Below are 72,089 nucleotides of genomic sequence, written 5' to 3' on the forward strand. Positions count from 1 at the left end.
TTGTAGATTTCGAAAAAGAGTAGGCTAATGCCGCTACAAGGCAGCACCCGCACCCGCAAAGTGGAAAGGGATTAATATAAGCAAAACTTGTTTCCCAATCCACTATAAATAAATATGTTTGCCTTTACATTGGAATTGGTAAGTATACGTAGATATTGCATGTAATGAATTAATTCATGATATATCTCCTTTTAAATAAACATTCCGATTGAAGAGGAAACATTTCTTTCCAACAAATTTCAAAAATTGTTTAAGTAGTTGATATGGTGCTGCCAAAAGCACTACTATGGTCCTGTTTCTCAGGATCCGAAATGTCATTTAGGCTTCAAGTGAAAAAAAAAAAAAAGAAGTCTATAAACACCATCAAAAGATTAAAAATAAACCAGGCATATGCACATTAAAAGAATATTATGAGACTGATGTGACATAAATATGTTAAAAGTTTTTAAATGCATTTTATATAAATAATATGTATTGCATTTTTTCCCAATAACTAAAACAAGATGTCAAGCATTATTAATCTATATTTCAACTAACTATTGTACTTTAATATTGTTGACATTTAAAAATGGGTTAATATATTCAATGAGACCATAAATTGCATGGAATTATTAAATATTAACAACACTGCAGTGAAAAGGAGTAATATTTCATGAAATTGGATATTCTTTGCCATTTAAAAAAATATAAATTACCAAACGTGTAAGTTTATTACCAGGAACCACCTCAATTTGTAAAATTATTAAATTAATATAATTCAATGCTATATACAACATATAATTGTCGGAGAAAAGTTTTAACTCGTAAAGTTTCTAAGCAACGTAGTTAGTTGTAATTGTGTATTGGACACAAAACTATAAAGTATATAACTGAAAAATCAATGGAGAATTTCTGGATATAGCAATATTGCCCCCAAAAAATAAAAATCAAAAATCAAAACTTTTAGTAGAATATAGTTATCCAGTTCATAAAAGGGATTGAATTTGATAAAAGCGGGATATTTTTCATTAGTAGATTTATTAAGCGCCAAGTCTGAAGTGTCCTTATATTTCTTATCACATTAAAAGTGGCTATTGAGATGCTTTTAGTAGTCTTTTGCAATGTGGGAGTCTTATTTATAAAAAAAAATCATCAGTCATTGTAAATGCATATATAGTTGTTCCAATGGCACCACAGAGACCAAAAAGACGCTATGTTTTGTCTTTAAGTATAGGCCCAATTAAATGATTGATAGATTACTGGTTGCTTAACGTCCAGTGGTAAATATTTAATGCGTGTTCAGGACGATCCAATTGAATGAGTGTACTAGAAACATTTTATAAACTTGTTAAACTTTCCACAATGAAAGATATAGCACAAAAAAAAAACAATGTGATCTTAACACGCTAAAAGATCCGTGTGATATCTGCATGCTGACAATACTCGTTATAAAACGAACGTGTGTTAGACGAACAAGTAATGCGTTAAAAGTATAAGTTCACACTTCATTCCAATAATTACATTTAGATTTATGTTTCATTATAATACGTTATTCTGATTGGCTAACTAGCAATCTCGTGATATTCCTTAATCAATTGCATTACACAATGCAACTTTTCATTCATGATCACACGAGGTCCCACAATAAAGTGCACAGGCAAATGAAATAAAAACTTGATAAAAGGCGTGTTTTCATGATCCTATAGGTAAAAATGTAAATGTAATGCTTCCGCGCTTCATACAAAATGTACTTCGGTCAACGCTTTTACAGCCCAATAAATTTACAAAAAAGAGCATTCAATTCTTAAATTAAAAAAGCCTAATTGATACACGAAAATTTTGTTTGTTAAAACGAAATTGCCTTAACACATTGCTCATCACTTTTCTCAGACTGCATATGCCATACACTTCCTCATACCAATCCGATGTAGATTTTCTGACTAATATACATGGTTGGAAAGGAATGGCTCAAGATACCAAAGGAACAATCAAGCTAATTAGTCGAAATTAAACTGAAATCGCCATGGCTAAAAATGGAAAAAGACAACCAGACAAACAATAGTACACCAACAACAACATAGAAACCCATGACTCTGAGCATCACGAACCCAACAAAAAACTAAGGAGGATCTCAGCTGGTGCGCCAGAATGGTACGCAGATCCTGCTCCATATGTGACATCCGTCTTGTTGCTTATGTTAGAAAACAATGTTTGTTTTTGGGGCTTTAGAGTAGCGTTCTGTAACTGCGAGTATACTCCATAATCGGTACTTTGAGCCTTTTTATTTTTTTCATTGGGGGGGGGGGGGTGTGCTTATTTTCGATTTGATGGGTAAAAATAACAAAAAACCAAAGAGCTGTGGGGTAAGGTTGCAAATTTGACAACTAGCCACCGGAGACCGAATGACGAAGATGTTAGCAACTATAAGGTAGCTTACGGCCTTCAACAATGAGCAAATCCTATACCGTACAGCTAGCTATAAAAGGCCTATACATGACAAAACGTACATTGAAATAAATAAACCTATGGTCAGATAAATGAGAAAAAAATATATGAAAAAACGAAAAAAACAATTATGATCTTTACATCTAACAGGCTCTAAATACGGACTCTAGAAACAACATCACCGTAAAACTAATGATGTGATACCCTCTTAGCGCTAAGTTTTCTACTAGTAAAACCAATTTTTTAACCGAATCTCTGTATCTTATAAAGAATTTAGTAAATGTTTATATTATTTGTAGTAAGTTTTAAATTAAGTATAGAGGTAAAATTGGCTATAAAGAATTAGTCTTGAGATTCAAAGATACCCTCAGGTGTAGCGTTATCGATTTTTTAGAAAAATTCATGTCTAATAATAATAGTTTCTTCAAACCACATTTCTTAATATGCAGTTCAAATGATAAAGCTTACATCATCTGATTAAAAAAATGTTTTACAATTTATCAATATATGAAAGAAAACTACACACGTTTTCACACCAAACTAGAAATTTTCATCAATAATATATGAAAAAGCGAAACTACAATGCGTTAAAACTACATATTTGATAAGAATCAACTGATTAAAAAGATAATGTTACTGTTATACTCAAACAAAACCATCTTTAATTATCTTTGTTGGCAATTTTTATTTGATATTCGATTTCTTGCGTCAATTTATGGTACACGAATATCAGGAACATATTAAAGTAAGAAAAACATTTTCTGTGAAGCCTTAATTCATTAGGCTGTTTGCAAATTCTTAGATGGTTACAAATCAACAAAATGAACATCCATTTTACGATAACGATTTGAAATTTTAAAGTGTTCTATATATAAAAAAATAATAACTCCTGTGGTAGCTCTAGAGCATACAAGCTATTAGTAGCCCCAGTGCGTACTCGACACAAGATGCTCTAGAGCTTACGTCACGCTTGTATCTCTAGATCGTACACCACGCTAGTATCTCTGCTGCGTACATAACGCTAGTAGCTCTAGAGCGTACACTACGCTTGTATCTCTACTGCGTACAAGACACTAGTAGCTCTAGAGCGTACACTACACTTGTATCTCTACTGCGTACAAGACACTAGAAGCTCTAGAGCGTACACTACGCTTGTATCTCTACTGCGTACAAGACACTAGTAGCTCTAGAGCGTACACTACGCTAGTATCTCTACTGCGTACATGACGCTAGTAGCTCCAGAGCGTACACTACGCTTGTAATTCTATAAACAGCAAACGGTTAGTACTAAATAAGCAACACGAAGGATGTATCATATGGAGCAGGATCTGCTTTCCCTTCCGAAGCACCTATAATCATCCCAAGTTTTTGTGGGATTCGTGTTGCTCAGTCTTTAGTTTTCTGTATTGTGCTTTGTTTACTTTTGTTTGTTTGTTTGTTTGTTTGTTTGTTTGTTTGTTTGTCTGTTTGTCTGTCTGTTTGTTTTTCTTTTATTTAGCCATGACTTTATCAGTTTATTTTCAACTTATGAGTTTATATGTCCCTTTGATATATTTGGCCTCTCTTTTAGAAGCTATAGAGTGTACAAGACTCTAGTAGCTCTAGAGCGTAAACAATTATATTAGTTCTAAAGCAAACAAGACACTACTATTAGTTTTAACGCGTACATGAAAATATGTTAAATTATCATATTATACAATTTATAAAGTGTTGGTCTAAAACGGCACGAGAAAATGTATACCAAAAACAACCAACATACTATTATATAACGTCAACAACGTGGGTGTGTGTAATAACCCTCTAAACACAATGCATTTAAAGGAACATTTTACCGAATCTCGCTGTGTACTTGAAGACATGAGGAAGTCGAAAGAATCAATTTACTTGTACCTGACAGATATAATTTAATTCATTAGAGAGCGTACAAATACTCAGTCAGAATTAACGGTATTGTGTGTCAGTCTAAGTAGGAAAATCCGCCTTCGTCTCATGAATAATTTGTCAGTTTAACTTTTTAATGTTACATTATCCTCTCACAGTCCCTTATTCGTGACCCTTAGATCAAAGATTTTCCCTGTTAGTTCTCATTCATAGTATATTAATGCGAATGGTGAAACTGACACCCACATAAAAGTTTCAAAACACAAATATAAGAAATAAATATTTCTGATAGTTAATATGATAAAAACGATTGTTGCCGTTAATCAAAACACCCCCTCCCCCGAAAGCAAAGCTTGAAGTTAGCTTATAATACTGAGAATAACTGCATATAACATTAAGAAGATGTGGTATGATACCAATTTCCACAAGTTACCAAAAAAGGACTGGAAGTTTGCAACTAAAGGGAAATTGCTGTTATTACGAAGAAATTAACCGTACCATCATATCAAGCTATTTAATGTACACGAACGGTTAGCTTTTTTATTTTGTAAAAACGCAATTCAATCACCAACATATTAACACATTTTCGAACATACCTTACCTCAACAAAAGGTAAAGAGGTTTCAAAATAACTTTAAATAACTTGTCGTTCGGAAGAGCACAAACCAATGACATGTTTACCTCAGAAAGAGATTTGTCCTGATGATGCCATTAACCAACCAATCTCCTGGGAACCGATTCAACTGAGAAATATAAGGTAGGTATTACAGCTAATTTCCTTATGCTTGTAGAGAAAAACTCTGGTAGACTTGCTTGCTCTGTTTGTATAAACGTTAATTCAAGCTTTGTAGTAACATTGACAACTTCAAACAATATATGTAAGCATACTTTAACCTGTATACATATATGTAAGTTTGATTGAACGTTATACAATTGTACAATATTCAAACAAAGCAAGCAAGCTAACCAAAGTCTTGCTTTACATGCATTAGGAAATTAGCTGTAAAGTATATTAAAATTTGATAGTCTTGACATGTGAGCGATTCATAACTTGAATGTCTTGACATGCTAGCACTTCATATAATGTCGACATCAAGTCAAATAGTGAGGGGTTCTTTTCGGTAACACGGGACATAAGCAAGGACACTAGAATCGTTTATGGTGTGTCCAATCTTTTTAGGGCAGCTTTTTTTTTGTGTGTTATCAATAAGACCTACAACGCTACAATCAATTTCAAGCAGGTTTATATATACTCGCACTCGCAAAGTGGAAAGGGATTAATATAAATTGCAAAACTTGTTTCCCAATCCACTACAAATAAAAATGTTTAAACTAAACAGGAGTTTATGAGCATACATGCTGAATTGTGTACATAGTCAATATATTGTCCAAAAGTTTTGACGGTTGCTATTTGTACATATTTAATGTGTTTTAATACATAAGCCATCTTGATGTGTTTTAAATTTGTCTTTTCTTCTTCTATCTTTTATTATTTATAAAATAGAGAACGGAAATGTGGAATTTGTCAAAAAGACAACAAACCAACCAATGATCAGATAACAGCTCATGTCCACCAATGGGTCTTCAAAACAGCGAGAGAACCGCCTCCGGGGGCGGTCTTCAGATGGCCCCTACACAAAGATGTTTACTAGTTCAGAGAAAATAGACGTCATACTAAACCCCGACACATAGAAATGAACTATAATTTAAAACAAACAAACTTACACGACTAACAAAGGCATGATAATTGGGATATGCGCATAGTTTGCATACTATGTTAGTAGTGACGGAATATGAATACACATTATCTATCAAAATTCAGACTTTTCGTCCTTTGACTGTGCTTTGTGTGTGTTTGTTAATTGTTTGGGTTTTTTTAAGGGGGGAGGTGTAATCCGACTGTACGTTGGAATGGTTGGGTTTGGATGGTGTAAATGCTGTATGTGTTGTATATCACTAATAAATTAGATGCAAAGAAAACTTCATGAAAACAAAATAAACTTTATTAGTATTCGAACAAAAGATACAGAGTTATCTAGCAAACAGCAAGTACAAGCTTCATGTCTTATTTTATCCAATATTGGTAAATAATAATTTTTATATAACCTTCACTTATATAAATAATATAACCAGCAACTAAGACATAGTATTTCAGTAACATTTAATTGCTAATGCATGATGTGGATGATCATCAGAAGCGGAATAGCTCATATTACCTTTTGAGTGTTTATAATTTTCCTTCCGAAATTGATAAAAAAAAAATCTTTTCAGTTATATATTGAGTCACAGAGATAGAATTTCAATTAAGGTAACACAAGTCAATTCCATATGAAGAATGTGTTTTATGTCATAATTTTCTGTAAATTATTTTAATCAATTAAAGTTACATAACTGTTTTTTTACAATTATTGTTCTGATGCCAAACTGGTTCTATAAAGGAGATGGGGAAAAAAAAGAAAGACAAAGATCGGCTTATGATATATTGAAAATATAGTAAAACTGTAGTCATGGTTATGAAAGAGAAGAACTGATATTGATAGCGATTACACATCCATTTTTACTATTAACCTTCGTCACTGCTCTTGATTTTAACAGCATATGCATATAGTTTTTGAAATTCGTTCGAACGCATCTAGTAATTAAATTGTATTGGTGATTATAACTCTGACCTCAATATTTCGTTGAGCTATCAGTATTCGATTTGAAGTATCTTAAAATGGCATCCTTGGTCAATTTCCAAATTGACATCAGAAATTAAAATAGTACATATATTGTAAGCAGAAAAGTATTAACTCGGTGTTGTAAGTAGTCACATGTTTATTTTAGTTTTAATGAAAATGACATCTATCTGCTGGAGTTGTTCTAATGATGTTGATTTTATACGAATGAGCAAGTACTATTTTACGATAAACTAACATGTGATCGTGAACAAAACTAAAACAATAAGGGCGAAAAATCCGCAAAACTTCTAAAATATTAGATAAATCCTCATTAAAATCGAGAAGAAAACTTTTTGAAATATTTCTCTTAACATTTATGTATGATAGCAAATTTTATTGGTTGGCAAACGTAACATTTTCGTTGCCATAAATTAATTACGAACCTACGCGTTTAAATAATAATCTTGATTTGCATTCTTAACAGCTTAGAATTATGTCCCCCTGGAATATTTCAACTGGAATTCGATACACTTATTCAATTCCATTTCTTGTTGAAAACTCTAGAGGATTTCCAAATTGATATTTGACGGCAATCTGTCCATAGCACTCGTGTAAACGTCACCAATAATAAAAGTTATCTGTAAGTTAACAGCACAAACAAATTGTGGAAGAAAACGACACTTTACGTAATGAATTACGATCTTCATTAATCATCTACTCTGTTTTCCTACTACTTAGATACTTATTTTTGTATATACCTATGTATGTCCTTATCCAGTTCACTCCAAAGGCAGTTACTCTTGAGAATATAAAAAACCGAAAAAATTACCACATCTACAAAAGGTTTAAAATTTTATTACTTATCCTATTTGAGATTGTCAAAGCATATGTCATAATGTTTTAACAATGATGTGCCAAATATTAGCCTGTCAAAGCAAGACTGGTTATCGCTTATAAATAATGAAAAAGTTAACACTTTCAATTTTATGGTCTGCTCTTGAAGTGAAAAAAGGCATAACAATTTCAATATCTTGATTTGTTTTAAAATTACTAACAAAATCAGTTCATTTTAGTAAAGTTTATAAACAAAAGGAACTTCAACAGAATAAGTCTTAAAACAACTTTTTAGGAAAAAAATACATACTTGAGTGAATTCGATCTTTTGGTTTAGATCCTTTAATACTTTTACATTTCAACAAATTCAGTTTATACTAACTCCTTAAATTAACTTGGAATGCGACGATTATTCCCTTAACCATTTATTCTTTTTTTCTAACCCTTTATCACACTATTTTGTTTTTAACAAAATAAATATATTTTAGATGCATTTTAAACTTTATTGTTACAAAATATTTTTTTCTGAAGATCATTTTGAATAATATATGGCATTTATTGTGACGTCATCATTACGTCACACTTGAAGACCACCTTCAATCAGCCTATTCAACATGAATTGTACATCGAACCACTCTTCCTGAGGCATTCCCATTTTCAACAATGGTCTCTCATCGCCAGTCAGTACTGCCATAAAAGCTTCATGAAGATTTTCTTCTGATTGTGGGTCCATTCCAACCATAAGTTTCACCTCTTCCAAATCCGACGACACTATGGAGAAAAAAAATGTTTAAAAAAGTGAGACCCTATACATGCTTTTTTTTCTATAATTAACATATTAAAATAATGTCATTTATTACAAAAATGTAATAAAATGTTTTTTTCTCTGATATTGAAAGTCTTATCAATCTTGAAAAATGTTTTATCTAATTAACTATGTATTAATTTGGCAAATTGTTCTCTTATACGTCACGTACTAAGTCAACAATTGCTATAATATAGAAAGCACAATTTTGAGATTATATTTATTTTGTCTAGCTAATTCAAATCTATCTGACTGTGTAAATAAAAGGAATATGAAACGAAAACACAACTTATGAGATTAGTTATATTCTGGTCATGTATCCGTCAGATAAATAACTATTTTATGAAAACTTTGGCAAAATACGGAAAGAAATCTATAACTCGTTTCAATTTCCATTTTTTATTAATATCACATTTCTGATGATAAACAATTCTGATTGAATTATATAAGATAAAAAATAGTTTGTCGTAGACTTAACATAAAAACACATGGTTTATACTTCATTATAATATCAAATTAAAAAAATATTTGGCGAATACGATATGACATTGTTTTGCTGTTCTGAATTAGCGATCACCAAATTGAATACTGGATGATATGAAATTAAAAAATTGTCATGCAAAATAGTCTTTTGAAAAATATCCATCTGTAAGATTTTTTAATTAAGGAAAATCCTTATATTTGAGTTTTAATATGTATTAATATCCTAATCCGACTGCGCAATGTCCCATTAATCGCTAAGTGTATATAAGTTATATGCCTGTGTTGCGATAAGTAAACTTTAGACAAATTTCCATGCTCTGCTTAGGGATTTTAAGTTTCCACGTTCCAAGAAGTCTTCACAACTGGTTGGCCATGTGTGTACTTGGTGAATTTTATGTACAAACCATCATCCCAGGGTCATCCTAAGTAATATGGGCTAATGCAATATTTCACATAAAAAGAAGACATATTTTTAAGAATTTCTCCCACAATACTTACCAACCAGACTATGAGCTACTAACTCTGGTGATGCGCCATTAAATAATGCGGGGATTATCCAATGTTCATTTTTGATTAGAAAATCCTCCAGATCTCCTATTGAAGGTCTTTTTTCTATAATTCAAATAATAAATTATTGCGATATTATCCAAATAGACCGAATAGAGCAATTTTCTAAAAACATCTTGCTTTAAACATAATACTGTCTTGTCTTAGTTAGTTATAAACTGATTTGTTAATTTGTTAATCATAATATTTGTATTTTTAAGGTTATGGTTCTGTCACAAACCTGTCTTTTCATCACGCATCCTTTCTATAGCGAAATCACAGCATTTTTTTAGACTCAAGTTCCGAGAGGTCTAAGTAACGAATCGACAGTAATATCTTCGTCTACCAAGTTTCATGACTACTTAGTCAGGCTTTCTGAACCATGTGTCGTTTGTGTTTGTTTGTATGTCTGTGTTTGTTATCTTTTTAGGTATTAGTACATAATATTAGTCATCACCATCATGTTAAGATGTAAGAATAAATGTGTTAACTATAGCAGGTACCGTAAACTTGCCACTATAATCAGAACTGGTAACTTTATTTGGTTTATGTACTCTGCTTGGAGAAACATCACAACTGCTTAGCATCCAAAAGCATCGGAATTCACCCTCGTTTACGGCTCGTAACATTCTTATTGATATCTGCTTTTAAGTGTAATGTTTTCGGCACAATTTGTGTGTGTTTTGACCCCATGCAGTAATTGTGTTTCATTTCCTCTTCGGCTTATGATGTTTGCTTTTATTAGCTCTTAGTATAGTTTTTGCCTTGATTGGCCCTTAGTATAATAACAGGGACACATTCCGCAAGAAGACATTTTATCCTCCCGTAATAATTATTTTGGCTCCGTATCGGCAAGATTTGGCATACAACTATTCGCAACAGGAAACGTACTGCTCTAAACTGCTTTAGCATCGTATGACGGCATTTGTATACATAGCTGGAGATCCTTTCCCTGTCGACACATTTTTGATAACTCCCTGTATAAGAACCACAAATTTAAACTGTTCTTTACTCACATGGAAGGATGCGAAATCCGGTTACTATGCCATCATTATAAAGTCATACTATAGCTATAGCCAATTATCAAACCAAAGACCTTCAACACTCAAAATGAGCACTTTTCGATAATAGTTTGAATAGCGCCCCCTGGTGAAAAAACAAGTGAGAACAGATTGTAATAGTTTTATAAACTTACTAGCATTACATAAAGCTGGACTTTCATCGAACCCATCAGGACATTGTGGAATAGAATCACACACTTGTTCTAAAGCTATACATGTTGGTGACGATCGACAAAGAAATGGTTTATCTTCTTCGCAAGGGTTACCTGAAAAGTCAAAATATTGGTAAAATATGTTGATAAAATAAAGAAAAGAAGACAAGTTGACAGGTAAAACATGGGTTCTCAATGAATAGTGTATCTTCATACGAAAGCTGAATCCGAGTCATCAAATAACATTAGTACATATAAGATAAATGAAACGATACCATGAGGTAAAATGTTGTGTTTTGTTGCAATAAAGACCATAGAAAATGTAGAAGTTTGTATCATTTGTAAGATTAAGTGGACAAAACTTTCTAACCAAATGAACATTAGGTGACAATACTAAGCTGCATGTCACAATAAGACGATTTTATATATATATAGCAGTCATATAATTTTAGTTACATGCAAGTGTATGATCGGCAGCAATTGATTTACTTTCCTCTCCAGAATTATCATCCCTTTTTTAAATCTTTTTCATCACAGGTGGTTTAAAAAAAAAACCACAGAATATCGTGATTAAAAGTATATGGCATTAAAATGAAACGATATATTTGAAAAAAATGCACCAAGTTATCCTTTGAATATTGTGTGTGTCATAAGTGGTGACCCTTTTTTGAACTGTATCCCTTTATCTTAACATGTTTATTCATAGAAAACATAGCTGATACGTTATAATGCCTGATCTTAATAGTTTCTCTTTTAAAAAGAAACCAATGAAGTTAATTGAAAGATTATTATCAGAATTTTAAATGTTCATCCTACTTTTTAAGACATAAGAATGAGTTCGTTTGGTAAAATAAAATGAAAATCTGGCTTCTCTTCAATTCACTAATCTATGTCACAGATTTAAAAGATTTTGTTGCACTGTTATTCCTGATGATGAATGGGGATTAATTTCTGAAATGAAATGGCGCATGGGATTTCATTCTGTCCCTTGTTTGACAGATTAGAAGGTTTTATAAACTAGTCTATTAATTTTCAGAGAAAAACCATCAAGTTTTACAGTTGTTGATGTGTCATGGAATGTATCGAGGAAACAATTTGACAAGATTATTAGTTTTACAACATTAAACATTACTACAAAGAGGATAAGAAGAACCAATAATGAAGAAAAACAACAAGCAACTGGAGCTCTCTTAATTGTTACTTTGTAATATTGTTGAAGTGATAAAATCGATTTAGCTGTAATTAGTTCTTGCAATTTTCATTGAACAGGGAGTGAGAGAGGGAGAGAGAGAGAAAGATCAGTAAGAAAATAAATGTCTAAGACCTCCTGTTAACAAATCAGGAATTTAGGACCAAGGAAGATATAGATATCTACCTCTCAGTCAAATAAGCATGATTTCCCTTCATATGTAACATATTGGTGTTATGCCATTCATATTTTTATGGGTCAAATGAATAAGTATATCAAAATTTATATCAATTTCTGCCAATATAAAATTCATCTTTCAAAACAGTGCTATGAATTTTGTTAATGAACATGTTTTAACAAATTAAGGACCAAACAAACGCAACTTATACTGTGCTTTGTATGTTTTAAGATACCAAATACAGAACAGGATGATATATACTGAAGATGTATCTAACCAATGACATGTTATAATATTGATAAACACGATGTTTAATCTTGGTAAAGAAGGATCTTTGCTCCTAATGATGTTTATCATCCATAAAAATCATTAATTGTTGTCAAAGAGCATATCACTACTTTCGTAAAACATCAGCAATGAGTAAGTTAAACTAATATGGATAACCTTTCATATATTCCCGTCTGTCTTGAGTCATAGTCGATTCATGAGCTGGGAATGTGAAAGATAACAAAAATACTTTTTGACCGAACAACAATTTATCAAGGTTTGTTAAACAATATGATATGATTTTTGTGCAAGTTATTCTGTCAAAAATATAAACTACTGGAGAAACCAGAAAAGACAGCAAGAACCGTTTATGACCATTAATCTTAAGTAAGGACAGGCAAAACATTCAGAGGTTGGTTAAAACAATATATATTTTAAGGCAAAGTTTGATGTTATCGGCAAGAGTTTCATTTTTTAAGCAAAGTTTGATGTTAACTGCACGAGTGTATTTTCTCGAGACAAAGCTTGTTATAATCCTGTAAGTATAACTATAATCTCTATACTATAACAAGAGATTCGGGAGTTTTTTTCGACAAAAGTTTACTGTGTTCGTTCTGATACTAGTCCATAATTCGTTTACATAAATCCAGTTTGCTTTCCTGTTAACTGCCTCCTCGTGAACTGGCAAGTTTAAAAACCGACTCAGCGTGTTGGTCTATCACAAAGCAGAGTTCATATGAATATGCATGTTATAATCGTCACTGGACGTTAAAACCAGTGGAACCCTTTTCTTCTTTGAAATCGATATAGATCTTACCCTCTAAGTTAAGACACTTGTTTATCATTGGTGATTATATATAGTTTGACTTGTAGATATATGATGGGTTGTTTTTGTGATGTTTGGTTGCGTTCTGATTTCTTTCTCTTCTGGCTGTTATGTCTTTTCTGCATGAAAACATACATCGTGCGTCACACTAAACGGGATGTAATATGAATAATTTATACGGAAAACGCAATTCAGTATTTGGTTAGCCAATGCAATTATATTACGAAATTGCGACATTTCTATTGGCTATTCATTAGACCAATGAACGTATCGATATTATTCAAGACAAATGAGAGAAATAGATTAAACAACTCGTGAGAATTTGGTATCTCTTGATACCAACTCTTCAGACATCAAGTTCTCACTTGTCACGAATCCTATAATTATGCAAAGTTCTCCTTCATAAATAACTGTTCCCTGTACCTTGCTGTCGAGTTAGAGAGCGCTTGTTGCATAAATATACAATAAAGAACAGTTAAACTGTAAATATTGTCTCATTTCAGACTTGTTATTCATCTTGGACGATATAAATTGTGAAAAAGAGGGAAGAATATTTTTCAAATTTCAAAATGTATGATTAATCTAAAACAAAATTTTCTTGTAAGCAGGACTTATCATCTGGACACCGACATCGTGTCACCGTATTTGTTAAGTGAAAAGTTATCATTTCATTTCGAGGAGTGGTGCTGAAAATAGCAAAGAAAGTAACTACTGATTCATGTGTCAATTTAGGACAAAATATGGTTGCCAAGTATTATCAAAGGTAATGGTCAGATATAATCCTGTTTAAACTTGTGGTGTGGCATATAATTCAGGAAATTAAAGTCTACAATTTATCTGAATAATCGATTTTTACAAGACAGTATCTGATAATGAACAAAAGTATAAATTTCCGTTAAAGGCGACAGTAGGCTCAAGCTATATCACACACAATAATGAAACTTTGACCAATTAAATCCATATATTTTGTAAATCCATTAGTACTAAAGTTGCTTAAACTTTGTTTTTTCTAAGCCATAATTGTAGATTATTTTATACGGCGAAGAATTAAAACAAACCATCAATTACTTTTTAAAAAGTTTTTATACATAAGAGATATTAAAATATAGACATATTTCACTAACTGTATGCGACATTAATATCCAGACAATGCAATAGTGCACACTTTATACCATATTCCCATCAGTGTAACATCGATCTTACGGGAATGAAATTACAGATACGAAACTAATGAGCGAGACAACACGCACCACAGACATAACCCTGGTTTTCTAGACAAGTGTAAGTGACAATTACAAAATTAATAACAATAAATAAACGTTAAGGAAGATCTTCAGACACCATTAATTGTTTGTTTTGATAACAAACATATAATGTGTCAATATAGGATAAACGAGGAAGAGTTTTCAGAGCGAATATTAGCTGTCTGTAACTTATTATAATGCACTATGATAATACAAATGATAAAATGACGAATCATAGGCGAATTAAGATCAAAAGCATAGAATCTAGAACATCATTGTGTATTCTTTTGGGTAACTTTTGAATGACTTTTTAGAATAAAGTCTAGTGAATGTGTTGATGTTTGTTTTCTTTTTATTGTTTTTCAAAAAGTATGATATCGACATATTATTAGATCAGGATCAGTCATACAAATTTATAAATTTAAAGTGCCATACTGGACTACTTCAGAAATGTTGAAAGTCAAGGTGTATTAGGAAATAGGAAGATATCATAAAAATTGTTCTTAATAAAACGACACAAACTGATAATTTTTACTAAGTATGATAAAACAAATAAGTCAGCAATAAATAATCACAAGGCAAAGCTGAAAACATACACCAAGCCCAAAAGATGAAGGACAAAAGGGCAAACAATAGTCAATAAAGCAGTACACAGAAAAACTAAAGAAACACGATCCCTACTATGAGAACCATTATGGTAAGTTAGTTTCTGCCCCACGAGTGACAATGATTGTATCCCTCATGAAAAATTTAAATTCAGTATTCAATAACGACTACAGATATTGGTTGATTCTACGACAAATGGACCTTTTCTGTGACACAAATATAATCTTACGTGACAAGTCCAGACATAAAGGCATTCATAAAACCGCCAAGAAAAAACAACACGTTTGTCAACTTATATTTGTTCCGCCTAACAGAATTTTTCCTAGAAACTTCGTTATGAACAATGCCATTATTCGTTGTTCCTGTTGGGATATATCTACCATCCCTTTATACCGTATAAAAATACTGTATTTTCCCCCAGTAGAATATTATATCATAGAATATAAATCATAGAATATTTCTTCAAATGTGCTGCTTAGAATTTTTTTATTTCTTGATGAAAGTGCGTTATGAATGCTTTAATCCATTGGATGTTGGATGTGTACTGATTGATTATTTAGTCTTAGATGCATGATTTTCTTTATAAGTTGTTAGTGGCTTTGAACTAGTTGTCAGAAACCTGTGAGTACTCTCAGTTCAGTACTTAGTGTCTTTTTGTGTTGTTGGGATACAAGTACCCGGCCACTCTGTTTTTGTTAGATGTGTTTCTATTTGTATCTATCTGATGAGTTAACTTAGTCCTTTTCAACTGATTTTGATAGTCCGTACTGATGTTGTACTGTTACACCACTGTCCCAGGTTAGGGGAGGGTTGGGATCCCACTAACATGTTTACCCCCGCAAAATTCTGTTTTCAAAAAAATATATGTCCCATGCAAAATATGCAATGTAATCACCGAGCATGCAGAAGGCGAGTGCAGCATGTTATGTGCATGGTTAAAAGCTGTACCAAGAATATTTATTTTACGTCTTTCCGTTTGACAATAACTACTCATCAAAGATGATATTTGTTTGTTTCCCGATGTAATACCCTTCTCAGGTCATAGAATTTATTGACTTTCCATCATATTTAGTCAATAAGCACATTTTCTGACAGTTTAATTCCGTGACTACTGATTAATTGTTCTCTTTTCATAACATCTAGATATAGTAAATTACAACAAAGTAACTTAAGTATTCAGTATTCAACGTAGATTTCCCCAAATGACAGTTATGGCAGAAAAATCTACACTTGTATACAGTGTAGCACGAGATTCGAACATATTTTGTCAGTCTGGCCATAAAAGGTAACATTACGTCAGTCATCCAGACAGAATATTAGAAAAACAAAAGCATTATTGCACTTTATGTATGATAATCTACTATTTATTCATTTGGATATTTGGTAATTACAATTTGATGTCCATTTCTTTCTTTTCCGAGTAATATCAACTCAGCTACATCAATGTGGTTGTGACTGAAAGCAATAAGTTTTGCTTTCTGCATAAATTCACTAGAATCCATTAATTCCACAAAGCTCTGTTAATTCCCTAGAACTTGTCTTGGAAATTAATTAAAGCTAAAGATCGCCTTAAAAGTTTCTTTTTATTTGCACAAACATACCTTAGCAATTCTTTTTTTATAACTCTAATTCATAGCAAAGGAAAGGTAAATATTTGTTTCATAAGGTAAAGTTAGATACCATGAAACAACAGATTGTTCGGAAAGTTTTAAGATGTCTCTAACAGTTGTACAATTCGAGAAGCCTATGTTTTGGTTATCAAATTCAAAGATCAAAAGATATAAAAACTCTTTCTAATAAAATTGAGAATGGAAATATCTTTTTAGCTGTTAACAAAAAAATACTGGGTGGTTGACAATTTGCAAAGACTTCCGCTTAAACCAGTGCTAAGGGCCGTCTTAGACTTGCAGTGCGCTGAGGCTTATTTGCTCCGCGTTGAAGGACTCACTTAAGATCCTTTTTTATGTTCATCTGCTGAATTTTTGTCATGGATGGATATCCCATATAATTTCTTTCCGAGTGTATTAGAAATTGTCTTTTTGTGTAATGCTGTAGCTCATATCTTATTTTCCCTAACTATGTCTGAAATTGTCATTCTATGTCAAATATTAGACCTACAGAAGTTTACCGATGTCCAAATTTCGAAAATCGTTTAAGAAACACAAATCAAGGTAACAAACAAAAACTGAGGGATTTGTATAAACTCAAAAAGACAGTATTGGCATGTCAGAAATAGCATAGTGACATTATAATTGAAAGTTCTGAAGAATTATCTATTTTTTTCAATTACCAGGATCCGATAATGCTTTTAATTTACCACTTAAAAAATCTTGTTTGTGCTATATCACTGAAATATTATACAATTCATGATCTTAAAACGGTTAAAATATAACTACATTCCCATGGTTTTCGGAGATCTACGGAGGTCAACATGACTTTATTTTCAGGTACGGAATACATTGTAACAATGTCACACATAACTATAAATATGTTACATTTGTCTTTACATCAAAATCGTCTTCCATTCCTCCATCACTACGTGTCACCAAATGTAAATGTTGGAATGTTTGTCTCGCCTTAGTGTCCATAGCTTCAACGCATTATCATATAGTTTGTGATTATGTTAGTTAAAGGGAAGCACTAATGATAAATAAATGATGTTTGGTAAACAGTTGTATCTCATTTCCATATATTCCATTTTTACCCGCCACATCAGTCATAGACGAAAGACTATGACATTTTTTGAATAGGTATACATGCTACACAGGCGAGTCATGTCTCGTTGTCAAGAGTTAATTTACATACATGTAATTTATACTACTGATGCCCCTAGCGCAGCAAAATAAGACAACTCGTTCACTGCTGGATTTTGCAAATTGTAAAAAGATACCTACTTTATAAAAGTATTAACGTATATTTTTTTAACCTGCACAGACAATTTATTAAATTGTTATATTTACGAAAAGAGCAACATTTTTATATTCAATGTTCATGTGATAAGATCAGACAGATGAACTCGAAAACTGAGATGTGAAAAAAAAGTATGTTTTAGGAAATGCCAAAGATTTTGTGGAATACTCCTACCTTTATCTCACTCCATTTAAAAAAAAAACATTTAATTGAATTATATACTAAGGCATTGCAAGGAGGTTGTATAACCGCGCCGATATTACCAGTAAAATTTCTGATTTTTGGAATTTGAATAAGATAATGTTAAAACAAGTCACTGAAGTAGGAAAACAATATTTTGGTTAAAAATAGAATTTGAAAACTCTTATACTGAAAATGATGAAATTTAATGAGAAAAATTGGTTCACAAGTGATAAAAAGAATACCTTGAGAAAAAAAAAAAGTAAAAATAAATCTATTAGACTAACCTGAACATTGATTATTTCGCTTTTCTATGTATGGACGTCGAATTTGTCTTAATCTGGAAAAGTCTATTTTCATTCCATATACACATGCACACAAAAGTCCCAATAAATACACTATTATTTCCTGCCGCCCTAACAATCGCATCTAAAAAAGAGAATTATATAATTAGTTGAATAATACAAATACAAATGAAAAAAAACCAATTCAGTCAGATAAATAAAAATAAAAGCTACTGAAAACAACAACTACAACAAGAGCTAAACTACAACAAACATGATAATTTCGATGGCACCATGATAAAGTAGATACACAAATATGCACTATACATTTACCATTATCTGTTTAAGCAGATGCAAACCTTTACACTTTCGATACACAGAACATAAATAACTTTTTGGAGACTACAGAATAAATTTCCCCGAAACTTATTAGACACTGACAATAATAGCAAAACAACTGCGCGTTCTAATTAACGTACAACCACTGACACCGTAATTGCAGTGGTGGCTTATAAATTATTAAAACATTTTAATAAACGAGTTTCAGTATTGTTAAACGACATTAAAAATATGAAATTGTATAATATGAATCATAGTTCTCATGAACTAACAAATTGTATGCGTAAATATTTGAAAAATGCAAATGAAATCTAAAAATCTTAGTTTAACAAGCGCAACCTATCCATTTTTCCTGTACCATTCGTGGAAACTCGTCAATAGTTGCTTTGCTTGTTACCTTCACAACTTTAGTCTACTGTATACAATTTAGAGTTTGACATACTGTCTAGTGTAAAATATTGTAGTTCATGGCCCTTTTGATGTGGTTATTATTGTCGTTAGGTTGCTGTCTCACAGAGGTAAACCAACATCATCGTAATCATATACTAGTATGATTCCCCTTTTAGGAATGTGTTATATATAATTGGAAAATACTACGACAGAAGGGAATGTGCCGACTCTTCTTCAAGATGTAATTATCATCTTACATATGTATTTCATTTTTTTTCAAAATTGATATGAACAAATCTATATGCTTATACTTTTAGGTCACGTTACCACATAGCCTAACAACCCAAAAGCGGTTTATTTTGTTCACCGAATTTCGATACAAAGTAATTTGTATATAGTTTTAAAAAACAAATTGCTTCCTTGTTTTGAATTTCACAAGATGTTTTTTTGCAAAGCATGGCTAAGGCTTACTTAATATCATTTCAAAGAATATTGTTTATGAATTGTCAAATTATTCCTTCCTCAACCCTCAAATTAATTGCTGTTTGAGAACTTCTGGTGAAACTTCAGACAGGGAAGTCAGCTTTAAAACGCGCTTTTCCTGTCCTGTTCTAACATTGGCAATGTATGTCCTTTTAGCAATTCTTTAAATATAGCGTTAAAGTTTGGGAATTATCTATTTTGTGTATGACTATCATAATGCCCGCGTCACACTGTCCCGATTTTTATATACGATGGACACCCGAATGCGAAAATTGTAAGTTCGTACGAAGTTGGTCCCGATCTCGTTAAAATACCAAAAAGTGACCGAAGCAAGTACGATGAATAACGAAGTCTATACGATGGTGCCGATATTATATACGATAGCAAAAGATGGACATACGAAGGTTAACCGAAGACGGGTATTTAAGCTTCATATCTCAGGCGAAGCCTACACGATGGATCCCGAAGGCTACACGATGGATTACGAAGGCTACACTATGGATTACGATGGTGGCGCGATGGCCATACGATGTCTAAAAGACGTCGTGTACAGCTTACGATGCATTTAAATGATATGCCGTATGTTGCGTGTAGATAAAATTGTTATGGACACTCTAGAATCAAAATGCTCAAAACTTGGTATGGTGTTACTCGTTAAGAATATCTTAAGCGCTATTGACTTTGAAGTTCAAAGGTCAAGGTCACAGTGGCAGTTGTAATACAAGACAATATCACCCTTGTGGACACTCTAAAACTAATATGCTTTAAAAGATTTTAACCACATTTGGTTTATTGTTCCTCCTTGTAATGATCTGACATTTTTTACGTCCAAGGCCAAAGGTCAAGGTCATGCAGATGGACTTTCTTGTTTTTTCTCCTTGAAATAGCATAATACACAGGAAATTGGTACCTCATTTTTTTACCTGCTGGTTCTAAAGACAATATTAAAGGTATTTCCAGTTACTGAATGTTTTGGTTGATTTCTAAAAAAATAGTTTATGTATCAAATATGCATATTCAATTTACCATTTTCTGCATGTGTCATATACAAATATAGTGTCCATATTTGTCCCCAATATGTTACATACGAGGGGATGCCACGCTCGGAATTGCCTTGTTTGAACTGTAAAATGTGTTCACTAGTCTGAATAATCACCCATAATTATGCCCATGTTTACTGATCTATCTTAAAGGTAAGGTAATGGGTTCGTTGATCCCTTTTATTCAAAAAGTGCTCTTTCCAGGAGAATATCATAATAATATAGACAAAAGGAAGGATGTTGGGAAAGCAACAAATGCGGCAAAATATGACATATAGAAAACAAAATGGTTAGGGAGTAAACATTCGTGTGACAACAACTCAGACGATACATAAAAAATCAGAATAATGAAGAAAAAGTTGGTTTCCCTATATACGTGTACCTGCAGTGTTGGTGTACGAGGCGCGTTTATGATTTTCATTATGTTACTTGATATGAAAAATTGACAAAAAATAATATTTTACTTGTAAAAGTAAATCCGGAGCCTGTAATAGCTGCTCTTCTTGTTCCATTTGAATTAATAGAAACAACGCTGTCGCCTTTCTTGTTCTGATAGAATCATATGATATGAGCTCCATGTTTTGTGAACGTCATTTTTAACTGTCGTATTAGACTGACCAGTGCATATCGCACATGGCACTTTAATTGGATTTTAGCGCGAAAATTAACTTACATTTAGCTGGATTTATTGCCGTCGTAGTTCCATCTTGTCGCTTTCGTACTTTTATTCGATGGCAACACGACGGGATGACGAGGTCTTCACGAAGTCGTGTTTCCATCGTAAGACCTTCGGGTAGCTTCGTGATTCATTCGTGTAGACATCGTAATGCCAAAACTGCCCGATGGAAACGATGGAAACACGAATGTAATACGATGTTCAAAGATGCATTCCCGGTGACATTACGATGGTAAGGATGGTGATACGAACTCAATACGAACCCTCAACATCGGACGCACCTTCGGGGATTTTTTAACATGTTAAAAAATTTAGAACCCTTCCCGAAGATGTCCCCGAAGGCTAGAAAAAGTGGCCGATGGTTCTACGATGGTTAAAGATGGCACTACGAATAGCCCGATCTGGATACGATCAGTCCCGATTTTGAAAATTTCCATAATCGTGTTGCCATCGGCGTAAAAATCGGGACAGTGTGACGCGGGCATAAACTTAAGGGGAATGGATTTAATACAAGAGAAGGTGTTTAATTACTGACAAGACAGAATTACAAACACCTAAGCAAAAAATACGGAAAGATGCCATGTTTGATAGTTTAAATGTTTTAAACTAATTAAATGGTGAAATTACGTTTAGTGTTTGTCATTGTTGTTTATATTATATGTATCAACTTTTAGCACTTGAAAATTAGTTTCATATTCTAATTTATATTTTTGCTTATGATGTTGAGAAACCTGCTGACATTTTAATACCTTTGTAGAAACTTGATTAGATACCTGACAGACTATTACGAAGTTTTGTAGAAACTTGATTAGATACCTGACAGACTATTACGAAGTTTTGTAGAAACTTGATTAGATACCTGACAGACTATTACGAAGTGTTTTTAAAAATATTTCAAAAATATCAACTGACTAGAAAGTGAAAATACCAACGACAATTATATTATAGTGAATCGACAAACTAAAGCCAGAAGACAGCGATGGTCATTTAATTGTATCATAAGCATCAATCCCATCTCAATGTGGTCAGTATCTGACCATTATGTTGATAATGTCATTGAAACATTAATTACCAAAAAGGACTGTGAAAAACTGCATTAAAGTATTGATGGATATTAGATACTTTAAGGTCTGACATTTCTCTCAAGCTATTTGTGGTTTCCCTCAACCAGTAATAATGACATCAACAATTCTCGATCTTTCATTCATGTAGAGAAAAGTAACGAGCTGAAAGTTAATTTACAGCCTCAATAACGAAATAACTAGACAAGGTTATATACATCGTCAGGGGGACACCTTTTGTCATTGCAATCAACCCGTATATATTCATTTAAATGACAATTTCTGCTAAAATGCACTTACAAGAAAACTTGAATCTTAATAGAAAAAATGATTTAGATAAGTCCTTTGCATCTTCTATATACGCATGTCTGTACCAAGTTAGGAATATGACAGTTGTGTTTTATTTGTTTGATGTGTTTTGGCTTTTGATTTTGCCATTTGTTCAGGGACTTTCCGTCTTGATTTTGCCATTTATTCAGGGACTTTCCGTCTTGATTTTTCGATGAAGTTCGGTACATTTGTTATTTCACTTTTTGTATCATCAGAAAATAATTAAAATGGCAGCTGTTTTTGTTGTTTACATTAGCAATCCCATTGGTTCAATTGAGCTTGTGTCATTTAATCTGTATTTTAACCAAATAGAAAATAATAAAATGTTTTTCTTTTACTTTTCTTTAATGGACGAACTTGTTATTGGCACTGCAGTCCATTGTCTTATTCTTGCACAACTCTTGAGTTGGTTTATTAAATCTACTCAGAAATACAACAGCGGAAATTTAAAACTGCAGACAAAATAATTAAATGAGCATTTGTATTATTAGCAAACAATAACTTTATTACCATTTAACATTAGGAAATTGATACTGACGAACGTGTCAATAACACGTCATCAAACATATTTTCTTGCAATATAGTGTGTGAATTCGAGGCAATCAGTATAAAGGGCTCTCAATGTAAGATGTTTTAATAATTTCATCATCGGAATATTCTAATTCAATCTGTTGAGATATCAACAACAACCCTACCGCCTGCACTATATCCCATTCCGTTGATAACTCGATCAAATATAAAATATGGAAGTTGTTTATAAGGTGATATTTTTCTCCGTCGATTTAATTCAGGATTGTAATAAGGTACGTGAAGTACAGATGCTTAGAATGGCATACTTGTGCATCTCATCATTTTTACAACATTTCTAAAAGCTGGCGATTTTACTTCAGTTGTTCTGATTTACATATCTTTAGGATGGAAACATTATAGCCACAACGGCCAAATTTTTTTTAAATATTAGATTTATTCCAATAAAAGTCTTATAGTGTCTGATCTATGGTACTATCATAAACCCTGTAAAAGTAATTGTTTGTTTTCAGTTTCACCACAAGAAAGCAACAGCGTATTATTTAATTTGAATTATACTTAGCATCAAACCATGTGTATGTTGATTCAAAAAGTGGGTAGATTACAAGGAAATGAAAATGTCATTTACTGAGAAAAAAAACTTTGATAAAAAATAATCTTGAATTACATATTTTTAAGTATAGAATAATACATTGTATAGTTCGCAATTGATATTGTTTCTATTAATTTTTCATCAGTAAACTTTAATTATGCAACACATTTTGAGGATGTATGTCTCATTACAATATCAATTTTCATATAAATCTTGCCTCGTGTTCTCTAGAGTATTTGGTTAGAACAACTGCTGCCGAATGGAAGTTCGCCAATGAATAGGATAACTTTGAACAATTAGATGAAATTTGATAGAGTTGTGTTACAAATATATGTAAAGAAGCCTACTTCAAATGCATTTTACCGCTATCAATAAACAACTTGATACAATCTTTTGACGTTTGTGAATTATTTATCAAGGTTTTAAAAAAAAGGTTTTTGCATCATATTTGAAAATTAAATTGAGTGTTGGATGTTTCTGTTGCATGCCTAGATTTGAAAATCCAATATTATTCCAAAATTGAAATTTAAAATAAAAATTTAATGTTACCAAAAACTGAATTTACGGAGCATTCTCTGGAGTTTGGACAAACTTTTTTTGAAGGTGCCGATACCCAACTACTTTTGACATACAGCTTGTAACTTTCAAGCAAGGAGCACTTTTTAAAATATGCATAACATTTCTTCGTATGTGATCTTTTGTTTGATATAAATAATGAAAAATATCAAACATGTTTGACGGTTATATAAATCATAAAATATTAATGACTTGTGGGTGGTATTGGAAGAACAATAATAAAATTAACACCAGAATTTTAATCTTTATAAAACAATAAAAGATGCAAATAAATCTAATCGTTATAATCAAATTCCAAAGTTACGATGAATTCTCTGATATTAGTCAAATACTTTCTGTCCTTCCATGATAATTTAGATTTAAACAGTTCAACAATTAATAGAAAAGGTTCAATTTAATTACTGAAGACTTGTTAAAGTTAATTAGATTGTTTTAGAGTGACGAGGTTTATTTCAATAAGCTTTGATAAACATGACTTTTCCAATAACTGTATGAGAATTTTTCTTGGATTCATTTAAAGTTAAAAGGAAGAAATTTTACCATTACCTCACCGTCATTGTAAGAAATTAAATGGAAATGAAAAAAAATCGTTAATCATGTCAAACTGGGTATCATCACATGCACTTACGAAAAAGAGCTTAGAAATCTGAAATAGCCATACTAGTTTTCATTCAAATTGAAAAAATACACAGTATCAATTATATATCTATTTGAACATTTCGCCTTAGAGTTAAGATTAAGAAGAGATCCGGATATACGTTAATGTGATTGAAACGACATAAAAAAATAATCAAGACATATAGAGGTCAACCATACAGTCCGCAACTGTCAATACTATATGTAAAGTGGAGTCGTAAAACATTGGGAGTACATCTAACAGAGATTTCAAATGATCGATCTACTTTCAATACCAAATACTTCAAAATAACAAAACACATACTAGTATTGCATAATAGAAATTGACAAGGACTACGCTGAAGCAACAATATACTGCATACGAATTGCTTTTGTATTCCTTATCTTAAGTTTAGTGATCTTTATATTTGCTTACCTCCCTTATATTTCGGCTAACTTATCTCCAAGACATATACAACCACTATAACACACTGGTTCAATAAACTTCATATTTAACAGAATTTTTCTAAAATTTAATTATAATCTTGAAATAAAAATTAGTTGAATAAGAATAGTTCCAATTGTCGATTCTATTAAACAATTAGCTTTATTGAGGGTGGGCTGAACAAAATTTTCCGTAAAATTACTTTATTTGAAAATTAAGCGGGATTTATCGCCAATTGTATGGTTGATGACGACATACAGGTATTCGATCTGTACTCGTTTCATATTCAGCAATTACTGGTAGGTATTTCGGTATTTTTCTATTGATCATAGCAACAGTGTGTAGAAATTCCTTAAAGACTGAAGCACACAAAATTCAGCATTGGCATAGAATCTAGCGTGTCATTTGGTGCAAAACTTAATTTACTTGTAAAGTACTAATATCTGTATTGCATTTGCTGTTATAATCTGAAACCTTATATAGGCAGTGTTTCATTCAGTCTTGAGAGCAGTTATAACGTTTAAGTTTTCATTCAGTTATAGTTCGAGTACCTATCGAACTGGTTTTAAAATGTTCTGTTAGGAATAAATGTCGAAATTATCAAAATTAATGAGAAGGCATGCTGTGGAAAAGAAGAGTCGGGATGGAAATGACGACAACATTTTTCGTTTTCTACTTTAATCGTTTGTAAAAGTCCATAAGTGACTTCTAACAGAATTTACTTTACTGTTTATAAAACGGACGAATACTAAAGCTAATACTATTTATTATACGCTCATTTATTAAACAAAAGATTTATAGTTTAACAAAACACATGCGAGTTAACCAAGTCTCACAACGCTATTAAATGATTCACATAAAGGCAGAACACGTCTATGGTATTCAGGTATTATATAATATTCAAATTAAATAAATAATTCACAAAATTTCCATGAAAATCAATAACCCAAATCGCAATCTGGATAACAAGAAAAGGATATACAGACAAGAGAACATTGTCAAATGAATAATCGCACAATAAAGAAGGTGCATACCGGAAAGCACTCAAATACTTTCATAAAATGTTCGTACCTGAATCATCCCTGCGAAAAAAATGAATGCTCTTACTTTAAATGTCGCAAAGAATTTAGATTTCGAGATAAAAAGTATGAAAATATGAAGATGTGGTATATTTGCCAATGTGACAACTACGTCAGGGTACGTCCTTCATCAATGAGCAAAACTTATAACGAATAGTCTGCAAGTAAAGGCAAAATGTGAAACGTTTCAAAAGAGAATGAAGGCAAAGCAATTAACCAAAAAAGACAGATATTAAAATTGAAATTTTGGCGCCCTGTACGACTATTGTAGGAAATCAAACATATTTGGATTTCTATAAGCCTTGGAAGACACAAACACTTTGCTCGCTTTGTGTGAAAAGAAAACATTGAAAAAAAACATGCATAGTTTAGATTCACATGAATTAAATTCTCATGAATCTATGTTTCACGACTTTTTAACAAATGTAACACACTATGCATATTTCTCAATACAACGATCAGTGGAAACTAAAAACGTACGGACACACAAGGATTATTACTGGAGTGAGTAGTAAAATTTAACGTACGGACACACAAGGATTATTACTGGAGTGAGTAGTAAAATTTAACGTACGGACACACAAGGATTATTAGTGGAGTGAGTAGTAAAATTTAACGTACGGACACACAAGGATCATTACTGGAGTGAGTAGTAAAATTTAACGTACGGACACACAAGGATTATCACTGGAGTGAGTAGTAAAATTTAACGTACGGACACACAAGGATTATTACTGGAGTGAGTAGTAAAATTTAACGTACGGACACACAAGGATTATTACTGGAGTGAGTAGTAAAATTTAACGTACGGACACACAAGGATTATTACTGGAGTGAGTAGTAAAATTTAACGTACGGACACACAAGGATTATCACTGGAGTGAGTAGTAAAATTTAACGTACGGACACACAAGGATTATCACTGGAGTGAGTAGTAAAATTTAACGTACGGACACACAAGGATTATTACTGGAGTGAGTAGTAAAATTTAACGTACGGACACACAAGGATTATCACTGGAGTGAGTAGTAAAATTTAACGTACGGACACACAAGGATTATCACTGGAGTGAGTAGTAAAAACTAACTGTTTTATTTGTTTACAGTATATAAATCATTAACATTTATTCTATCTGTATTGTATTAAGAAACAAACATCTGAGATACAGCACAAAGGAAAATATACCAAGAAAATTGAAAATGGAAATGGGGAATGTGCCAAAGAGACAACAACCCGACCAAAGAAAAAAACAACAGCAGAAGGTCACCAACAGGTCTTCAATGTAGCGAGAAATTCCCGCACCCGGAGAATGATAATATAACGTTTGCAAATCACCGTCAGATTAAAATTCTAAATAATGGACTTATAAACGCTTTTTCACAAGTTGTAAACAACATCATCCTCATGAAATTTATAAGTTCAGCAATACTATTTGCTACATTGTAAGGTTGCAAAAATATCCTATATCCATACATTAAAAAATGTATTAATGATATAAATATAAAATCAAAGTACTTTGCAAGTCAATGACCAAGCAGTGGAAATATCACTAATTCAATCAGTCTTGTCTGAAACTCACAGTGACTATAGCGTCTACTCACATTTTACAACAATGTAATACAAATTGCCATGTCTTCAAAAAAGGAATTTATAACGAGCTACAATGTACTAAAAAGCTGACACTGATTTCTTATAAATGGCGAAACACGAATACGTGCACAACCTCAGAATATGTTCTTTACGTACGTTATGCAGACTGTACATTTTGTATATTTCAGTATATTATGTTTTGGATAAAATTTAGTTTTACAAAATTTCCATTCTCCACGTTTTATCTTGATCAGCAATGATTGGTCACCAAAGAAAATTTTATGACTACGTTATCTGAATAAGGCGTCTATTTTAGTTGTTTAATTGTTTAATATGAAAATAAGGAGATTTGGTAATAGTTCACCATAATCTGATATCTTACTTAATTGAAAATATCTTTTTACTGAAAAAATTCAAAGTAATGTAACGACATGCTTGCATGGGGTCCCTACTTAAATTATTTGACATACTACATTTGATTATGATATCAAGGGTAGTTGATGAGCAACAATCTTTAATCATTGTTATCTAAAACAGCAATTTTCTAACTGCTAAATCGATTGAAAGTGTAATTACATTTTTTCTATTTAATATTAATCAAGCATTCGTCATGAATTGCACCCTCGTTTCTGTTATTGAGTGCAAAATGCAACGTTATTTAAAATAAGGATAATAAAAGCTTTAATTGTGTCAATCTGGCATATTGGTCCGTGTCTCTCGAGGGTTGTTGTTTTTTTTTCTATCAGAGGAGGGAACTAATGGTTTTCTGCTTTTCATCTTTTTTTTATATGTCACGCTGAACATTAATGTCGTTTGTACAGTGTCATGTTGATATATAGTAATATGCTGAACTCATAGTTTTCTTTGATTAACCATGCAGAATTAACATGAAAATAGTGTAAGTATCACATTGATTGGTTGATTGTTGGTTGCTTTACTTCCAGTGGCAAATATTTCATGCATGTTTAGGACGAGTGTATCGAATTGAGACAGGGTACCAGTACAATGGGGAAAATACAATAATTCACCCGAAATAAACATATATGTTGAAACTGTTTCTTCACTGTTTTTCATTTGGCTTGCTATTACTCTTTTATTGATACTATTTGTTAAAATGCACACACTAGTTATACTCAAAATGGCCAGATGACTTGCGACCTTGTCATTATTTTTAGGGTACTGCATGCTCTTCATGGTTTCAATTTCGAATTGATTGTTTCGAGCGTCAGTGACGAGAAACCAGGGTTTAAAAGCGAACACGATTCATCAAGTTAGTTTGATACGATTTAATTTAGTGCTTTTCCGTCAAGAAGAAGATAGTCTCTATCCAATTCTAGTGTGAAATCACAAATATCTTAATTTCAAAAAAATAATAATGACACTAGTAATAGAAGAGTCATGGCAAACTATACCTCAATTTTAAATAGATTGGTTCAATTATAATTTGCTTGAACATTTTTCATGTTAGAATATAAGAATACTCGTGTTAATTTACTACTGAAGTAATGTAAAGTAAGGTCAGTTGTAACGCATACAAAACTTGCTAATATAAGACATTATTGACTTTCATTTCTCAAATCTCATTAGACTGGACATCTAGTGTGTTGACATCATGTCGACAGCTTGTCCTGTCTACCGATTATCAATATTCTTTTAAGCCTTAAGAACCCCAGACGTTTGACTTTCTACAAATCGAAATCATATGGTAATTACTTTATTGTCCTTTTGGTTTGTGACGGTCTTTAACTAGGAAGGAAAACGTCCTTTATGTTTCAAATGGAAAGCAAAGAATGCAGATCTTTAAGGCATCAGTGGGAATGTCTATCAATGATCAAAAGGCTAGTTAGAACACGATTTACAATTGTGAGAGTGATTGGGATTACTGTTAAAATCAGACTTTCTTTGTCGCATATTATATATTTAGCGTTATATTTAACGATTATTTACTCTTAAAAGAGCATGCTTTTCTATGTGGTTAAGAATTTAGATTTTTTTCTTTGATTTAAGATATTGTTATCATGCAAATGGTTTACTTTTGAAAATTGTGACTTGGATGGAGAGTTGTCTCATTGGCACTCATACCACATCTTCTTATATCTAAACGTTCTTATTTCATTTGGATATTTCTTATTATGATATATAGCATACATTTATTGCTAAGAGGTGAATACATAAGTTATTTTCACATTCTAGATATATATATGTTTTTGTGAGGAGTAAAAGTTTTCATGCCAAGAATGAGCAAAACGTCAGCGTTATTTTTGTTTCCTGGGTAGCTTTAATAAAACACAAAAAATAACTGTAATATACTCAGATCTTAGTCTAAAACAAATTATAAATGACTATATCTGTAAACACATTTGAGAGATGATGTTCCTAACAATTTTTGACATGACTAGTTGTTGTCACCATTAAACAAACGAACAGAGCCTAAGTTATATCCTTACTTCCTGTCATAATATCAATTCATATATTGTATTTACAATTCATCTTTTATCACAACCAGTGAAAAAATATCATTTGAACTCGGATTTGAATAAAAATACTATTTTAGAATTTATTCATCCAATTATGTTTAAGGAAAAATGAGGCGATATTATTCCATAATAAAAAGTTCGTGCATGTTGTGTCAAGTTATTATATTACTGGTTTGTTTATTATATTCAACACTAAATATGAATAATATGATCGTTTTCTGCAAACAAGCTCCGTGAATTTGCGTCCCTGTTTGATCTTAGATTAAAAGATCTGATTGGCTGAAATTCACAGCTTCTACATATCTTCTGGGTGGTGTGTTGTGCAAAAAATTTGCAAATATTTTGTTTTCATACCGCAATTCTTGTATTGTTTCTTATAAAGTGTTAAGATAGTGAATTAATAATTAAAGGATACACTTAAATTGTAGGTGGACTAATCTTCCGTAATGTCATTTCCTATCCGTCATTTATCTGTAATCAAGAGTCGTTCACCCCATCCCTGTTACAACATTGACCTACAAGTGACCAGTGACATATCCATTTATATCTAGGAAAGTTAATATTTGTTGTATTATTTTTCCGGAGTACACAGAAATTGGACTGATCGACTAATCTCTAGTTTAACCAATAAAGTCTGTTGTTTTTACGATTGATTAATTTTGCTGTTATTATGACGGTCCCTCGTGGATTTCCTAGCTCAGCTAATTCTATTAACTCTTCCAACATCTGAAGTGATTATCACTATTAGCTAGCTCAACTCGAGTCAACGTTACTACTGGTGTCATATAAATCAGCCTTTTCCACGACTACTTCTATAACTATTTAGAATAGTTGGAACATTGGGTACCCATATAGGCTTAAGAAAATGTATTCTATTTAACGCTAGTTATTCGGTTAATAAATAATGTAACTTGTATCATAAACAACAGTTTACTGTGTATTCAGAATCGACAAGATAACTAAACTTCCGTAAAATAATGACACTGATAAATTTTATTTAGGTATTTGTTACAACAGAAAGGCTAATTCTTTGTATTGGGGAAAGGTTTCCGTTCAATGACTTATGATCAGTCAATTAACAAGCAAGTAATAGTTATATCAAAACAATAACAAATCAATTATAACTTTTTATCATATGTTTAGTAGTAAATACAGTAGTTTTGCATATTTGATAAATAGCCTGCTGTTTAATCCATATCGCACAACTTTGATGCGCACCCTTTATCGCATACCCTTTATCACACCCCTATTTCGGATAAGTAATTGAGCAGTTCTTTTATTAAAGGCCTTTGAAACAAGACAAAAGTAGAACTGAACGTAGCCCAGTGCTATGGATCAGTAAACAGTTCATATAATATAATACTCTTCTGTTGAAATATATGATAAAGCGTATAAAACACCCTCGACCAATATCATCCCCCGGGCCTAAAGGCCCTTGGGCTGATATTGGTGCCTCGGGAGAATACGACATACGATACGGATTTTGCCATGTATAATTATTCTCTATGTATCGTTCAGTGCATTGATAATATTTCATCTTTGTGACGTCAAACTAATTACAACATGCAGATCTCTGAATTTCAATAGTATCAAATAAATTGGTTTATTTCTATTTTCTGTGAAAGGAAAACTGTCATTGAAAGGTTTTAAACTCATTGTTTTCAATTGATAATGATTTTGATACCAGATTTTTAAATTTTAATTGAATTACTAAATAGCATTGAATAGTTTGGAAATATTGCAGGGCTATTTTAATAAAATGGAAAAAAAAAGTAAAACAAGATTGTGTATCTGTATTTGAATCGTTACGTCGAAGCTATCAATTCTGGCTACAATTCCACGGAAAAGCGGGTACCAATTGGCAGTGATGTTTTAAAGCTCTCAACTGACTTGGCGCACACTAAATCTTCTTCTAGCTAGTTCCAATGAATCACAAATCTTGAATTGTTTGGTTTTGCAGTTTGTTGTATCAAGTGCCTTTGAGTTGTTTTTAAGCGATTGGTTTACTTTATCAATACTTTCAAAGTTTTGAAAGCGTAAAGAGTTTAATAATTCTTTTTGTTTTGCTTTTTAACAAAAATTCGCCATGTTTGATATCTTAGACCGAACCCCAACCACTTATTACAGAAAAATCCGTCTTTGGCTTGTTCTTCTTAACTACAGACTTTCTAGTTCCAGGCCGATAAGCATTTTGGTGACCGATCCTTCTTCTCTAGATTTAAAATCCCCTGAATCACGCTACTTTACGCTGGTTCCTTCTTATTGTTTGATGTTGATTGAGGTAATTTTAATTTGGAGGTAAGTTTTTCGCAGTCATTATGTTGGATACATCTTGTACTGGCAGTAAAGAAGGCATATGTTAATCTCTTAAAAAAGGTTTAATAGAGATATCTCTTTTAAAATAAATTTATCTTCAGTATTTTTATAAATATAACATTAAACCTGATTGATTCGGATTTATATAAATGCTTTTCAAAAAGCGATGACGAAGCTGACTATTACAAACGCATTAATGATGTAAGGAGTTATCGTAACCAAGGTCTGCCCTAACTATATAAATGTACAAGGGAAATGTACAAATGAAACATCGATTTCCGTTGGTCAAATCCCGGAAAGGAATAACGACATAAAAATGAAGCAAAACTTATGTTAGCGTGAGGAAAGGATGTTATAACTAGCCCATAAAGCCGTTTGATCAGTCAAAATCATGTCAAAATAAGAACACAAAGAAGGGCTTAATACAGAATTCATAAGTTCAATTAAGTCATATCACACTGATGTGATGTGTAGACAACATAAGATGTTTTAGTACTAAGTATCATTGTGTAAATTGTCTAATATCTATAACGCTTAATTTGGTTTTGTGATGGTTGACGGCCAAATTCATTTAAGAAAAGGTTAACGAGTTGCCTGAAGAGGAAATGTAATATAATACTTCGAAAGAGCTGACTCGGTGACATTACAATAATTACAGTACAGAAATTAAGTACCAAAATCATTTTGTATATAAAGCTATATATCAATAAGAAAATCATTTAATAATCCATTATTTAAGGATAAGTTCTTGTTCATATGCTTCATAAAAACTTCCCTTCAAAGTTTATAGCAGGATTGTTTTGCAATATATTTTAAACTTTATATATGGCAAACAATTTTAGAACTCATTAAGAATTTTTTTTAAGGACAATTATATTGTATTATGAAAGTGCAACTCATTCATGTTTAAATCGCTTTCATTTTTTTCATCCAGATTGTTGTTGTTTTTTTATTGACATTATATTTATCATGTTTTTTTTTAGTTTTTTTTTTCATTTTAAGCAGACATGCAACATTACAATGGGAACCAACTGTGCACCTCTTCTCACCGACTTGTTTTTTGTTTTCGTTTATATATATAAAAAAAAAGAAAGATGTGATATGATTGCCAATGAGACAACCTTCCACAAGAGAACAAAATGACACAGACATTTACAACTATAGGTCACCGTACGGTCTTCAACAATATGCCAACCTCATACTGAAGAGTCAGCTATAAAAGGCCCCGAAATGATAATGTAAAACAATTCAAACGAGAAAACTAACGGCCTTATTTATGTACAAAAAATTATATTTTACAGATGTTTATTAATTGTCTTTTACAGAAATCGACTTGGCCTAAACGTGGACCGCGAAGAGGACCATAAAAACAGTGACAAAACAGTATTTTTATTCCGTTCGCTCAACATATATATATATTATAGAAGCAGGATAATAGAAAACTTTATTTGTACAATATAGACATGCACTTTATATACAGAGCAACATTAGTTGTATACCAGTTATTTGTACGACAGCAGGCGTAATTCGTTTGAGGAACCTTTTTATAGCGATTTTCTTTTCTTGTAGTGATATTTTATTGTTGAGTCGTGTCATTTTTACTCATAAACCTTCGTGTAATTAATCTATTTTTCAATACTTTTCCATTTTCATTACTATGTCGCTAAATGAAAATCAAGATGTCAAAACATGATATTCTAACTTGGAAGACGACATGCCCATTCACATTACGGCTGTCTGACTTGTAATTAACAAATTCAAATATATCTTTTAACAGAATGATAAGGGTTTTTTTCTTTTCAAAAGAAAGGGGGACATTAAATGTGATATCCTGAATTTTGTCTGAATATTTGGCTGTGAAAAGGAAATAACTATACAATCGTAGGATTATTTAAGCTGAAATGACTATTGAATATATTTCGATAATTATGACAAATGCCATTTCTTCCAGAAAATTAATAATCTTTATCACAGCGTGTCAATTACAGGTTATTTTTCATTTTGTTATAAATAGTTCAATTATTGACTTCCGGAATAGAGCTTCTTCGATAATATATCACATTAACTATATATTGTTTTGTCAGGAATTTGCATTGCAAAAGCTTAAGTACAAGGCGTTATTGAAAACAATATACTTTTCAGACACCGAACCCCATGATCTTTAAATTTCCGGGGTTCAAAATTATATTCAATTAGATGTTTTAAATTGAAGAGGTAACTATCTTTTCGCTGCGAAACATATGCTTTTTCTGTAAGATTTAAAATCTTAAGAAAAACACGTGGCATATCAAAGCAGTCATCGCTTTTACTCTATAGAAATAGATAACCAAACGAAATGGACCTTCTCATCTTTTTCTTTTATTTAAGAATTGAATGCTTCTTTTTGTAACTTCATTGGGGTGTAAAAGCGTTGACCGAAGTACATTTTGTATGATGCGAGGAAGCGCCTCATACTAAAAATGTGCGCACGGTCAACGCTTTTACAACCCTATGAAGTTACAAAAAGAAGCATTCAATACTTATAATTACATTTTTTAGCAATGATCATGAAAACACGAATTTTATTATTGTTTTATTTAATTCACCTGTGCACTTTATTATGGGACCACGTGTTATCATGAATGAAAAGTTTTATTGAGCAATGCAATTGCTTACGGAATAACACGTGATGTGCAGTTAGCCAATCAGAATAAAGTATCATAATGAAACATACATCTAATGTAATTATTCCATATTGTTAACATTAAGTCGATTGTTTTTGAGTATTCGTGTTTGTTTCTGGGTCTTTTTGTTTTTTCCTTTCGTTTGTCAACTTTACTAGACCTGGTGTTATGACAGATATGAAGTTCATTCACACCAAGAGAGAAAATCGTACATTCATTGTGTAGCTTTGTAACATTTTAATCGATCCTTAATGAAAATAAATGTAAATATTACCTTTTATTTTAAGCCATTCCTTCAATGCTTTCAAAGAATATTGCACGAAGGCGGATGTTTGCTCGGAAACCTTTTGTTTGTTTTCTTTTAAGTTTGCGTACGATATTAAATTCTGTATCTGTTTTAAATCCATTTAATCCCTTAAATCTATTGTGATAATTTAGTCATCCAACATACCAGTTTTTTTTCAGACTCATTTTGGAGTTTTTATAGAGATGATATAGTCTGTAAGTGCCATTCCAGTGCAAACATTTCACTGGCAGCTTTAATGTGACACCAAACACATTTAAAAATTGACAAATTAAGACAAAAATGCATATCCATAGTTTTTTGGAAAATATTAAACCCAAACTATAGATCTCCTCTTAAAGATGCCAATCTTTGTTCATGACATTTTGTACCACAATTGATATAGTCCTTGATCTTGAAAAATTTCAAATGCTTAATTTTTTTGAAAAAGGATCCGAAATATCGTCCACTTTGAAAATTTCCCTTTAGTCATTAGCGACCAACTTTTATCTTACTGCAAATGTTGGTACTTAAAAGGAAAAGCTGATAAAAATCATTTTGAATCTTTATAACATTTTAGGTATTATATTGACATTTAGAAAATAAATATATAAGACACCTTTCTACATGTACTTAAACGATGTGTAAACCTAAAAAAAATTATAAAAGCAAATAAAAGTATGAAAGAATTGGATTGCATTTCGATCGGTTGCAGTCCCAACAATTTCTTTTTCGGTAAAAAAACCAAATAGAATCATATTCAAAACAGTGTGGCTGTGGCTATTGATTGACGACCTAAATTATCCCATTGACTGGGACAGATTGTGTGAATGTTTGTCTGTAACGACCACTGCTCACTATATGTACTTTTTAATGACACTTAAACTGTTGGGTCACCAAAGGTTCTCAACAAACAAATAAAGTTATTCGAAAAAATAATCAGGAATAACACGATGTTTTGATTTACATCAATAATATAAATCAAAATATAAAGGTTATTCCTGATTACTTTTTCGAAATATTTTATTATTAAAGACGTTAAGAACCTTTGATGAAACCACGGTTTAAATTCTATAATAAGTAAGTAGTGAGCAGTGGTCTATACAGACATACGTTCACCTAATCTTTCCCAGTCAATGGGATAATTTAGGTCGTCAATCAATGTCCACAGCCACACGGTTTTGAATATGATTCTACACTAGCTGGAATAGTAAAAACAAAAAAATAAAACTAACTATTTGCGCAAGGTAACAAGCTATATTTGATTAACAATTTATTGCATAAAAATCATAAAAACGCTCACTGTTTCCTTAAAACAGCACCTACATGTATGTAACGTACTTAGTACAAAGTGCACAACAGTAAAAAGACTGTCCAGACAAAACAATTACTTACATCGACCGTATGTCATATCTGATATCGAAAAATATTAGATATAACGACCTATGTCCAAATGGGATTTGATCTGGTACTATTATAATGATTATTCATTTCTGTTTCTGACAAAAATAACGACAAATTTTGTAATATGAAGAGCTATATATAGAGGTGTATTAATAATTCAATAAAATTTGAGGCGAAATGTGTAAAGTAATTTTTCAGTTTTTCATAAAATGACGTATAGATTTCTAAAAATGGCACGGTATTCCTACATGCAAGAACATTTCTGTTTTTCTGATAAACAAGAATGTGTCCCAAGTACACGGATGCCCCATCCGCACTATCATTTTCTATGTTCAGTGGACTGTGAAAATGGGATAAAATCTCTAATTTGGCATTAAAATTAGAAAGATCATATCATAGGGAACATGTTTACTAAGTTTCAAGTTGATAGGACTTCAACTTCATCAAAAACTACCTCGACCAAAAACTTTAACTTGGACCAAAAACTTTAACCTGAAGCAGGACGAACGGACGCACGTACAGACGAACGAACGGACGGACGCACACTCCAGAAAACATAATGCCAATAAATAGGGCATAATAAATGGGGCATAAAAAAATCACAAGGACCGCAACACCGGCACCCTCCCCACCCAACCCAGTGCAAACGACAAAATAAGCATAGCATTGTGTTGGCGTATCACTGCCGAATCGTCGTTCTATAGATATAAGCCTATAAGTGCGATATTAGATTCTTGCCTTATATTCTGAACTTGCAGATGCACAACCAATTAGCGATAGAACAACTGGTTGATTAATATAATGGATTGACACATTATTTTATGACGAGTAAGGTAATGTTTGTCCTATTAAATTGACATTACTTGTCAATACTCCGAATTAGTTAGTAATTTTATTCATGTTTATTTCTTTATTGGCGGCCAAAAGTCTCTCTGATTTATGTAAATTCTATATGACATAAACTTTTAGGAAAGTTACTTTACATTGATTGATTGATTGACTGACAAGGCGTAACTCGTTTGCCAAAAAATATGCTTTTAAGGAATGAAGAAGAGAAAAAATTAACAACCGATTTAGCATGAAGAATTCTACAAAATGGGGTAGATCGAGATAAAGAGGGGCTCTGGAATGTCATTGACAAGGGCACCGAAAGGGGAAGTATGTATTCTTAGGGACTATGCACCAAATTTGACAGGTACAGATAAATGAAAATGTAATTGATTTTTTTATAGCATAATATGCCGTTTTTAAATGGAATTGATTACTTTCAGTTACAAGATAACAAGTTTTGGGTATTATTTATGCCATTAAAGAAACACTGCTGCCCAAACCTAGACTGATAATAGAAATACGGTTGGTCAAAACTTTTTGTAAAAGTTCTTTTTTTTTTTTGCAGACAGCATGACAAATTCCACAGACAAAAAAATATAAACAAAAAATACCGAGTTCCAAGGTAAATTCAAAACGGGAGAAGTCCATTAAATTTAACAAAATCAAACGTTAAGATTTAATAGACAAACGGAACGAACAGGAAAAGTACCCTCTTTTTAACTTATTGAGGTGTTATAGCAAACAAAACAACATAGAACATTTTCAAGCAATAACTTAATAACTGTCATTGTTTAGCTAAACAAATGCATTCATCTATTAACAGCAGGTTACATTATTACGCTTTTCGCATGTTTAGTGTAGGCATACATCCAATTCGATTAAAATAAATTCAATTGTAAAGAAGAGCTGAACAATTTGATTTTAAAACTATCACGACTGTTGCTATTCTACGATTATAATTTAAGATCGTTATACTTTTACGTTAATTAGATTCATCAGTTAGTGCCTTGCATGCGAAATTCCAATTCGCTACGTTTTGTTTTGCACCTCACACGGATAGGTTTCAGTATTATCAACTCTTCAACTTTTTGCTGCAAGGTTTTCAAATTGGATATTTTCAATTCAATGTCAAAAATCTAATTTCCAGGGGACGTTTTAATGTTGAAGACAACTACTGAAAGCAAATGGAAGGATACAAACAACACCTCTGTAAACTGAGGCTTCGATAATATGAACTGTCGTAATAATGACAGGTAATATCGGGTTTTAAAACGATTAAATAAATACTGCTCCACATGGAGTACAGCTTGGTCTTATTCGTTTATCAGGCAAATACAAGGGAAAGTGAGGTATGAAAAATGAAAATGATTATACAAAAATGAATTTTGTTCAAAACTTTTAACATTATTTTATATATATATAAAATTATTTCTGAAACATTTAAAAATGAAAAGAACTGTACGACCAAAGATCTCTTCTGAATTAACCGTCCTCGGGATAGTTCAAACCCCAAAAATTGAAAGCAAAGGGTGTATAAGTACATGAATACTTGAAACGTTTTATGATCCAAAGTTACGTAAAGCCGGTCGGAATAACCGACAAAATTTGAGTTCAACTATGCATGCCTGTTGAAGTTTGACCGTTATATTCTCCATATTTGTTTTATATGTAGGACTATTTCACTTTTCCTTGTATTTTTTTTGCCCGAAGAATAAGACCATGAAGTTAGTAGTCCTACATGTAAATTAATACCGTTAATTTATCTACGAAGAATTTAATATAGGTATGTCTTCTGAGATAAAGATACCATTGGTGACTATCAGCCACTGCTTGTGGTATCGCATTGGTGTTAAAGTGTTGTATAACCTATGGTTAGAATAACAACTTTTCCAGTTTAATTCAAATTCTTCATTTAACATATGATCCGATTATATATAACCCTTCCTTCTCATGTCTTTAATTAAAGTTAGAGAAAAGCAAACGTAAGAAAGGGAAACAATTAACCAATAGATCAATATCCTTGTAAACATTTAAATTGAAAATGTAACCGCAAAAATTGATAAACTGGTAAACACCATTGATTAATTTACGTTTTAGGAAGTTTAAAATTACGTCATTAATCAGAGAAATAGCGTTAAATGGCATCTGAGTTTTGTTAAAGCATTGTAAAATTAAGTCTGTTACTGACAGGCACAATAAAACATTTACACATGCTCAATAAACTCTAGATTTATTGAACTTTATAAAGGACAGGACCACCGTTCGGTATCTCTTCTAAGCTTGAAATAGTATTTAAGTAAAATAGCTACATCACTTTTTGTCTGAAATTGTTGCATATTATAAGCAATATATGCGTTGCTGAGATAGATGCAGTTCAGTGATTAGTTTCTGAAAATGTCTTTTGTAGCTGAGTATAATTTTAGCAGCCAATAAACACAATCAGCATACATACATCAATCATACGATAGATGCATGTCTATTTTAGGGGTGATGTAAATATCACTAGAAACAAATTAGAAAATAAAGGTAATGAAATTACGTTTAGTGGTAATAATTTGGTATTTGTTTAGACAGTCACATATTGATTATACGCGTCAAACAAAGCTCCGACAATGAAAAAGAACATATCGAGTACAATGTTCAAGAAAGATAACAACCGCAAATAGACAACACGTTTTAAGGGCATACGATAGAGTTTTGATCCCGTATTTACAAGTTGATGAACATTTGCATATAGACTATTTTTTACCTGATTAAATCAAATATGTAATAAAAAATATACCTTCATGTGCTACTTTTTGAGTTAAATGAGGTCAAAATTTTGTATATTTGCTCAAAATTCGGATTTGTGGCCGTATTTTCCCTTTCGAAAGAAAACCATAACTTTTTTGTTTTAAAAAAGATAAACACAAATTGTTTTTTGTTAAACAATTTGTAATTTCTGTATTTTATAAGAATTCTAAAAATTTATGCATTTTTTGTTCAGAAATAACTCATATATTAGCAAATGGTCATGAATTGAGAAAAAAACATCATTTTTTACTGTATATTTATCAAAATTAAAAAAAAATGCACTATTTACAGTTTTATAAAATTTAGTCCATATAATCTCCCTGCAAAATGAAACAAAATGTCGTTTTTAAAAATGGGGGTCTATTCACTCGTTTTCAAATTAAATCAGTTTGAATGATAAAAATCAGTCGAAAAATGCATCTTTTCCCGATATGTCACAGTTAGGATATAACTGTATTGTATTTTAAGCTCCGACGTCATCAATTGGGGATTTGATGGTCGCAAATTAAGTTTACTGGCGACGCGTTAGCGGAGACAGTAAACGGGTATTTGCGACCATCAAATCCCCAATTGATGCCGTCGGAGCTTAAAATACAAGATTGTTATCTCCATTCTAATGAAACTGACAGAAAACAACGTTAAAACATGTATTTAAAATCACCTCAAGGGTGACTGGGGAATAGAAATATGGTCACTTGGTCTTCTCCCGACCGGCAGTAAAACGCTTGCTGAAGTGGGGCGTCCGTTTGGCTGTGCGGGATGTATCAAGTTCGCAGTCACGTCCGGTCGGAATGGGGACGTTAAATCCGATGTCTCGTGTAAAGAGAGTGCCACGCTCTTTGCACGTTAAGAACCCTTGCAACAACTCTTTGAGGGTTCCGTAGGTGGCCTGTCGCAAGGCAAAATTTCTGTCCCTATCCAATATACCCTCATTTTCCAGTGGCAGTCAACATTTTCCAGACCATCATCCCAGATGGCCTGTATTGTGACAAGACCTACCTATTGTATTTATTGTGAACTTGTTCTCGTCCTGAATATGCATGAAATATTTGCCACTGGACGTTAAGCAACCAACAATCAATCAATCAATGTATTTAAAATCTGTCATATGCCGTCTGCGCTTGCGCGTACGTCCCATAGCATCAATTGTCAATTGATGCCATGCAAGAAAGTGACGTTATCCAATCAAAATGAACGTTACAAACGTTGTTGCATTAGAATTTGACGTCACGAAAATAATAGTTTACGTTAGCAACATCATTACCTCCCCTGTAACTGTATCGTATGCCCTTACAAAATCTAACAAATAAAATTAATATGTAATTTGTTTAAAGAATTGGACACCTACATGTACTAACCGAATGGTGAATGCGGGACTTGACTAACAAATAGATCTAAATACATGATACCCGTCCTTTCTGGTAAATACATAAAAAAAAAGGTCACAAGCAATTTATTGTAACAATCATTTTGTTCAACAAACGACAGAAAAAAAAAAACGTTTACATAATAAGAATAAAAGGTGTTTTTTTGAAACGTACGTCATCATTTATTTTTTTCAATATTTTAGAACAACGGGAGAATTCACTTTTGTGTTAAAGAACATGAATATATTGTGTCATGACCAACGAAGAACATTATGTAATGTTAAAACCAAACAAAGGATGAAATTTAATTATCTAGTGATAATTATAACTGCAAATGAATGAACAGTCCTATACTTTTCTAACGATTCAAATACCAATTGTAGAGGTTTGCATTGAAACAAATACAAATTTACATATATTATTACTATTATTCTTAAATAATGAAAAGACGAACTATTGATTTTCTATCTGTTCTGAATGCCTGAAAAACACACCGCAACATATCCGTTGACGTCACACAAACGTTGTCCCTTACATAAAATTCAGATTTTAAGCCGCCAATTTTGCCAACTTCAAAAGGATTCTGTTTAATACGGCATTATTTTCTTGTATAACTAAGCATTCGTTCTTCCGTAATTTCCATATTATATACTTCTTTACACCAAATGAACATCCTTTTGGCTTCAATACATACATTATAGTCCTGTATTGTTATGATAATTGTATTATAGACTTATTTATTTAACCATAAAAACCTTATTCGTAACCAATACAGAAAACAGATACATTCTAATTTAGTTCTGTATATGCAGGGTTAAATCTGTATAGTGTCAATAAATGAATGTCAAGATAGCAATTAATATTCTTTGGAAAAGAAAAAGAGAGAGACGCATTGTTGGAATTGAGGAGTATGGAAAACTTCTGAGTGTGTGTTAAAGAGGGTGGTGAAGGGTTATTTTCGTGCAACGTGTTTTGCCATTTTAATTTCACGTGCTGCCGTGAAAAAGGTTCGTTAATAACCGTGTTTCGTGAAATCGGTAAAAAGATCAAAGTGTAAGAAATTTTTAATTGTTCGTTCATCGTGAAATGGCAATTTTTTTTTTTGCGTTCTTCCATGTAGATACCCCCCTTTTACGCCCCTCGTTAAACATCATACAGTAACTTAAATCTTACGTTTTTGCTACGCTAACATTTGCATCTAACACTATAGAATTATCACCAATTATAGCATGAATTGAAATTACAATTTACATTATTAATGACCTATAAAGTGCAGGTTCTTTCTATTTTGATAATATGCATGTTGCGTATTGAAAACACAAACAGTTATGACTTTGTTTAAATTGATTGAAATTATATATAGTGGCAGCATGTCAAATAATCAGTTCATTTGGTAAATTCAGGTAAAATACCAACATACTGCTAATTCCAAACTTCAATTGGTATTTGAATTCTTTATTTGTGAAACACTAATTTCACGATTCTGTCATACTAATTTCAAATTCTTATTCAAGGGAAATAGAAATTATCACAATAATCTTAAGCTGGGAAAGATTATACACAACTGTTATATGTTACAGGTATTTTGTAGTTCTGAAAGTATATAGGACAGAAACAGCTTCTTATTTTGTCAAATATGTTTTTCTTTACAATAAACATCGTACGTTTCATACTGAAGATTATTTCAAATGGTAGAGGTCCTGACCTTGCGAGTTTTATGAATAATTTACATCGAATATACAAAATAATTCAACAAAATATGCGCAATTTGTATGAACAAACGGACTTGCTTTGATACGATGAAAGGTTTGTGTTTGCTTGCTTTCTCGATAATAACTATTTATAAGAGCACTTTGGGAAATTTCGTACGACAAGACTGCAATTTTCATCCCATTAGTACTTATCAGGCAAGGAAGACTTATTGTTGTCACTAATAATTTGAATTTTATCAATAATAACTGCATTTAATAATTCCACGTGACCATCCAATGTTTACTCCCGAGATACTCGTGTACATGACAATGTGTACGATCAAAAACTGAACTTGCGGTTAAGTATCTTACCATACGAAATATCATGGTTCTGCTATTGAACATTTTCTCTTGACAATTACAACAGATAAGAAGATACTGAGTCTTTCGTGAATACTTTTCAAAACTTGTGTCAATCTTTTGTAAATAAACGGATGAATATCCTACACATTTTCACTCAAATCGATTTGTGAATATTAAAAACGCACAAAAAGTCTCGGCATAACGAATATTGCAACAAGGCACAAACCAAACAACATAACCATAAAAACGAATCAAATGATACACAAGTGTGCAACTTTAAAAGCTCTAACCTTCATTTTAGACAAATAATGAAATAATATTAATTCAACAGAATTTTCTAAATATATGCAATCAAAATCACATGTATATATATATATAGATTACCCAAAATCCCTGCAATATCAGCAACACAAACTTTTCTCTGGTTTCCTGACATTGGAGTAGTAAAGCTTTTCAAAGGAGAATGTAAATAACTAAAGATCCCTGTATGGCCTTTTACAATGAGCAAATCCCAAACCATATAATAATGTATAAAGACTCCATCATCACAAAAAAAAAAAAACAACAACAACAAAACAACAACAACAGCACAAAACAGTTCAACAGAAAAAACTAGAACCGATTTAGGCAAAACAAACCCAATCACAACCAACGCAAACCACTAAATTACAGGCTTCTGAATTGGGACAAACACATAAAGAATATTGCGATGTTCAACATGTTTTGAAACTTCAAAACCTCTCCCTAATCTAAGAGAGTGTTAAAATAGCACAACTAAAAGCTAACTGTATTGATCAGTTTAAAATACCTTGATTCATCGACAGGTATTACACAAAAAAAAAAGAAGAACCAAAGAACCGATCCTACAGTACTCTCAGTTATTGAAAACTAGGTCAAAGCCAATCTCAACTAATAAAAAAGCATATTTCCCAGATTCCAATATATTATTCAATACACATTCAGCGGATTTAATGTAAAGATGACTTAAAGGTGTAAGATAAGCATGGCCTTGAGCATTGACATATAAGTATCGATAGTATGTTAGATCATAACTGCATTGCAATACGTATTTAGCTATGTTTTAATTTGTTGAAAACAAAATCAATGTTTGTAACAATAAAAAAAAGTCAAAGATCTTACTACAATGTTAAACTGATGACCTTGAAGAATAGATTTGTTCAAAAGAGAGACAATAGATGTCAAAGGGACATTCATACTCGAAGTCGAAAATAAATTGGTTGAAACAGCATGGTTTACAAAAAGGGCCAACAGACTTGTTAAAATGAGTTATAAGTTTACATTGATCATACACAAATTTACGAGCTCTACTTCGATGCACACCTTTAAACAGTTTGCTGAGTTAAAAACATTGAAAAAAATAAAAGCATGGAATTTCGTCTCCTTTGTCTTAAATGGATGTGTCATTTTGAATATATTCCCAATTTAAGGTTATTTGACTTGACCATAATTTGTCATTTACACTAATACATATTGCCAACCGCTAAATTATATAAATTGTATAAAACATAAGGTTGCAACACCCTTAGTCGAAATTAGCATTGTGGAAATACACACGAAACACAGAAAATAGGTTGCCCTTTTCCTTCAACAGCTTTAAATCAACTTCATTTTATGAACATATAGATTCAGGCGCCGTCTTCTTTATTCATAGTTCACGACTCTTTTAAAAACGTGTATACAATAGTTTACTAGTGCGTAATTTGGTTAAATGTATTCTTACAAGGCAATAAATGGTTAAGTTTTCATTTGAAAGTGTTTAAATATTTTTCGCTATTCTGTTCTAAGAGTGATGATAAACAACAAAAAGATTATTCTTAATTAAAGAGGCGAAAGAGACAAATGGGATATTTAAACTAATTAGTTGAAAACAAAAGGACAATGTTGTGGCAAAAACAAAAAACGACAAAAAGACAGTACACAACACATAACATAGACAATCACAGACTGAGCAACACGAACACCATCAAATACCTGGAATTATTTATTCATGTTCTATTTAGCATTTTATCTCCTTAAATGGATTCCATGTGAAAATCTTTAGTTTTCGTGACTTTTTGAAAGAAAGAAAATTGAAATATGAACCCCTGTGAATTTTTTCAAAACTGTTGAAAACAAGTTGATTTTTCGTCTAATTCGATCAGAACTTGACATACCTTGCCACTTCTCTCTAACACAAATAAAAATCACCCTACGTATATACATACTAAAATTGTAATTTCCGTTAAAATCCTTTCATTTTCATTTTTATCATATTTGTAATACTCATATTGCTGACGTGCACAGTAAAATATTAAAGAGGTTCATCAAATGTGAAACCATACTTCAAAATGAAAATGTATGGTAAAAGACAAATATAAGCCTTGATATTGTAGAGATAAACAAAATGATTAGATGTCTAGATTTTGACTCCATTATCTTGTTTCCATTTATTGTACATCAGAACAAATATAGAATGGTTAATACCAATATTTGTTTAGACCATTGATCGTCAGTAATGTTGGATTTTTCAGTTTACTTTTTTTTTGGAAGAGTTTGCTATTTTTTTTCCAGAAAAAGCTTCATTTTAGTCAGATGATAAGTAGAAGAAGCGTCTTTCTTTCTAAATGATCAAAGACTTTACCCTGATCAACATCAAAAAGTAACGTCATAAAATGTTTAAGTAATTTAAAAAAAATTTAACTGCATACATGTGTTTTGTTTGAGGGCCTCAATGAAAATTAGACTAGGTTAATTAAGTTATTCTCATACGATAAAGAATTTATTATTATTATAAGCACATCTTGCAAAAGTTATTCCATCCCTGAAATTCAAGTACGTTTTTGACACATATTTATCATGTAGTGCATTAACAGATTCGAAACAAACTAAATGACGTACTTTCTAAAATGAACGGATTAAATTAAACTAAATAAGACGGACTATCAATCAATTTGTAATGACTTTTTCAAAGCTTTTTATACAAAATATCTCCTAAAATACTTTTAAGATTATCGTTTTCTGTCTCGAGTTCAGGAGCAGAGAATAATGTTTAAAAAAAAAAACAATGTTGTCTAAAATTAAAATCTTTTCATTCCGCCTTGGAAACCTGAAGAAATCCATTATAAAGTTGAATGATTCCAACAGATTTATAGGAGATTTGTAAAAGGATTAAAAGATCTATTTCTTTGGGATAGTCAAATTTCACACTTGACATATACATGACAATTTCGCTTTAAAATGAAATCGACATCAGTGAAAATGACAGATGATAGATATCACAACGATACATTTACAAATTATAAAGGTAATTGTGAAACAATGTTTTCTCAAATACTGTAAATTACTCCATGCTGATTTCCATTTGAAATATTACAGATCTATTTAATGCGGACTTTCGTTCCACTTCACAAATAGAAAAAGAAGCTTTTATTCTAAATCTCCAATGTTCTGCGTGAACTGGTACTGCGTATTATGACTGCATTGAAATGGAAGTTACAACTGGGATAGCAATATTCAATGGTAAACATTTTAATAAAGACATCAAAAAGGTTAATCATAATTACATTTTTATCATATCTGAGCAAAACAAACCGCTCCTATTTCTGTTAGTACCAACAGAGGTCAAAAGTGTTTGTAGTTTTTAAGGTTACAAGATTAACATTCCATCATTTACGTTTTTACCTAATTATATACATTTTAGATGTATTTGATCAATGCTTCTAGAAAGGCACGGAAATGTAATCTGACATTCTGTTAGTCGAACCTAGAATGGAGAGATGATTAATTTACCAAACCTTTTTAACAAGGTTCAGCACTGCTCACGATAAAATCTGCGTTGTTGGGGAACAAATACTATACTAATATTTAGATAGAACAGAGGCGCTAGAGAAAAAAATATGAGGATAATGCATGCTTATGAAAATGGCAATTTGATAAAAAAAAAAATTACGTGAGCGCTTTTGTCGGTTTTTGTTTCGATTCAAAATATGTTGTAGATCGGATACCAATAGAGGATTATCATCAATGAATCAGCAACCAGCTACCTAATGAAAATTTATTAGACATCACAATGGAAAGATGTCACCTTTAGTTGTATAAGTCCTTTACATATAGGATAGTCTCAAAAACTAGTAGTAAACTACAAGCAGAGGCGATTAAAGATGTTAAATCAACACTGAATTTCTCATTGAACAGAATGTACAGAGACATCTGTGAAGCATTTTGTAGACATTATTTGCCTGTTTGTTGTTTTCCTTTTTGACTATGGTATTGTCTGGGTTTTTTTTCCTTTTAGACTATGGTTATTGTCTGTTTTTGTTTTCCTTTTTGACTATGGTATTGGCTGTTTTTGTTTTACTTATTCTTTTATATTATCTCATTTAGCATTTTGATAACCGTCAAGAAACTGAACAGACGAAGAACAATAAGAATAATGTTCTTGAAAAAGTTGGCATTTCGTAGTATTTCATAGACACCCTCTCACAGTTCATAACACAACTGTCATATGGCCTCCCAATTTTGCTAATGCTTAAGATAAGTGAGTTTATACTGCATAACTTATCTTCTCCGAGGTAAAAGATTAAACACAGTTAATAAGGAGATGTTAGATAATAACCATTGGTCCAACGAGACAACAACCCATCAAAGACCAAAGGCAATATATATGAAAAACGAAATGTAAAATACCCTTACTGTGTAGTAAGCTATTGAAACCTCCAGGGTGACAAAATGCGACACACCTCGAAAAAAGGGCTTGATTTACACTGAACACAATTAAAGGAAAACAATCGTGGACAACTATAACATACAGCAACCAATTCCAGTATTGGATCTAGGTTTTCCGACTGAAGGTCACTTATGAATGTCATAAATAATTTAAGCAAAAAGTAATGTTTTGGTGTAATTACATATACGGTAAAACTCATATTTTTTACTTCACTAGATGCGCAATTCGGCATATACGGTCTCTCTTGAGAATTTCGAGTCCAATAAATATAAAAATTAAAAACCTATAACACAAATCAAAGAGCAGATAAAACCATAATGGACAAAAAAAAGTTTTTGAATCTTAGCTTTTATGAGATACATGTATATAAATGCATGTCATCATACATTACTAGTATGCACTGTGCTACTACAACATTTTTTTAAAAAATCTTCAATATCCATTGTTATCTACTATACCCACGCTAGATGTAGTTTTTTTGTATCGTTTAGTCCCATTCTCGATGACGTATATATCAATACTCCCTCTATTCATATAAAAATGTTTTAAAAAACTTGAAAACAAATGACTTACACCCACCACTTACACTAAAAAGTTCGTTAATTACTTAAGTGACGATGCTACGGGAAACTTTGAAAAGAGTAAAAGGGAGAGGGTGAAGTAAAAAGATCATCAAATCGTTCGACCGCTGTTTAATTGATCTTAAAAGGAACAAAGCAATCTTGGAATTCACGCAGAGGATAGAGATTTTAACACGTAAAAAAATTTTCAACATGTTTTTAACTCGTATTAGGTATATAGTTGTTTTGTCATGCAATGTTAATTTTCAAACTTATATCCGTCAATACTATATGCCATATCAACACAAAGATATATAGGCTTTGAATCCATATCCCATGTAAAACCCGAATTAAGTAAAATTATACTGGAGTACCCAGATTTCATTATTAATCACTCTTCTCAACATTGTTTTGTTCACAGGGAATATTGCGGATATTGGCTGCTATCCCCTGGAAGGTTAGCCAATCAAATTTTAGAATTGGCCGAGAGACTTTTGCTCCAGTCAGTCCATTAGCAGTATTTACTACAACGTTTCATGTAATGACAAGATGTATAAAGGTGGTGAACGTCAATTAGAAAACAATATTGGAACAAAAACCAAAACTTTTTTACATAAAAAAAAATCACATTTATTATTAAATGGATCGTTTTAAGCTGTTTAAATCTGTGTTGCGTTTATTTTCATTCAATTTATACTACAGTTGAAAAACATTCCTGGTTGAACAAGAGATAAAATATTAAAAACAGTTATACACTGAATATTACAATACCACTATCACAGCACATATCAATCTTGTATAAAATGTATTCCTTTTTACAGTGTTTATATTTAAATATGCATTGGAATTGTAAAAAAGATATCCCAAACTCATTGGTGTTCAAAATTATTTGCTAGTATTTCATATATCATAACCAAAAAATAAAATAAATCTTAAACTCCTAATCAATAATAAAGTTTATTTTATTCCTAATACTGTTACTTAATAAATCATTACAAAATGATCATTATATGCACTTTATAACTCTGAGCATATCAAAGAAGAATCTATCGCCAGAGCCAACCAAATGTGTATGTCTTAAAGATTTGATTTTTCTAAAATAAACAATCATTCCATACCACAAGTGTTCAGAGCAGTTTTTTTTCTTATCTAAAAAAGTAGTACAAATAAAATACATCTAAAACAAAGGTCGAATATATATTCTGAAAAAATCTGATGTTTTAAAGTAAAGTTTTGTAAAAATAAAATTTTAAACATGAAAAAAGTATATACCCTAAAATTCAGTTTCAAAACATGACCCTAACTATTAGTTCCTGATTGTCTAAAAATTACTTGATTAACTTTCACTGGTCTTTCGATATCCATATACATGCACCAAAAATAAACATCTCATCTTCATTTGGAATTAGTCATATATATTACATATATATACATTGGTGTGTGTGATCAGCCAGAAAAGAGGATAATATTATTTCTCATTCAATAATATCCCACTATTATTCTGTTGAGACCAGTACATATTTTCATGGTTATTAAATATTTCATGAGGTAAATTCAAGTTAATAGCCATGTCTTTAACGTAATTAAATATTTAGAAGGAACAACTTTCCGCAAGGCAAATTCACACCAAAGAGCAGATCATGTAGTTGCTGTAGCAAATGGAAGTGAAAACGATCTCTTATATTTCTATTCTTTAGGGTGAACAGTAGAAATGACAATTTATTGAATAATTGGCAGAGAAATGATATTGCTCGAAGAATAGTTTTATCGCCATATGGAGTTACTAATTGTTTTTGAGAATGGTAAGTTAGTAACCGTAAACTAATTCTGATCCTAGCTCTAAAACATTATTTATATCGATCTACTTATAATCTCTTGTCAGCTTTAAATAAAAGCTTTCATACCTCCATAAAATTATGATAAATGTAGAAAAAAATCAGATGAGAACATTACATTAGAACTTCCGGAACATTACTGGAAATACGACGATTTATATTTTTGTGTTAAAACTTAATTCATCAGAGCTTTTAAATAAAAAAAGGTAAACAATACAAATAGCCAGAAAATCGTTGAATCATTCAAAAATTTCAATTAATATCTGGATTTTCGCGAAAAAAAATCTCTCATATAAATTGCTTGTATATTACTTTACCATTTAAATTTAGATATTTTATCATTAACTATATTACTTAAGTATTAAACGGGTGAAAGTTTAGCGATTAAATTTATCTGCAACTTAATTCTGATTTTAAAGGAACATCGTACATTATGATATTTGAACTGCCAATGTTACTCTACCTATGGCTTTTAAGTTGCAATTTAAATCTGATTTTACAAGAATTTAAATATTCCAATATTGAATTCCGTAATTTTACTTCACCTATTACTTTGCTATATGCAAATGAATAAGGTATTCTAAAAACGCTATTTAAGATCATTACTTTTAAAAATTTAGTTTATGATCCGTGATACTTCTGCACATAACAATTGATTTAAGAACTATGAATTTCTAAGTATCTTCTCGTCTCAAGAGAAATTTGTTGAATCGTTGACAATGAATTCGATACGATTAATTTAAACCAAATGAATCCCTGGTCGACTAAAAAGTGCATTTAATTTCATTGCTTCAAATATTTATGGACAGAATTCCATAAAGTTCTAATTGACAAGAAAAAGACTTTACCATACTACGTTTGTATATGTATCTATCTGAATTGTTGTGTCTAAAAGCTTCATTTAACAATTAATAGTCATCCGAATATGTTTTTAGACCATGTGAACACACTAGTTATTATGAGTATATAACACATCTACAAAATTTGGTATACAAACATCTAATTGTTCATGCAACCTACCTTTTGATACAAAGTCTGTAAAATGTATAGAAATGTTTATCCTCGGAAACTTAAAAGCTTGTTTTAACAGTGTATCCAAAACAGAAATTTTCTTCTAAATATTTTTTTTTATCCTTTTTTAGAATTAGTATTATTTTCTCCGAAAAAGAAGAAGTTCTGTATTTTCCCCGTCTTTCTTTTTCTTCGTCGCTTATTTGGTTCTCACAGAGTAATTTATGAAAGACAACTCCATATACGTACAGCAGCAATCGCCTACACTGAGAGATTATGAATTATAAATGTAACCGCCCAGTCAAGCTTGATGGATGTCCACTGAGGAAAGTGTAGTGAAATGCCTACTCGATATTGTAATTGTGTTAATTTATCGTTAAAATTCAATCGCATACAAGATATTGAATATGATAGACAAATCATGCACGTTTACCTTTTATTTACTGATTGAATAGATATTTTATTTATTGGCAATAATTTGATCCTATTGGATAATAAAAAAGTAAGATTTCTGAGAATAATGAAATGAGATGATCTTACCATTACGGAACAATATTAATAAAAATGGTGACGGAAGCTACTTTATACTTTATCATATGACTGAAAGGCAGAGTTGATAAGTTAATATAACACAGCGAGTGTTCACCTAGGGTTATTTGTTTACTACAAAGACATACTGTATATTACTATAATGCAAAATTGTTAATTATACTTCTATGGTTTATGTAAGAGGAATGCCGCATAATTATACCTTTTCCTGGAAAATAAAATATACGTTTTGTATAAAAGTACAATGCAACAAGATAATTTCTATTGTTATTTGAAAATTACTTAGAAGATTAATAATAAATAATTAAAAGGCCATTCCTTCTGAGGCGCAGTAGTGCATAAGACAATGAAAAAGTGTTATGAGACGCTTGTAAATTAAAAAAATCAAGGACTTAAAAAGTGCATTATGTTTAGAAAATGAGAAAATGAATGTTCAGTTTCATTTTTGGCCAACTTAACGGGAACCAGTCCCCATAAAGTAATATTCATATGAGATACGACAATAAATGATAAATTTACACTGTCTCAGAAAATAGTTTTGAAAAATTCATGATTTCCAAAATGAGGAAAAAGTTCAGCGGGTGTAACTCGTATTGACTCTAATATGATATACACGTATGACGCCATGTTAACGTTGCTGTGCATTAAATATAATTGTATGATTAGCTATCATCCCTCCCGATTTTATTTAACAAAAGTAGATAATAAAATGTTTGGGGAAGAAAACCAACAAATATGACGTATATACAATGTACATAGTATGTTTTCCGTTTCCTTGTGTTGAAATGTTATCAGTAGTATTTATCCCATGAGGACGCCGTGCGAGTATATTAAGATCATCCCGATGCCCGTAGTTTAAACATGTTTCCTTATGATAATCCTGTAGTAATTTCCTACATACATTTTTTTTTTCGGCGCTGCAATCATTCAATGTATAATTATGAGTATTTAAACACCAGCAAACGGGAAAATACTATACGTCATATTTATGGTTTTTACCCATTAACCTCATGATGTATTTTCATAAAATAAAATTGGGAGTGACAGGAACTCTCACCTGCACAAAAATTCCATTATATTGATAACAATATGTGAACAGAACAAAAATCTGGAATCAATTGATACCTGATATTTATACGATTATAGTTGAACAACCTCACATACAATGTAGAACTGCTTACACAGTAAATTTGTTTATTTCATTTAACATTATTCTGAATAGTTTCAAAAATTATACATACAAGGATAACTTTTAATAACTTTGTCTCCATCCATAAAATCACACTGCTTTTTTGGGCTTTACATTAAAAGCATTTCATCGCTTTACATTGTAGACGTAGACGATTTTGATTCGATATTGAAAGTTTGCATTTTGGGTACATAGTTCCAAATTGATACGATATCACAAAGCTTGCATTTCATATCATAATTTCACTGATTGAGGGTTTCATTTAACAAGGAACATATTAAAGCAATATTTCCGAGTGGTAAATTTGAAATTATCATTTCGAAAATTTTAAAGATGTCATCACGAGTTAGATGACCGTTATGAAATATCTTTTTCACAGATGCCGACAGTTATGTATTCCCATTCCCGTCTTCTTATCCCAGGTTTGTACTTGCTTGAGCAACACGACAGGTGCCACATGTAGAGGAGGAACTTCTTTCCCCTAAAGTGTAACTGAGATCATTCCAGGTTTTATAGGCGGGTTCGTGTTGTTAAACCTTTAGTTGTCTATGTTGTGTTTTGTAGACAGTCTCTCGATCGTTTTTTTTATTTGCTTTTGCCATGTCATTGTCAGTTTGTGTTTGACTGATGAGTTTGAATATCACATTGGTATCTTTCGCCTCTTTTTTTTTTTCTTTTTAAATTGCACCGATGCAAAACCTTAATCAAATGAATAAGTTTTCATCCTCATATAAAAATGCACAGCTTTCATTTTGATAAATTTAGTTTTTTGTTCAATACTTTGCTTCTTACCAATTTTAAAAGAGCGAAAATTTGTCAAAACTTTAAAATTGCAGCTTCAATCATCTTTTGGGTGCATAAGTAACAAGTCAGTGGCGCAATTTAAGGTTCATGCAACTGTTTTGAAGCTTCAGAGTCAAGACCTCAGAACGGAATCAAAGACCGCAGTTGTTTCATTTCAGGATCTAGTAAGTATTTTACAACTAAAATTTCAGTGCACTAATTAGTTCCTTATTTATTATCAAGGAAATTGTCGTTTTGCAATAAAGTATACCATACAAAATAAGTAGAATTAACGTTTGTGAAGTGTAAAAAAATGCTTGAATATTTCAAAATTATTACATGGCTTTGGTGGTTCTTTCAATTCGGTTGACTGTTTTTACAATTTACAATCTCATCAAACGAAAGTAAAACAACATGCAGGGAATATGGTCCTACTTCATCCCCCTCGAATGTTACAAAAAGGGCTAAAATATCTCTTGACACTAAACAAATGTTATTATAATTTTTGTCAAAATCCATTGAAATATCAACATAATTTTTTGGTAAAATTTCAGGAGAATTGATGATGGTCTCTACTGTATACTACAGAAAAGTTGTACTTTTTAATTGAAATAGCTCATGTTATCAGTAGCATTTATTGCATGAGGACGTCTTGCGAGTATATTAAGATCATCCCGATGCCCGTATTTTAAACTTGCTTCCTTATGATAATCCTGTAGTAATTTCCTACATATATTTTTTTTCTGCGCTGCAATCATTCAATGTATAATTATGAGTATTTAAACACCAGCAAACGGGAAAATACTATACGTCATATTTATGGTTTTTACCCATTAACCTCATGATGTATTTTCATAAAATAAAATTGGGAGTGACAGGAACTCTCACCTGCACAAAAATTCCATTATATTGATAACAATATGTGAACAGAACAAAAATCTGGAATCAATTGATACCTGATATTTATACGATTATAGTTGAACAACCTCACATACAATGTAGAACTGCTTACACAGTAAATTTGTTTATTTCATTTAACATTATTCTGAATAGTTTCAAAAATTATACATACAAGGATAACTTTTAATAACTTTGTCTCCATCCATAAAATCACACTGCTTTTTTGGGCTTTACATTAAAAGCATTTCATCGCTTTACATTGTAGACGTAGACGATTTTGATTCGATATTGAAAGTTTGCATTTTGGGTACATAGTTCCAAATTGATACGATATCACAAAGCTTGCATTTCATATCATAATTTCACTGATTGAGGGTTTCATTTAACAAGGAACATATTAAAGCAATATTTCCGAGTGGTAAATTTGAAATTATCATTTCGAAAATTTTAAAGATGTCATCACGAGTTAGATGACCGTTATGAAATATCTTTTTCACAGATGCCGACAGTTATGTATTCCCATTCCCGTCTTCTTATCCCAGGTTTGTACTTGCTTGAGCAACACGACAGGTGCCACATGTAGAGGAGGAACTTCTTTCCCCTAAAGTGTAACTGAGATCATTCCAGGTTTTATAGGCGGGTTCGTGTTGTTAAACCTTTAGTTGTCTATGTTGTGTTTTGTAGACAGTCTCTCGATCGTTTTTTTTATTTGCTTTTGCCATGTCATTGTCAGTTTGTGTTTGACTGATGAGTTTGAATATCACATTGGTATCTTTCGCCTCTTTTTTTTTTCTTTTTAAATTGAACCGATGCAAAACCTAAATCAAATGAATAAGTTTTCATCCTCATATAAAAATGCACAGCTTTCATTTTGATAAATTTAGTTTTTTGTTCAATACTTTGCTTCTTACCAATTTTAAAAGAGCGAAAATTTGTCAAAACTTTAAAATTGCAGCTTCAATCATCTTTTGGGTGCATAAGTAACAAGTCAGTGGCGCAATTTAAGGTTCATGCAACTGTTTTGAAGCTTCAGAGTCAAGACCTCAGAACGGAATCAAAGACCGCAGTTGTTTCATTTCAGGATCTAGTAAGTATTTTACAACTAAAATTTCAGTGCACTAATTAGTTCCTTATTTATTATCAAGGAAATTGTCGTTTTGCAATAAAGTATACCATACAAAATAAGTAGAATTAACGTTTGTGAAGTGTAAAAAAATGCTTGAATATTTCAAAATTATTACATGGCTTTGGTGGTTCTTTCAATTCGGTTGACTGTTTTTACAATTTACAATCTCATCAAACGAAAGTAAAACAACATTCAGGGAATATGGTCCTACTTCATCCCCCTCGAATGTTACAAAAAGGGCTAAAATATCTCTTGACACTAAACAAATGTTATTATAATTTTTGTCAAAATCCATTGAAATATCAACATAATTTTTTGGTAAAATTTCAGGAGAATTGATGATGGTCTCTACTGTATACTACAGAAAAGTTGTACTTTTTAATTGAAATAGCTCATGTTATCAGTAGCATTTATTGCATGAGGACGTCTTGCGAGTATATTAAGATCATCCCGATGCCCGTATTTTTAACATGCTTCTTTATGATAATCCTGTAGTAATTTCCTACATACATTTTTTTCTGCGCTGCAATCATTCAATGTATAATTATGAGTATTTAAACACCAGCAAACGGGAAAATACTATACGTCATATTTATGGTTTTTACCCATTAACCTCATGATGTATTTTCATAAAATAAAATTGGGAGTGACAAGAACTCCTCATACATTTTTATTGTCAACACTAATATGGCCTCATACATGTATAATTATCATTTTAGTCGATACTTGTTACACCCACATTTCTCATTTTGGAAATTATGAATTCGTAAGGTAAGCTAACACTAATTGGGATTAACTCGCTTTATTTAACATTGCCATAAAAGCGAGAGGTTTGGCATGCCACAAAACCAGGTTCAACCTACCATTTTTTCTTAAAATGTCCTGTACCAAGTCAGGAAAATGGCCATTGTTATATTATAGTTCGTTTCTGTGTGTGTTACATTTTAATGTTGTGTTTCTGTTGTGTCGTTGTTCTCCTCTTTGATGCGTTTCCCTCAGTTTTAGTTTGTAACCCGGATTTGTTTTTTTCTCTATCGATTTATGAGTTTCGAACAGCGGTATACTACTGTTGCCTTAATTATGCAAATTTTGAAAATCACCACTCACGATTTGCTCGTCACAATAACAGCAGGATTAGTTGAAATTTATTTTTAATACATATATGTTATGTATTTAGGGTATTTGGTCAACGGTGTTAATTTGATTTGAACTGGTCCGCGTTTTTTCTATCTTTTCTTGTCGAGTAATAAAATTTGATTAATATCAGAGTACATGTGTTCCGTATTGTTTCTAAACTGGATTAATTATGAAAAAACAATGAAATGTGACTTCCTTGTTCTAATACGATAAGAAATTCAAGACATGGATAATGCTATCTGATGCGGCTTTAATGCAAGGTGCAAAACATTTAAAAAATAATCATTTATCTAAAAGGATTAACTGTTTTATATCTAGCCGTTAACATGATTCCATGTGGACAATTCGTGTGTTCAGTTTTTTGCTGGTGTATTTGCACAATTACGTTTTTACAACATTTTAATATAAGTTAGGTTGTGTATGATGGTTATAGAGTATAGATGTAATACAACCATAATTGTTCAATCCCTTCTAATGCCCTTGCAAAAGTATTAGCATAAGAAAATTACATACACAATTTGGTTATTTTTGTTCTGTTTGAATTTTGAACCCACACGTAGTTCAGTCTGGAAATATTATAGTTTACAATAGTTATCAAAGGTACCAGGATTATAATTTAGTACGCCAGACAAAACAAATTATAAATGGTATTGCTCAATTTTTGCAAGTTTCCTGTGTCTTGAATTACAACGATTATAAGTGCAATGAATTAACATACTTAAAAAGGCCTTTTACAACTTTTTTTTCAATTTTCTATCTTGAGCAGCTCTTTTTCAGATACCATAGTCAATATGAAAGGAATGTTTCTTTATAAGTTCTTACCACAATTTCAATTTTCGCTCTGACTCAATTTTCAAAATAATTGCAAAGACATACTTATTAGAAGACATTTAAAAACATATTCTTGGTAGAAACCAAACAACGTAAGAAGTTTTGCATTGTTCGTATGATCCTACATAGATACTCTATCATACCAATCATTTTAGTGCCTATCCTTAATTCCAGTTGACCATCCCCATCGAAGGATATAGTATAATTATAAATAAATTAAGCTATCAACCTCAAATTAATAACGATGGCTTAATTAAACATGCCATATTTGGGCTTTAAAGTCCTAACCAACGAAATTTGCATTACATTAATTTTTAAAATTAATAAAATCTAATTCAAAGAAGCTTTATTTTTCGGAGTTTGAATACTATATGAAGGATAGTCTCTAAATATGAAAATTCTATTTAATTAAAATAATAAGGAAGTCTTTTACAATTATTGAACCTTCTACGGGACAAATTTATATTGTATTTCAACAGTAGATATCGCAATTATTCACCGATATACGAGGATACTAAAACGTAGAACAAATAAAAACAAGATACATGTATCCTCGTGTTCTATTATTCTGTTGAAATTGAATTAAATTTTCTTTATACTTTTGCCATGCTTCAACTTTATGAACGGTATTATTTCCTCCATTTAATGCAAACTACTGAAAGTGCCAAAAATAGCACAACTAGGAGATATTGTCAATATTATTTGACTGAGTGCTAGTCTTTTGAAAATGTAAAAAGAAATGAAAGCAATGCATTTCCTATCATGATTTCCTGATTGAAGGCTATTGCTCATTCAGCCAAGAGTTCCAAGTGGTGAAGTTGAAATCACCCCTTCGAAAATTTTACGAACGCCGGCACAAGCAGGTTACCGTTATGGAATGAATATCTGTTTCACAAATGACGACAGATATGTTCTAGTTGTTGTATATTAAAATCCCGTCCCTTTCTCGAATTTGACCTACTGAATTATACTTTTTACCGGGTTTGTACTTACTTTAGCAACACGACGAATGCCACATATAGAGCATTATATGCTTAGCTCTCAAGAGCCCATGGAATCACCCACGGTGTTTTGGTGGGGCTCTTACGTTGTTTTCTATGTTTTGTAGACTGTAAGTTGTCTTCTAATTCGTTCTCAACTAATGAGCTTGACAAACCTTTTGGTATCGCTCACCTCTCTTCGGTAAACATATTGATTTCAAAATGTTGCTACATCTATTTAACATCACAAATAACGTTTGTGTTTCTGATTTTATCATTGATCATTTGTTCTTTTTTCTCTAATAATTTGAGCTGAAGATTGGTAAAAATTGACTTTTTTTGTTTTTTTTTCAAGAACGAAGAAACCTGAGTTCACACTGTCTTTCCTATATAAGTCTTACTATAATCATAGTAAACTTTATTTTTTCCCATCTCAACATCTTGCATGACTACTATCTAGTTTTGCGAATTAATTCCGGTAGATTTAATTAGTTCGTGCCGTTTCAAGATGTATTAATTTCAAAGTCGAGGGATCTTCTTTTTATAAAATTCGAAAACTTGAATAAAAATTGTAATTGATAGCGTGACAACGGTAATGAATAAGAAAAATTCTTTTGATGAGAACAATTCTTTTGTTAGAAACAACAACGACTTTTATATATTATATATAGTATCCGGATTTATTAACCATGAAAAAAGATGCTAAAGCTCAGACAAAAATACAACAGCTCTTTGAACTGTACAGTGGATCCAAAAATAGCCTCATTCGTGATGAAGTCCTTAACAAGGTAAGAGCCCGTTTATACTTTGGACCGAACGTTACCTTTTCGTTCGATAGTCGACAACCGCTGTAGATATTACAACAGATTCCCGTTTATTTTATAATTTCCGACTGACGACATTTTAGCCTTTCCTTTATTACAGGAAAAGCTTAAGGGTTTATAACACGTTTTTCAATATACTACAACAACGATTAAAAATAATTAACGAAAAAGTCATATCTATGTTCTAAAACTAAAATAAAATATGCCTGTTATAACTGAAAAAAATATTGATATCTAGAATTGTCACCTAGTAAAACTATCGACCGAGCTTTTATTATCAAGAATAAAGTAGCCCTTGTTGAGATAACGCGCTGTCATGAGAGCTCCCGAAGATTGTGAATATTATTCAAATTGCTTCACTACGATCACTAAACAATAGTTATATTTTGAAGACAAATGATTTTTCTTTTTTTATTGTATCATTAAAATTCTTGTCATGCTTCCATAATGATTAAAGTCATTGTCTGGTTGGTTGTTAAACGAAGGCGAAACGTTCAATAAAATACTATTTGTATTATATAATAAAAATCAAAATACTCATTGTGCAATGCAATACAAACAATAGCATTTTGGAGCTTATAATATTTATTTCTTAGGATGTCTCATCCTGAGATCAGTATGCGTTTTGCTTATTGTTGTAGACCCTACGGTGGCTACTGGCTGTTAATTTTTATGTCATTTGGTCGCTTGTGAAAAGTTGTCTTATAGGTAATTATATCGTATCATTTTTTGATTATTATTTTTTTTTTTAAATAAGAAAGATGAACCAATAGACTCGATCCGGTTTATTCTTAGCGATTAATTACCTACGTAGCTACGTTTAATTGAAGCACTATCATATCAATGTTTCCATGAGTTTTGCGATGGAAGAAAAGGAGCTCATATAACCACATTCCTTTATCCCCTTAATCCTGATGGTTGGTTCGTGTTTCCTTACATCTCCGACTAATCTTATTATCATGATTACTGCTTAATACTTTTGACTCTGGTTAACACTTTTGGCATCACAAAAGATTTAAAGACACCTGCTTTGTTAGCAACGATATAGGTAGCTATAACCTAATATGATTCTGAGCCGAAATCTTTTATCTTTTGTACACGAAAAAAAGTAAAAGTTGGGGTTAACAAGGGTTATTATCAACAGTATAAAAATTTACACAAGAATAAACTCTTATTAAACATTTTTTTTTATTATTATTGTCCACTTGAAAATTGTCATACGTGTACAGTACGAGGGCTGATTTACAAAACTTGAATAGAAAAAGGTGGTAAGTTTAGACTGCTACCGGAAAAAAACGGATAGTGGCAAAAACAGAAATTGGCATGAAACAGGTCACCGACGAATCCCGCATCCTGAAAGGGTTCCTTTACGAACAAAAAGCATTTCATTTTCCCCTTCAACAGGCTTTTGATTTAGCATTCTCATTTCCGACGTCACGTAGTTGCATATTTTCATATTATGCAACTTCAAAGGAACGCACTCTTTGGCATGGGACGACAGAAGTACAGATTACCATAGACTATCTTACTTATTCATTGTCCTGACACGTTCCATGACAAAATCGTCACTGGACGTTAAACAACCCAAAATCAATTGATAAATCTGCTATCTAACTTACTAGTATTAAACGCCTGAAAGTTGGAATATCAGCACTATTTTCACATATATACAAACGTTTAATATATTCGCATCAATTGAATACAATTTTCCTTGATACACCTTTTACTAACAGTTTATTTTGGTAAGAAATCACAGTAGATTTTATAAGATCTATCTATAATGGTTTCAAGAACAACTGCTAGACTCAGTATTAGAATCTTCACGGTCGGAAAGGTTGTCATGCGAGAGAATGCTCTGTGTTGATAAGTCCTAATTTTGTGCTGGTAAGATTGAAAACAACAATTGTGTCGGTTACTTTTTCACAACTAACCTATATGTAATTATAATTTTAGTATCTGATGCATACTTTTTTTTATTGTTAATTGTTTTTGGCTTTTAAGATGTACCATCTGTGATGAGTATTTGGTACGACGATAGGTTTTCACTTCCGTGAACAACAAATTTGTTGATTTTGTAAAAAAACAAACTTGTTTGCTTCCGTACATCAAAATTATCCTACTTGAGTTTACCTGCGCACATAGTTTCATTTGATGCCATTTTGTCCCTTGTTAGAGTTATCGTCTTGTCACTGATCCTACGTTTTGTTTAATACCTGTAACAGCTATGTATGAAGGCACACACGTTTTAAAACGTGGAAAGTTGAGTAAAACATCAACAATCAATCAGTCTATATTAAGGAGGTCAACAGTAGTTTATATTTGAACTCGCGAATCCAAAATTGGAATTGACAAATTGAATAAATCGTATCGCCAGGATAAGCATATCCGCGATTTTGGCATTGTATGTTCTAATATGAACAAAAAGTCTCTAATGAGATGAAACACAGATCAAAGTAAAAAGGAACAACAGTTTCAATATCGTTTAAAATGTAGATTTAAAAAAAAAATAGTATTTAACATACTTTCGCAGAACATCCTTACCAACCGTATTTAAAGTGGCGAAAATCAGATGCTAAAGATTTTAATTGCGTACATGTTGGGGCGTCGTAGACAAAGTCACAATTATTCTTATTAATTTCATTTAGTTTGATATTGTTCATAATATCTACCGTAGGGTGAATGATTGCGCCAATTTCTCAAAACAGTTATTTCTGGTTGGCGTTCTGTATCTGGTAAGACCATTGAAGCTGTTTTTGACAATGGAATCCTGTTTGGATTTTCGGAATGCATAGATACGCAACAACGTCGTACATAATATAATAAGTAGGAAATATTTGGTAAAATGTATTCATATTCAGCAAATCGTTCAAAACTAGAAGTTCAAACTTTTCAAGATTTGGAATAGCTCACTATCAATGACAAAACAACGACCTGGCTATTTTCAGATAAGATTTTTTTTTAAATACACTGACAACTGTAAGATGATAACAACAATTCAGTCAACACACCCTGTTTACCAGTTTACACTAATAATTAAATAGTTAAAACTTAATTATCGGCTTACACAACAATGGAAGGACAGCATGTCAACATGAAGTTTGAACATTAAGCTATTGGAATCTTAATTAACCCAAAAGCATTGAAGACATTTGAATCTTGAGGTGTGTAGTCACAATGTGCACTACGTTAACACTTAGTTAATTATTTTACGCAAAACTTTGAAAGCAATTACATTAGTTTGGTTTAAAATTAATTTCAGAGCATGTGATCTCTGAATAGGTATTATATAAACAAAAAACTTGTCATTAAAATCGTCATTTAAGGGCGATAACACCTTCAGAAGTCAACTAATGATTTCGGTCTTTAAGCTTTTTGTAGATCTTGTATTGGTGACAATTTCTAGCTGTTTATTATTTGTAATCAGTTGCACAAGATACTTATATACAAGTTACTCCTTTAAAACACGCACATAGAAAAATATACAACAACCTTCATAAATATGTTTATAATTTGAGTGAACGATTAAATTAGGGCGGCAATAGTTTTTATTTGCAATAACGAGGAATTTCAGTGAAATATGGCATGAACTAGATGATTTGTTTTTGCAGGAAGCAGGAATGTTTTAGAAAAAAAAGAATCCAAAAAGCAATGATGATAAAGATCAAAACGATAAAATTGTTAAAAATACCAAATCAACATGTTTACAATTGAATTCATGGGCAAAAGTAGGCGATAATAAAAATTATATCCGATATCGAAGTGTCACGCACAAAAAGAAGGGTTTATTTACCATAAGGATAACACAAGTATTTTATAAAATGTCATCAATATGGTAGTGGATCGGGTTTTTTTTTTTACGTTGTTGCATCGCTTATCATTCTAAATTGCAAATGTTAGTTATCCTTATTAAAACTAACATTCTTTATTTCTATTTCATTTCAGTTGTTCATTTTCACACCCTTTGAGAAACAATTCTTCAAAGCAGTAATTGGCTGGCAAGTTTTATTATTACATTCACACATGGGTAAATTTCAATTTGGGACATTTTTAGGTCAACTCGCCTACTCGAACGCCAAATCCTGTTTGGTAAATGGATGTGATTGGCCTTGTTATTAGTTTGCAGGATATATATATAAGTAAGACAAACGTAAAAATAAAACAAAAAGTTATTTTGATCTTTTCATTGTGAAATGTTGGTCATTGTATCAGTTATTATGGTCGACAAGTTGCAGTAAGTTTGCTTTCATATAACATTACTCATTAAGAATGTATTAGCTTATTTATTTTATGAGACGTAAAGACTTCCTGTATAAAATATCAACATTGATTTTAAAAAAAAATCAGATATTTTAATAAAAGAGGGACGAAAGATACAAGAGGGACAGTCAAACTCATAGATAGAAAATAAACTGACAACTTCATGGCTAAAAATAAAAAGATAAACAGACAAATAATAGCACATACGACACAACATGGCAAACTAAAGACTAAATAAAGGCAACAGTAGTATACCGCTGTTCAAACTCATAAATACATGGACAAAAACCAAAATCGGGGTAACAAACTAAAACTGAGGGAAACGCATTAAATATAAGAGGAGAACAACGACAAAACATTACTACTACTAAGCAGTACGAACCCCACCGAAAGCTAGGGGTGATCTCAGGGGCTCCGGAAGGATAAGCGGATCCTGCTCCACATGTGGAAATCGTCGTGTTGCTTACGTTATTACAAATCCGGTAAATACTTTAATTTTTAAGTCATATTCGTGAAAAGGGAAGGGTATTATAGTTACGACATAATGAACATTTCCGATATCATCTGTGAAACGATGATTCCATAACGGTCTACCAACTCGTGATGACGCCCGTAAAATTTACGAAAGGATGATTTCAATTTCACCATTTGGAATTCTTGGTTAAATAGCTTCCAAGTGAGTAGCAATCCTCTATCAGGGAAATCATGATAGGAAATACAAGCCCGGCAATATCGTATCAATTGGGATATATATACTCCGTATGCAGGCGCTGCTGGAATGTTGCTACATAGAAATGGAAAGTTTACAACTGGGCAGCTGAAATTATCTCTTTTGTCGTGAAGTTTTGTTTTCAACCGACCCTCATTGTCAATTTCTAGATGTAAGTCAAGATATGAGGCGGAATTAGCTGTGTCTGTTGTATCCTTTATCACTAGTTCGATGGGATAGATTCGTTCAACATAGTCACCAAATGTTGTATTATTTAGTGAGAGAACATCATCTATATAGCGGAACGTAAAGTTAAAGGATATTGCTAACTTCTTATCTTTCTTCCATAGAAGTTCTTGTATGAAGTCAGCCTCATAATAATAAAGAAACAAGTCGTATTAAATTAAAAGCCTGAAATCGAAGGTAAAGTTGTTTTTTTTTTAAAGATGCGGGGTAGACGTCAGTAAGACGTCAAGAAACACAGAGACAAAATTACGTTTAGAGGCAAATGTCCAGACTTCAACAAAAGTCATATGTCTACTATGATATATATAATTTTCTTATAATATAACATATAATTTTTTGTATTACTATTTGTTGAATGATAAAATTTGATATTAACGATACAATTTTTCTGTACCAGATACACATTTCGACAATAAATTTCTGGGTGATGACCAAGGCCAAATCGTATTAAAAAATGAAGTGCTTATAAACTAAAATGGATAATGTTCAGTAGTTGTCGTTTGTTGATGTGGTTCATAGTGTTTCTCGTTTTTTTATATAGATTAGACCATTGGTTTTCCCGATTGAATGGTTTTACTCTAGTTATTTTTAGGCCCTTTATAGCTTGCTGTGCGGTGTGAGCCAAGACTCTCAGTTGAATACTGTACTTTGACTTATAATGATTAACTTTTATAAATTGTAAATTGGATTGAGAGTTGTCTCATTGGCACTCATACCACAGCTTCCTATATCTAAAAAAAAAATGTATTGAAAAAATCGGACAAGGAATCAGAACTTTGCATGAGGAATATCAAACTTGCACTAGATTTCATTTTTGATATTGTCCAGGTGAAACAACAGAAAAACACACAACAATAGGAAGTAGTAACCTCAAACTTCATTGATGAAATTGCAACCAAATATGATAGAATCAGCAGGATCATATCTTTAAAAATGATTTTTTTTTCATGACATCTAAAATAAAAATGCAGGGAAGATTGACCTTTGTCATTCAGAATATGAATAAAACCAAAATGTCCAAAGTAAAATACACACATTGCGGGTATTGCAAGTAGAGCAGGAAAAAGTAAAATCACAAAAATACTAAACTCCGAGGAAAATTCAAAACGAAAAGTTCCTAATCAAATGGCAAAGTCAAATGATAAAAACACACCAAACAAATGGACATCAACTGTTATATTCCTGACTTGGTACAGGCATTTTCAAATGTAGAAATGTAGGAAACACTTTCCAATGATTTGTTTTTTAATCGACAAATGAGATTTGAAAATCGGTTCACAACTATATCCTTAATTTACAACAGAGGTAAAACCGCTATAAAACACAACGACATACAGAAGAAAACATCTGCCTGAGTTCAATACAACAGTTTTACCATGTAGATGAATACAATACGATTTATTCAGTTACATTTGGAAAGTGCCATCGGCCTCTTGTAATTTATTAACGTATTTGTAATTGGTTGTAAAACTTGTCCTTGGATTTGTTCAACTACGTCACATGTTCTCTTTCCATGCAGCTACTGTAGTGTCTAAATTATAAATGAAAAATAACGCCTTCAGTAAAACCAGATTATTGCACTGATTCCTAAGGGAATTTCTTGTCATACAAATTCATGGTAGATTACATTGAATGGCATATCTGAACACCAAATGTATCACGGAAAATATTTTCGGAAAATATTCTTTGTTTATTTTATTCTGACATAATTTTATATGGCAACATATATTGCATGCCAACGACAAATGATAAGAAACGCAGAACATTTTATGAATGATATGTTGTTATCAGGTGCAATGTCAAAACTTAATTGTTTTCTTTATTTTATCTTAATCGTAAATCATAAAACTATTCAAAATGTCATAAGATAGGCAATTGTTACAACAGATATCTTTTCTGCTGATTTGAAGTTCAAATATTAAATTATATTCATGGCCATTTCAATATTTACTTCCTTTTCACGCAATGAATGATCTTTATAGAACATATAAACCTCTGTTTATAGAGGTAAATGTGACAAAATAAAGAATAAGCCATAGCTGAAATTTGTATTGTCAGTTTTATAATTGCTATGCAACTTATCCCTAAATAGAAGGACGTGAAAAAAAGTGCTGTTACATAACTATTTATATTCTTTTATCTCACGATGCAGCACATGTATTGTTTCATGAATGCTATATTATCTTTCTAAGGACATGAATTCAAACTGTGAACAGTGTGATGTTTCTGTAATTATTTCCTACAAAGTCGTTAATTCCACTTCACTGACGTTGATCACGTATTATTAGAGTCTATAGTTTACTCTTGGTCAGTTTGGGTTAGTCACAAAACGTATTGCCTTTTCGCAAGAAATTCCGTAAGTTTCTTGTACTCGTCTTTTTAAAGAATATAAACCAGACATTTATTATTTAAAAAGCAACTGTTTATTTCATGGGATTATTAAATTGTTGTTGCCAGTGTAAAAAAAAAAGTAAAATTACGAAAATACTAAATTCCGAGGAAAATTCAAAACGGATAGTTCCTAATCAAAAGGCAATATCAAAAGCTCAAACGCATCAAACGAATGGACAACTGCCATATTCCTGACTTGGTACATGCATTTTCTTTTGTAGAAAATGGTGGATTGAACCTGGTTTAATGGCTGGTAAACCTCTCAATTGTATGGCAGTCGCATCAAATTCTATTATAATGACAAGGATGTGTGGACAAAAAAACCCCAGATATAATAGGTAAAAATGTCCAAATAGTGCTACAGCAGTCAATACTGTGTTATAATCTCAATCGCTATAAAACAAACAAATATGCAAAAATAAGCAGATATCAAATTTAAAAACCTCATTCATTGCTTTTTTATTATACGATTTTAAGAACTGGGACCGAATCCTTACCCTGACAGGCACATGGTTAGGTTAACATTAACTATGACGTAGAATCAGTTGTCTAGCCTGTAAAAGTCACACAGGTAGATATTAAATGATATTGTCGTTCAAAGTATGAACATAATATAGTCTATAGTTCTTTTAAGCATATCCTCTGCAGAATATTAAAGTGATGAACAGTTTAAAATGTGCAAGGTTATGCCTTTCCATCTAGGCCAATCTTTTTTTATATATCTCGTATGAACGGTCAATTATTTTGAAGTCTTTGAATAATATTAATATTGGATTTTAACGGTTTATGTGTAGAAATCCACTCATACTAAATTATTTGTATTAACACTATTCAAGTAGCTGTTTTCACAAATTGAGATTGGAAACGGGGAATGCGTGTTAGATTTCCTATCCTGAACAACGATGTGAAATACACAATCGTTTCTAGTGTCCATTACGCTTTCTTTTTCATGCGATGATTATAGTGAAATGCTTAAATATTTTGTTCTATACTGACCGACTTTATAAACCCAACACTTGATTATTCTTTTTAATTCCCATTTTCAAATATACAATTTTTGTTAAACATTTGATTCATTACTTCATAAATTAAAAAACATTGCAGTTCAAAAGATGACTGGATTACGTCATTTTTAGTGTTCAAATCATGTGGTATACACTGAAACGCTGATTTTTCTCTTACCCACGGATGTGTCACAGTAGAAACAATGATTGCCTGTAATCAACGCCAAAATTATTGTCAAAAAGGTCAACCAATTCGGTTCGGCATGTTTTTTGTTCTGTTTTGCACCTTCTGATTTTGCCTTTGTTCCATCCATTACAGTGTATTTTGGCATTTATGCGGGACGACTTTAAGGCATCGAAGTTTTTCTGCAGTTGATTCTTTGGCATTTCAGCTTATGGTAAATATTTATGGCATGCATCTGTGTACAATGGCATTCGGCAGTTTGAATAGCAAATGACGATGCGGCCGTTAACATGTCTATTGACATTGCTTTGTCACAACATGTTGATCTGGTCTTTGATGGTCACCAACAAATCTCGTCTGCTTGTATCGTTGTCAGAAGGACAGAAGGACGAGTTTCTTACAGCAAATTGACTGGTTACAGCATGGCCGTGTTTTCCTGTTTGCAATATTCCTTTGGGCAGATTCATATTTTTATTCCTCAGTATTGGAAAAATGGAGAGACAACATGTGAGAAAATGTGCCATTAGAACTTTTGACGTCATACAACAATCACGTTTTCATTGTGGCGTCAGATATTTTCTATTATGACGTCAAACCTTTGAGATGTCCGGTAATGGCGGACAAAAAGCAGTAAAGTGTATTGTCATACCTTTTTAAAATACATTGATAAACCATTGGATTGTCTGTCAGTGCTCAATAGTGTTGTGCTTAATTTTTAACTTGAGTATCTTATATCAATATATAGAAATTGTTAATTCTTCTTGATACTTAAGTAGAATACGAACTTTGCCATATTTAAACATGTAAAATTAAGGAGTTTTCATGAATACTAAATTTATTTCGTTTTCATTACACAAAAACCAGACAAATCATATCTAAAATCGTTTGTTTCTATTATCTCTTATGATTGTTATCAAATTCATCATTTTAAATCGTTTTAAACTGCACAATACTTGTTTACATTATATTTTGAACATTAAGACATTTTTACTGTTTTGATAATTGCTTATCCGATCATTGACAACTGTTAATCAAATTAGAAATAGCATTGATATTTTATGATCACTTTTGAAAGAACAACTAAAAACCAGGAAAACTAATCCTTCCAAACATATCAGAACTCATATTTCATCATTTTTATTGTACTTTGCATAATTGATGTTTAAATGAATAATTGTTTAATCAATAATGTGGTCATTTTTATAATTTTCCTGTTTCCAAATTTAGAATTTTTCGAAAAACTAAGGATTTTCTTATCCCAGGCATAAATTACCTTAGCCGTATTTGGCACAACATTTTTGGAATTTTGAATCCTCAATGCTCTTCAACTTTGTAATTGTTTGGATTTATAAATATTTTGATATGAGCGTCACTGATGAGTCTTATGTAGACGAAACGCGCGTCTGGCGTACTAAATTATAATCCTGATACTTTTGATAACTATTAATTCATTCTGATGTTAAAACATATCTATTTATACAGCTTTGTTTTGGTTATACGGTATCAATGTTAGATTTCAACACCATTGGTGTTTTACTTAGAACGAAAAAGAACATAACATAGTGTGATAATATATATGTTTTGTGAAGATATTTTGATCTTCAGTTGCTAAAGAATTTGCATTCAACTATACTGCACTTCATACTTTTCAAAAACGTTGAAAATAAAATTGAGAATAGAAATTGGGAATGTGTCAAAGCGACAACAACCCGACCATAGAGCAGACAACAGCGTTGAAAAGCTTGAAAAAAATCTTTTGTTATAACGTGTTACCACCATTTTTTCAAAGAGATCATTAATTAGATAAACGAGATTTGAAAAGTAAAAACAAACTGTGCATATAAAGAAATTTTAAGACAGTTTTAGTTTAAGTGCTGGTTCATGATTGTTATATGTTGGATAACTTATGGTGTATGTAAAAGATTATCATAATTTCGTATTACTGAACTCTGTTACGGTCAAATTTGAATTTCTTTTATTTTGCTGAATATTTCTTGTACATCTGATGTTATAATGTTCTTGTTTAAGTAACGTTAACAGTGCCAGGTAAAGTTAAGATGGTAGTATTGCCAATCGCAGTTTTGTATCGTACCTGCCTCAAACAGAATCAAAGCTTTATGTATATTGTGTCATCATTGTATTTCAGAGGATGTTACTTTTTTTAATGCTTTAATATTTAAAAAAATTGCAATTTGATAAATCAACACAATGGAGAAATATATTTTGGAAACTTTTATCCCATGTATTGGAATAACAAAAAGTATCATATATTTTTATATTTTTTAGACGTTTTATATATTTTTTTGAAGTGACTTTCCTTTTTTAATTTTCCTCGGAGTTCAGCATTTTTGTGATTTACTTTTTACAGTATATTGTCAGATATAA

The 72,089-nt window shown here is 31.7% G+C and overlaps 1 protein-coding gene across 3 annotated transcripts; it reads right to left on the reverse strand.

Moving 5' to 3' along the window:
- Window positions 1-6,286: 6,286 nt before the first annotated feature.
- Window positions 6,287-53,043, reverse strand: LOC139516931 (neuropeptide prohormone-4-like). Of its 3 annotated transcripts, none has more exons than XM_071307402.1 (5): window positions 52,604-53,043; window positions 18,534-18,675; window positions 10,829-10,960; window positions 9,586-9,699; window positions 6,287-8,570 (listed from the first exon to the last, which is right to left on the reverse strand). In XM_071307402.1, exons 2-5 carry the CDS (start codon window positions 18,673-18,675, stop codon window positions 8,377-8,379), a joined length of 582 nt encoding a protein of 193 aa, XP_071163503.1. In that variant the 5' UTR covers window positions 52,604-53,043; the 3' UTR covers window positions 6,287-8,376. The 3 variants fall into 3 exon arrangements, with proteins under 3 accessions (XP_071163503.1, XP_071163505.1, XP_071163504.1); XM_071307404.1 differs by lacking the exon at window positions 52,604-53,043 and adding an exon at window positions 18,864-19,019; XM_071307403.1 differs by lacking the exon at window positions 52,604-53,043 and adding an exon at window positions 18,890-19,014.
- Window positions 53,044-72,089: the final 19,046 nt, after the last annotated feature.

Source organism: Mytilus edulis, chromosome 3 (assembly GCF_963676685.1).
Source record: "Mytilus edulis chromosome 3, xbMytEdul2.2, whole genome shotgun sequence".
Lineage (NCBI taxonomy): Eukaryota > Metazoa > Mollusca > Bivalvia > Mytilida > Mytilidae > Mytilus > Mytilus edulis.

Coding starts and splice junctions, on each gene's coding strand:
- LOC139516931 (XM_071307404.1), bottom strand. Junction 9,700..10,828: donor TCCAGCTTTATGTAATGCTA/GTAAGTTTATAA, acceptor TTTGAATTATAG/AAAAAAGACCTTCAATAGGA. Junction 8,571..9,585: donor AGTAGCTCATAGTCTGGTTG/GTAAGTATTGTG, acceptor TTTTCTCCATAG/TGTCGTCGGATTTGGAAGAG.